General features: G+C 35.9%; 1 protein-coding gene across 4 annotated transcripts; it reads right to left on the reverse strand.

Moving 5' to 3' along the window:
* Positions 1-6,028: 6,028 nt before the first annotated feature.
* Positions 6,029-36,806, reverse strand: LOC101253716 (uncharacterized). Of its 4 annotated transcripts, none has more exons than XM_019215703.3 (16): positions 36,408-36,570; positions 36,259-36,334; positions 36,136-36,182; positions 35,970-36,059; positions 35,826-35,879; positions 34,285-34,362; positions 34,125-34,193; positions 33,890-34,045; positions 33,686-33,812; positions 29,663-29,703; positions 29,221-29,310; positions 29,039-29,143; positions 28,066-28,233; positions 17,863-17,924; positions 7,979-8,040; positions 6,029-7,461 (listed from the first exon to the last, which is right to left on the reverse strand). In XM_019215703.3, exons 1-15 carry the CDS (start codon positions 36,441-36,443, stop codon positions 8,016-8,018), a joined length of 1,224 nt encoding a protein of 407 aa, XP_019071248.1. In that variant the 5' UTR covers positions 36,444-36,570; the 3' UTR covers positions 6,029-7,461; positions 7,979-8,015. The 4 variants fall into 4 exon arrangements, with proteins under 4 accessions (XP_019071248.1, XP_010326259.1, XP_069145349.1 ...); XM_010327957.4 differs by having other exon boundaries at positions 7,979-8,046; XM_004246973.5 differs by lacking the exons at positions 6,029-7,461; positions 7,979-8,040; positions 17,863-17,924 and adding exons at positions 24,257-24,559; positions 24,655-24,764; positions 36,577-36,806 and having other exon boundaries at positions 36,408-36,485.
* Between the last annotated feature and the right edge of the window lie 35,283 nt (positions 36,807-72,089).

The following is a 72,089-nucleotide window of genomic DNA, read 5'->3' on the forward strand; positions in this document are numbered from 1 at the left end:
GGTATATCCCCTAGGTTCTAGGGTTATCCCTACTGGTTTTATACTCCAAACAACACATAAAAACATGCACAACAAATAAGGACACACTAGCACACACAAGGCTAGTTTTCGAATGTCTTGGTCATTCTTTGACGTTAGACTTTCAAACTCTTCAAACTTATTTAAATAGCTATTACTCAATATTTCAACACTTATTAACTCATAATACTCATGATAGTCTCTAGATTGTCCTGTTTCATTTTGAGGGTCGTTACAATCTCCCCCACATAGAAAAATATTTGTCCTCGAATGACACTAAACACTTTCAAGGACAACAAGGACTCAACTAGAAGAACACAACACACATTATAATGGACAAAACATTTAAAGTAAATTCACCAAACATACAAGTAACAACAACTTCACATCATCATGCACTCTAAGCAACACAAACAATTAGGAACTATTTCAACAATTCAAAGTATACACATACTTCATCATTTTCATTGTATTTATGGAGGAAATACCTTCTCCAACATTATACATGCTCATCATATCATTATAAATCTTGATATACCGTGGTTTCACGGTATTTTTAATGCTTTTTTCTTAAGTTTAGTGTGTGTCAAAAAACCTTTTTGTATTAATTTTTATGTAAGTTTATCTTTATTTGTAGGAAATCTGTGTAAAAGATGAACGTGGAGGTTTTTGAGCAAGAAATGTAGAAAAGTACCACCTACGGAGCTTGTGACGGTCCGTAAGTGGCATCGTAGTGAAGCTGTTGAAAGAAGATGGGGAAGTCTGACCAAGTGTGGGGTTATGGAGTGTGTGACGGACCGTCGTAGCCATGACGGTCTGTCCTGCTAGTTCTTCATGAAGATCAGAGAGGTCGTCCCAGTACCCAAATTCCAAGAGGTCAAGTGTTATGGAATGGAGACCCTTGACGGACCGTTGTGCCTGTGATGATCCGTCATACCTGCCGTCGAGGATAATAAAGAGAGTAGCGAAAGAATTTGCATAGGTATGGGATGTCGGAGTCCATGACGGCCCATCATGACCACGACGACCCATTGCGAGGTCCGTCAATCTATCCACGTATTGACAGATTTCCAGCAAATAGGGTCCTTCATTAATTAGGTTTTTGTTTTTTATAAATAGTTCGAAAAACCTCGTTTTTGGGGTTAGACTCTTTTGTGATTAGACTCCCTTATATTAGACTCTGGTTATTTTAGCTTCTTTTGTGGATTAGAATTGGTGATTATTATTAAACTTTTGGAGAATCTTTAGTCTTCAATTATTTTCAGTAATTAATTGTTGGTGATTTTGTTGATTAATCAAGTGAACTTCTGGATTTTATTATTTCTAGTTGAAGTAAGTGCATGAATTCTTATATTACATACTTGAATATTATGATTATGACTATGGGTAACTAAACTCCATAACTAGGGTTTTGGGAACCATAGGCGAATAATGAGGTAAAACCTAACTAAAATAATGATTTTAGAATAGTGCCTTGCATGTATTGATAATTCTTTTGCTTAGAAGTCTTTTTAACGGATGACCAACGTTAGAACTCACCTTAAAGCTACTTGCTGGACCAAGAAGGTAGATAATAGGAAAAGAGTTATCAACATAGATTTAGTGTATACTATCTAATAGGCTAGTATTGATTGGTATGAGGTAATAACTTAGTCAAATATCGAATACAATGCTTAATATGAGGTAAAGGTAAGGGTCAGTATAGCAACACACATAGCCGGACCAAGGTGCGGAGTGAAATTTTCTAGATGCCGGACCAAGGATTTAGAAATACATAATTTATCACTTTACATGCAAGATACTAGGAAAGAATCGTTATAGTTAGAATTATCAAGTTAGGAACTTGTGGGGAACACGTAAACCCTAGTTACTTTTATTAACTGATTAAACTCCAACATTTGAATCTGTTAGTGGTCTACTTTGATTTAGCTAATTATTTTCATTTTTTAGAAATAAAAACCTCCCTTTTATTGTCTTTGTTTTTCAAGGAAATGATTGACTAAATAGTAGTAATAATAGATTAAAATTAAGTCTGAACTATTTTCCTCATGGGAACGATCCCAACCTCATTAGTTGGGTTCTTTACTTGATACAACCGCTTTACTTCTTATTTGAGAAAAAAGTTTGAGCGTATCAAATTTTGGTGTCGTTGCTGGGGAGCCATCAAGAAGGCTAACCTGACCTTCACGGCGAAGTTCTTATGGTTGATCATCCGCCACTACCTTTCCCCCACAGCCACTGATAATATAGTCACATGGGATCGTGCAGTACTAATGGCGGCGATGATAGACGGGTTTGAGGTGTTCTTTGCTTAGCTTCTACAGACGGTCATGCACGAGAGGGCTTTTAAGGTCCCAACTACTTACTTTTTCCCATATATGATATTTTATTTATGAAGGTCCGCAAGTGTGCCTATCTGGCACATTGATTAGCTCAAGACCCCACTGGGCACTATTGATATCGGCCTCATCAATAATAAGGCCAATGAGTTGGCTCCATGGAGAGAGCCCCATCTAGATTTGCCTTCACTTGGTGACAATGTGGCTGATACGGTAGCACAGGATCACACGGCTAGGCAGGCTGATTCCACTGACACTACCCCGGTCGAGTCTATCCCGGGTAGTAGCACTACCTCGAGCTCCTCTCGCAGAATTTTTCCCTACTCTGGTCCCGCTTTCTAGGGTCCAGAAACTAGCCGCACAGATGGCTACACTTCTGCATCACATCCATCCTTAGATGTAGAGGTCTATTGCTGAGGCAGGAGAGCGCTTGGAGCGGAGAATGGTCCAGCACACAGAGAGGAAGATCGCTAAGGTTCTTCAGCGCTTAGACGCTTTGGATTTGTGGGTGCTTGCACGGCCAGCCCCTCAGGTGGATGTGTCGACCCTTCAGGTTGCGGTCAAGAGTTTTCGTGCAGGCATCGATAGGATCTTAAAGTCTAGGATGCTTGAGTCTGAGGTCCCTTCTGCTGAGGCTGCTGAGGACACAGTAATAGCGGCCTTATTCTCCACTTCAGAGATTCCACCACCTTCCCCTCGAGATCATGCCAAAAGGCGTAGGGGTAGAGAGTAGGATGAGGCTAGAGCACGGAATAAGGAGCACCGTGAGATGGAGAATGCGAGGAGATCCTTACTTGCTGATGAGGAGGCGCGTCGGATGAGGGCAGTAGAGTTAGTTGTTGGGGAATCTAGCTCCAGAAATGTGGAGATAGCGGGAGGCACTGCTGATAGTGTTGTTGCTACTAAGGACACTAGTGAGGTTGTCCAGATTATAGAGGTAGTGGGTTCCGGTGAACTGGACCCACCAGCTTGCTGATCGTTGGCGCTTTGCGCCCCAAGTTTGCTTCACCTACCACTCTTGTATTTTAATTTTTTTTACGCATTGGGGACAATTGCATGTCTTTTGTTGGGGGTGGGGTAAATGGAAAGTGAGTGCTAGGGTGAAGTCTGAGTAGCCCAATTCACTATCCTCTTTTAGGGTTTTCTTGCCTGTGTTCTTTTTCCCTAAGAGACTGATTATTTTTACTGTTGAACCGGCATGTCTATATCTTGTATACATAGTTTAACTCGGAAGCATGATGGCTAAAATTATATCATGATGAAATGAAAATGATGCATGACTAGTAATAGTAATTGATAAATGTGTGGCTCAAAGCATGACATAAAGGTACACCACTGCATGACCCTAAGTCTAAAATTAGAACTAGGTGTCTGATAATCTGGTAGAGTAATGAGAGGTCAAGTGAGAGTGAGGAAGATTTGAACAGTCCACTATTTGTACTGATCTAGAACTTGCCTGGTTAGTCCTGCTAAAAGTAAGTTGTAATAAACAACTAGGAAGGATCATAGGCCCCTATTCAATATAGCCCATTTTTAGCTGAAATAAAAGAAAACCAAATGAAATTATTCCTTCTTTGATCCAAATTATTTGAGCTTAAACTAGACCTTTCTTTTTCACCCCAACTGATCTTTTCTGAGAATAACACGTTGGCCCTGGTCCCTCTTTGGATATGTGCACCTGAGCTTATGCCAAAAGCATAAGTTGAGGGCAGATAATTCAGTAAACAACCCTTTTTATGGCCCTAACCCAACTTTGGGTATTGTGTACTTTGACTTATGGCAAAGCCATGAGTTTAGGGTGGCTATTATGAGGAATGCTCTGGAAAGTGGGATTGAAAGAACAAAGACAGAGAAAGAACAAAAGTAAAGTGACTTAAGAACCAGTTGAAAGAAAAGTGAAATAAAAAAAAACATAATATAATAAATACAAGCAAGAAAAGAAGAGAGTCACTTGCACAAATAAAGAAAGAAGGGAAAATAGCAAGGTAAAAGAATATGGGAAATTGGGAGAAATAAAATGATGAAAAGAGGTATGTTTAGCCGATATGTCAAGGAGGGAAAAAGTCACTTAAGTATACCTAAATATACCCTACCTGACCCTGAGCCTATGATACAACCTAAGAAAGTCCTATCGTGATCCTAAAAGTTGTATAGTGAACTTAAAGCAGTGAAAATAAGGGCAAGCTTATGGCAATATGTATGAATGAGTTGTGAATATGTTCTGAAAGTGAGCGTTAAAAAGTAATCCTTATACTCAAACTAAAATCATTGTGTGAAAAATGAGGATATTGTTTTGAACTGAGGACACTAGTTGCACTACCGAAAATATTAGCACCTCGGTGAGATATTGAAGAGGATAGGTGTTAGTGCGTGGTGAGTCTATGTAACGGTTTGATTCCACATAATTCAAGCCTAATAGTGATAGCATGCAAAAAAATGATGAGACTGATCGGTATTGATAGCCAAATGATTGCGAAAGATAAAACATGGATACTATTGTACAAAGGTTTTGTATTGAGTCATAGTGCGTCGCTTAGGACAAACAACGAATTTAAGTTGAGGGTGTTGATATACTGTGGTTTCACGGTATTGTTAATGCTTTTTCCTTAAGTTTAGTGTGTATCCAAAAGCCTTTTTGTATTAACTTTAATGTAAGTTTCTCTTTATTTGCAGGAAATCTGTCTAAAAGATGAACGCAAAGGTTTTTGAGCAAGAAATGCAGAAAAGTACCACCTACGGAGCTTGTGACGGTCCGTCGTGCCCATGACGGTTCGTAGGTGGCGTCGTAGTGAAGTTGCTGAAGGAAGATGGGGAAGTCTGACCAAGTGTGGGGTTACGGAGTGTGTGGCGGACCGTCGTAGCCATGACGGTCCGTCCTGCTAGTTCGTCATGAAGATCAGAGAAGTAGTCCCAATACCTAAATTCCAAGAGTTCAAGTGTTATGGAACAGAGAGCCTCGATGGACCGTGGTGCCTGTGACGATCCGTCATACCAACGTTAGAACTCGCCTTAATGCTATTTGCCAGACCAAGGAGATAGATAATAGGAAAAGAATTATCAACATAGATTTAGTGTATACTATCTAATAGGCTAGTATTGATTGGTATGAGGTAATAACTTACTCAAATATCAATTACGATGCTCAATATGAGGTAAAGGTATGGGTTAGCATAGCAACACACGTCGCCAGACCAAGGTGTGGAGTAAAATTTTCTAGATGCCGGACAAAGAATTTAGAAATACATAACTTATCACTTTGCATGCAAGATACTAGGAAAGAATTGTTATAGTTAGAATTATCAAGTTAGGAACCTGTGGGGAACACGTAAACCCTAGTTACTTTTATTAACTGATTAAACTCCAACATTTGAATTTGTTAGTGGTCTACTTCGATTTAGATAATTATTTTCATTCATTTAGAAATAAAAATCCTCCTTTTATTGTCTTTGTTTTCCAAAGAAATGATTGACTAAATAGTAGTAATAATAGATTGAAATTAAGTGTGAACTATTTTCCTCGTGGGAACGATCCCAACCTCATTAGATGGGTTCTTTACTTAATACAACCGCTTTACTTCTTATTTGAGAAGTTAGTTTGAGCGTATCAAAGCTCAATATGTAATAACACTCAAGTCACACATTTGCATATAAGAATAACAACTCATAAGGCAATTAAGCAAATACCATTAGTTGGGTTCTCCCCAAGTAGCTATTATATCATCAAGAGCATGCAAAACATTATACCATCAAGGCACTCATAACATAAGGAGATACGAAATCATACTAAAATGCAAGACACCATAACATAACAAACTATTAAGAATTTAGGTATCAAACATGAGTAAAAATAGAAGGAAAATAACGATATCAACCGTCTAATGAGCCTTCACTCCGGATTAGCTCCTTTGCTAGCTTATAGTGCATAGAAACGATTCTTCTTTGGAGCATTAGGATCCGGAACATCATGATGAGCTTAGTTGATCTACTTCCCTTGTTCGATAAGGACCGGGAAATCTCTCATCTTATGACCCCTAATACCACATCCAAAATATCCATCCTTACCGACAATACACTTATCCAAGTGTTGTTTCCCACATGTGGTACACTTAGGTCTCTCATGTGTATAGCCACCTCCACTCCCTCCTTGATAATTATGGTTGGGAACACTATCCTTGATCCCCACGGAAGAATCTTGATTATAGAACCTCTTCTTAGACTTATCTTAACTTAGTTCATCCGACTTAACCCTTTTCCCATCTCTATTCATCTTCCTAAGCTTGGACACCTTAATTTATTGCGCATACACCATCAGTATTGAGATATCCATATCATGATGGAGCATTTTCATACGACACTCTTCCTCAACTAAACAAGACACCCCCATCATGAACTTAGTCATTCTGGCCCTAGAGTTGTCTACCAAGGTTGGGGAATACTTAGAGAGTTGGGTGAACTTGAGATAATACTTCTTTACATTCATTCCCCCTTAACGAAGGTTCATGAATTCTACTAACTTTTTCTCCCTCACTCTATAGGGAAAAACCTATCAAGAAAGGTCGTCTTGAATACTCCTAAATCTACCGGGCCTTCCCTTACGGGTCTCTCATACCTGTCTTTCTCAAACCACACTTGTACCACATCTTTTAATTGGTAAGCGGCTAGTTCTTCTTTCTATCTAGGATTCACTCCCATAAAATTCACCACCTTGAATAATTCATCTATGAAGCCTTGTGGATCTTCATCAACCTTAGTGCCATGGAAAGTAGGAGTATTCATCCTCACAAAGTCTTGGATTCTAGAAGTTGGAGTATTTGCATTGGTTTGAGATCCAACTCCTAGGTTAACTTGGGACATCATATAATTTTTGAAAACTTGATATTGAGTCGTCATGAGTTGGGTCAAAGCTTGAAAATCATCCCTTATCTCCATATTAGACATATCGCATTCAACATTGGGAGATTGAGGACCTTGGGTCACTTGAGGGTGAACCTTCTCATTCACATTCTCTTGGTTGGCTATAGGGACTTGTTCATCCTGGGAAGAACTCCCTCATTAACCACTCCTTCCTCCTCTCTTCTTGAGGGTGCCCTTTTTGTATTCACATCCTATATAAACAAGAGAAGATATTAGGAAACACACTTAAAGAAATCAACTCTATGGCACGATACAAAAGTAATAAAGAAAGTGAAAAATCTATTGCACTATAGCCTCTCACTTATAAATGAGTTGTGACTCACACCGACGAACAAGACTATACAAGACGTGGCTTTTGATACTTTTGACCCTAAGACTATCTTCCCAAAATCTTATTCTCTATTAAATTGTTTGTACAACTAGGGAGCACCCCTTAGAAGTCACAGGACGTACTCAATCTCTCGGAGGTCTTCTACAAGCCACTTAGTTTTCATTTTTCTTACATAGGTATGAAAAGTAGTGAGGAAATTTAAACTCTTTTATAATCTAAGAAACAAGTCTCATCATCACAACACAACTTAGACACGTCTTAAAATCATAAGGTCACGACCCTTTACATTGAAAGAAACATACTAAGTTTAATACATACTCCTTAAAGAAAAAAACTAAAAAAACATAGTTCATGTCCTTGAACATATGAGGACATACCAAATCTTGAGAGAATCAAATTCCCAAGCTTTGCCTTCTAAGAACTTTCAATTGCCTTCAACCTATACCTTTAGAAATATAGACGAGTATGGAGTTAGTAAAAACATTGGACTAAGTATGGCAATATGCAAAAACATGATAAATAGGACATTTTAGTTGAAATAAAACTTTCATGCTAATTTACTAAAACTTTCATGAATCAAGTTTATAAAGCATCATACAGTTTATCATTTCGCATACACGGTAAAACTTTCATACTTCAACATTTAAACTCATTTATCAAGTAATCCATTATTCTTTTACACCTTCCTATCCAAAGTAATCTCCTATTCTCATAATTTGGTATACATTCTAGTGTTTTATAGGTTCTACAAAGTTTAGTTAGTGTAATGGGACGCTATCTAAACATTGCACGAGTAGGCTTTGAAGATGCTACTGTGTAGATTCTGTAGGTCTTCTCCAAGACCATTATGTGAAAATCGTTGATTGTTGAATGTCTCTTAAATTACTTAATTAACATAGTGACTTCAGCGAAATGCATGTAAATGGAAAAGTATATATCTAGTGTAGCTTTAAGGAATGGTTAGGTAAGCTTGGAGAGAGTGTATTGGTGGTCTCTTCATGTTTTACTTAGGTCTGTCTTCAAGTAAATTTATGGATCTCTTAGGTGTGTGTGAAGGGGTTTATGGTCCACTTCATCTCATTCAAGTGAGTTTTGGGAGGACCTTTGGTAGGAGTGTATTATGCTTGTATGAAATGATGATATGTTATATTTTGTAAGGTGACTATATGTATTTATGTTGACGTGTCAGTGACTCTTATACTTGTGTTGAAGGTTTTATTCAAAAAGTGCATAATATATTCAAATGTCCTTTTATCATGGTTTTAATTGCACGTCACCATACTTAGTGCATTCTAATGTACTAATTCCATATATTTTGTCTTCTATCTATTGGTGTGGGTGGAAATTGAGAGAAGTCATTTAAGTGAAGCTTGGATATAAGCATTCATTTAAGAAAAGTTGTGGTATGCCCTCAATTGATTTGAGGACATCATTATGTTTAGTTTATTTGTTAAAGACATTGTAATAGACTTAGAATTTCTATTTTGTGGATGTATGATCGTGACCCAAGATATTCGTATGTCTAAGATAGAGACATTGAGACTTAGTTTTTCCTATTATTTCCTAAGAAAGATATTTTGAAGCATTATTATTTAGTGTGAAAAATTCTAATTTCGCACTAATTATCAATCATGTATGTTATGAATGATGTCAAAGGGCATGTACAAGACCTTAGACAGGTCAAGTACAATGAGTTGCGATCCGAGGGAATGCCATATCTTCTAGGGTGTGGTCTCAAGTCATGACAAACCATACCACTCAAGATCGATTCATTAAGAACTAAACAATATAAACCAACTTACCCTTCATCCAAGCCTTGGCCACCTTTTCTCAATATTTCCAATAAATCACCATAATAAGGCATAAAAAGCAGTAAATATTCACAATACAACATAAGGAAACACAACTCTAACATTATCTAATTATATAAATTAAACCTACTTAATAAGTCAAAAGTTGAGAATTTGAATGTTCATGGGTCCATCGAGTTTTTAACCATAAAACAATCACTTTATATTAAAAACATGATAACGCATTCCTAAAAACATTTTTATACAAAGAGTCATGCTTTGAATTCAAAATAAAAGAAATTTAGGAATTTGAAACCCTTTTTGAAAAGTCTTTTGATTGGCTCCTTGAATGAGAAAAGAATCAAGGATAAACTACCATACCTTAGTTGATAAAAATCTCATGAAATTATGGTTGAAACTTAAACAGTTTTGACCTTCCCTTTGATCGTCAAAGCTTCCACAATGGAGGTTTTTTGGAGAAGGGGTACTGGAGAGATTTTCTTTTGAATTTGAGGGTTTTGATTTGATGGGGGGATTGGTGTTTAAAGTGATATAAGAACAACCCATAAATAATCCCCGAAGTTCCCAAAATACTGCTACACTAATTGGACCCTTTTCCAAAGTCTTATTTGACATAAAAATGAAGCGAACAAATCTGGGACATGGTTGTGTGTCACGGGGACACCTCAACATCTTGTAACTGGAATTTATTTAGGGAAAGAATTTTTCATGTTGGCCCCTCATTAAAGGGAAATATTTTACCTTTAAGTGTTGCAAGCACGACGCGCCATTGACCCCAAATCTTGGTTGTCTCGGCAGCTTCCTTGGCAACATTTTGGTCCTTCTTGGGGACCCTTAGGGTGGTCCCCAGGGAGTCTTACTCAAATTCTTTGACCCTTGGTATGTCTCTATAGATTATATGGTCATCCCGTCTTCTATTAGAATGCAAACAAGATCTAAAAACATGAACAGCAAACAAGGACACGATAGTACACAAGGCTAGTTTCTGGACGTCTTGGTCATTCTTTGAAGTTTGACTTTAGACTCTTCAAACTGGTTTCTATAGATATTATTCATAATTTTAACACCTTATTAACTCATAAAACTCATGATAGGCTCTATATTGTCCTATTTCATTTTGAGGGTCGTTACAATCTCCTTATATTGAGCACATTTTTCATGACTTTATGTTTACATGGAAAAGTGATCTTTATTGACCTTTCCCTTCATGTTGTTGTGCATCTATAGTAAATTTCCTAAATGTTGCAGGAGAATACTTATGAGCATGTTTAAAAGTGACTTTGGAAAATGTTGCATAATTGTGCTTTTATGAGAAATTAGCATAATGTGCTTAGAAATGTTGTGATGATATTTGGAGAAGGAATTTCCTGTGATGTGAAATGAGAAATGTGGAGTATTATTGCGTGATGAGTTATCTATGGTATTCCTATTCTGTTGTTGTGTTATGTGTATCTTGGTTGTGGAGTTTATGTTTCTCATTGCTATATGTATTTTTTTATTGATATGGTGTGGTCCTAAGTCTCTAAACCTTGAAAATGTTTAAAGTGTTTTAGTGTTATCAGAGAACAAATGTTTTTCAAGTGGGGGAGTATTAAAACACCCTCAAACGGAAATAGGATGAACTAAAGCCTCACATGGGTTTTTTGAGTTAAAAATTTGTTAAACTAATGAAGAATAGATTTTGAAGTCAGTTTTAAAGGGTTTTGAAGCCAAACATCACTGGCTGAACAAGACGTTTGAAAACTAGTCCTTTATGTCTTGGTGTGTCATAGTATGTTATTCATGTTTTTATGGGTTGTTTTGAGTCGAAAATCAATGGATGTGACCCTAGCATGTTAACACTTGGTCAAGAAGCTCCCATGGGCAGCGCAACCAGTAGCTCTAGGAAGTGTGTCCGCGTAACCTACTTGCTCCAGCCATGAGAAAAATGTGTCTCCACGGCAGGGAGACATCGAAGACCCTTCTGTTACAAAAAATTATTTTCCATAAACTTGTGGGAACACCTCCACAACACAAACTTGTTCTGTGATGAAAATTCCAAAAATAAAAGTCAAGTTTGACTTAATTAAAAGGTCCAACTAATGTAGGGATGTTTTGGGTATTTGGGGGTGTATTATAAATTAAATTTGAGTCATTTTACACCCATCCCCACACAAAAACAAATAGCCAAATCAAAAACCCAATTATGCTCACTTCTCTATGAAATTCTCTCTCTACACAAATCCTCCATTAAAGAACCTTCCAGCTCCAAGGAAGAGGATCAATTTTCAAAGGTTTCAACCCTAATTTAGTGGATAGGTCTTCAATAAGGTATGGTGATTTCATCCTTGATTCTTATATCATTAAAGGAGCCGATTCAAAAGCTTTTCAACAGATCTCAAAAATCCTAAAAACCCTATTTCGAATTCTAAAGCTTAGGTTCTTGCATTAAAAGGTTTGAATGGATGAGTTATGATGTTTTCAATGTTAATTAATGGTTTTATGATTAAAAACTCCCTGAACCCATGTATGTCTTGATTAATTTTGTCTCTAAAGTGGGTGTATTGACTATGACCTAATTATGTTATATTCGAGTTTAGATTGCTATGGCCTATTGAATTCTATGTAGTCTATTGCTGGAATTGTTCATAGTTTACTTTATAGTATTGACTTCTATTGATATATATCATAGGTCATGAAGGAATTATTTGTATAAGGATGAGTTGGTGTTCTTGGCCTTTTGGGCATGATGGTGGGTAAATTCTCTTGTTGTATTGGAAGATCAATAATGGTGGATTGTGACAAGGATAATAGTAAACTGATTCAATGGCTTACTGTAGTAGGATGTCTTGGGTATGGTTTGATCCACTTCTAGTGGAAGTTCCTACTTCGTGTTCTTATTTGATTGTGATCTTAAAAACTCGATAATGTGAATTGAAGGTTTGTTATGTTGTTATGTGAACGATAAGCATATTGTGAAGTTGCTATATGATGCTAAGATGAACTGGTATAGGGATATGTTACATTGTGAATAAAAGCATGTTTCTCTAAATGTTGGTATGTGAGAATGATTGACTATGAAAAATCTTATATTTTGATATGGTGTATTGTTTAGGTAGACCTGGTTTTATTAATTGATACATGAATGATAAATGAGGTGTTCTTAAGTATGTCTTGAACCGGTAGACCTAAGAATGGTGGCCCTTCTTGTTTAGTCTAGAACCCTAAGTGAATGTCAAACCTTGAATATTAAAAGAAGGTTTATAATAAAGTGAATCAGATAGACCTAGCATGGTACCCGTTTCATGAATAAGCTATTCTAATGAACCTTGATCGGTAGACCCTTGTGGATCCCTTCTTGGTAGTGGTATTATGAGTTGGTTGTATTAGAGATGGTACCTTCTGAAATACTGTTACATGAATGAACTTACTCTATCAGAACCAAGTAAAAGCACTGAGTGGATACGCTTAAGGTAGTATCTCTACTTAAAGTATGAGACTAGATTACAAAGAAGCCTTTTAATATCCCCTAAACCATGTGCATACATGGGATGTGTCCTTAGTTCTACCTTTTGCAAGATGAACACCTTTCGCGGTGTGGGGTTTTATGACACTGGATTCCATACCTATCTAGTGTAGCCTATGTTAGTTAATTCCTATTCTTATCATGTAGGATGTTCACTCTAGTTATTGAATAGGTTCTACAACGTCTACGTCGTGGAATGGGATGTTATCAACACATAGTACGAGTAGGTTTTGAAGATGCTAAAGTGAGTTCCCTAGGTCTTCAAGACCATTATGTGAAGTCACTTAAATAAGTAAATATATCCTGTAGTATCTTTAGTAATGAATGTTGACTTTTGTGGTTGTGTTGGAAAGGAAATATCCTTAACTTTTGGTAGCCTTAAAAGGAACACTTAGATGTGTATTAAAGAGGTTGTATGGCCGGTCTCTTCATGTATTACTTAAGTGGGTCTTAGGATAACATTAGATATACTGTATAGATGGTCAAATGGGTTACTTAATGATTATGGTCTTATCTGGAAGATTATGTGAGTATTATCTTATGTGGTTGATGATGGACTTGCACTATATATTTTGCATTTGGTCTATGAAGTTTTTTTTATCAAAATAGCATGAAAAGCATATTTCAACTAAACTATCCCTTTTTACATGATTTCATGCATGGTCATCATACTTAGAGATTAATTATACTAATTCCATATGTTTTTCTAATTCTACAAGTATAAGTGGTGGCAAGTGAGGATTAATAGATTTGAAGCTTGGGAAGTAGAATTCTCTAAAGACATGGTATGTCCTCATATGTCCGAGAACATGGATGTTCTTTCTAGTTTTCTTTCATTTAAGACATTGTATTAGACATAGTTTCATTTTTATGTAAGTTCTATGTCCCTAATTTGATATTCTTAATGTTTAAGTCTATGATGGCTTATGAGAGACTAGATTCCTACTTGCTTCTATAGACTTCCTTTGAAAAAGTGTTTGGTCTTAAGCCTTACGATTTTCATTAAATAGTTTTAAATTTCTGCACTATTTTATGACAATGCGATGAATGAATGCTAAGGGCTTGTATAAGACCTCCGAGAGGTCGAGTACGCCGTGTAGCCAATTGGGGGTGCTGTCGGGTCGTGACAAATACGATGAAAGGGTTACTCATTGAGTATGGTCATGTTTTTTGGTGTGGTATTATCTTATATGCGGATATTGACTTGAAATATGGTTCTTGTACTTGTCTTCATGATATATTACCAAAATAGCATGAAAAGAATGCTTCTATACTAAATATCACTTTTCGCATATTTTTGCATGGCTTTCATACTTAGTGCTTAAATGTGCTAACCCCTTCTCTTTCCCTTTTGACTAAAGTGTAGGAATTGGAGGTTAGGATGCTATGGATGATGGATAGGTTTCTAAGGATTAAAGATGAAGTTTTTTAATTCCTTATAGATTCGAGGACAAGACCTCACATGTTCTTTTATTGTCTTTTAGTCTTTATTTTAAGTTATATATGGGCTTAGTCCCAAATATTTTACTCTAAAGTTTTTAGATGGTTTTATGATACATATTGTAAATTTAGATGTTTTGAAGTATTCCATTTGCTTATTAATGAAAGTATTATTCATGTGTGAAGAAAATTTAAATTCTTATCTATTTTTAAGTATCATATGTAATCCATGTAGCTTGTATGAGACCTTTGAGATGTCAAATAAGTCGGTTACGACAAGGGGGTGCTATCGGGTTGTGACAATATGCCTCTTATACTTGTGTTTATGAAGTTGTATAAAATGGCATAAAATCATATATCTCAAACAAGTTTTCTTTTTTGCATGTTTTTGCATGTTCATCATACTTAGTGCTTAATTGTGTTAACTCCATTCTTCTTCTATGTTTTACTACAAGTGTAGGTGTTGGAAAGTGATGTTCTTTCTATAGTGAGGCTTGGAGTTAGAGTTTCTCTCAAGACCTTTTGGTATATCCTCATATGTCGAGGACAAGGATTCTATGTTACCAGTTTTCTATTGAGACTCTTGTAATAGACTTTAGTTTATTTGATTGTATAGAGTGTCATAATCGTATCTTGTTATTTTTGTCTAAGGATGGTCATGTGAGACTTAGTCTTCCACTGTGTCTTTTGAAATATGTTATATTGAATTTTTAAATAGTTTTGTTTGAATGAAGTTTCTCATTCCTAACTATTTTTCGTATCGAGTGTTATGAATGTTAAGGGTTTGTACAAGACCTTTTCGAGGTCGAGTACGCCGTGTTACGATTGGGGTGCTCTCGATTCGTGATAGTCTACCAAGCTAAGATACATCATTACATTATAGAAACCATTCATATTTCATTATCTACACTCATAAGAATTAAGAGAGAATGTACTTTCCATCACAATACATTAACATTCTCTAGAAAATCATCATTCTACCATAAAAACCACAAGTATAGCCTTCACATCATAATCAAATACACAACATCATGACAATACTTCTATTTCTCATGTAACGGCTTGAAGGCCATGATGACAATGTACATACAAGTAAACACCTCCACCTTCCAAGTGAATTAAAAATTCAAACTTAATTCTACATTAACATGATATTAGATCAAACTTGTCATTTCAAGGCTATAATAACAATTGCTCAATTGAACAGAAGTGACATAGATAATGATACAAATCAATCTACACATGAATCAATTATCATTCATTCACGCAAGAGTCTATAAAATTTTAATTATTCCCATTTTTTTAATGGGTGAATCTATTAGATGGTTGGTGGAATAGCCAAATGATTATATCACTTCTTGGGAAAATTAAAATGAAACACTCTAAGAGAGGTTATTTCCCTCCTCAGATATAGTTAAACTTCGGAACGAAGTCTAAATACTCATACGAATTGGAGGAGAACCTCTAAATTTTGTGACTTCGGATATTACTCTTGCAATGTCAAACCCATGGTGTTCCATATCATTTATTGTTGCAATACTTCTATTGTAGCCTTGATTCAGTCAATAAAGGTTGACTGATCAACTTACCTAAGGTGGATTAATGCGACAAGCTTATGAAGCAACAATGTTGTTTCCAGATTACATGACCAAGGTATATCAAGCATGGTATATAAGAGAAGATCAAGTGTCTATGCTATAATTTAGAATGAGCAAAGAACAAATTGAGAAGGGTGATGTACAAGATAATAATATCACAAAAATGACGACTTAACAAAATTTGTCATCTAGACATGTCATGAGAGATCGGTTTAAATCATTAAACATGGTTAGAATAAGTAGTGAATGTTCCCTGAGGATTACAAAGTTGAGGCATTATACAATGATGAAGTTCAATCTTTGGAAAACCAAATGATGGATTCTTATCAAAATTACAAAAGACAGAGTGGGAATCAAGGTTGGAACAAGAAATATATAGTGGTTGGAATGATTAGAGAGGTGGAAAGTGGAGAGATATGGAGAACGTAAAGGATATATATGTTTATCCCCATAATCGTTTACGATTAAAGGACCTTACTGGACAAGAAGGAAACTTAACTAAGGAAATGCTCACAGGGATCTTCAACAAGGTTGAAGGGTCTGACAAGGTGCTGAAAGAATTGAAAATTACTTCACCACCTTATCTCAAACAGTGACCTATCATTCAGTGTCTTCAAACAACTAGAAAAACGAATGTTCCAGATCTTCATCTGATGTAAAATGGAACATTTCCCAGTGACACCGTCGCAAATCCTAAAAATCAATATTAAGAAATTGAGGATTATGTCATGGCACAACGTTAAATAAAGACTTTCTTGGGAGGAAACCCATGTTTTTACTTTTTTTTATTTTTTTCAAAAATGTGTATTGTTAGTGCAGGTATAAAGGAAATTAAAGTGTTGCAAAGTAAAGTAATTGATTCCAAAATCCCATTGGTGATTCGTCGAAGGCATTATGCTGACTCATTCTTGTCCAATTTTTGAGATAGAGAAAACTGAATAAGTGTACCATCAACTTAGGTGATGTGAACTACAAATAGGGGTCCACTGAAGCACAAGATGCACACTCCATCTAGTTTGCTGAATAAGTCAAATTTTGTATCCTTTAAGGACTTTTTGTGAGCTTTATCTCAATTCAATAACGCACCAAATTGACTAGGCAACATTATTCAGAACTGACGATTGCACCTGGTATATAAAAAGCCCAAGGGTCTTATCATTTTAAAAAGAAACATTTTGTTATCTTTGAGGCACCTTTCTTCCCTAAGTTTCCAGTATTGCATTGTTGTGTTATAGTGCCTCTTTTGATGTTTTTCAAGTACACGGAGTGTCTTGTCTTGCATGATTTTTTGTCCTAAGCCCTAGTTTCCATCATTTTCTTGTGCTTTATTCATCTTGAGGTTGGTGTTTAATTCATATCTTATTGTTTGAGCGTAAAATTGTGATTTTATATATACACAGAAAGTCATTTGAAATGTGTTGATTGATTTTTTTGGGTAGTTGTGCACTGTTAGTACTGAATTGTACCCATGAGTTAGTTTTTCTAATTTGTGCCTAATATAGCTTAAATTAAATGTGTTGGTTAATTGTTAAATTGAGTTCTCATATGTGTTGGGACTTGGTTGAATTTGATGCAAGTGAAGTCTGATTAGCCTAATGTTGTGCAATTGTATGTGTCAAGACCTAGGGGTACCCCTAGCTATTAATGAAGAATAGGACCCCAAAGGACTCCATACAAGCCACTTAATCCTCATAACATAAGAAATATACCAATTTAGAGTAAAACAATATTTCAAGTTTAAAATATTTTTTCATTAAAAAAAAGCAGAAACCTAGACACTTTGTCTCATCATAGCCATTTACGATATTGAATGAAATCAGGTCAAACCCATATAACATGTCCACAAAGGGAAAGTATATGAAAGAACTAGACATATGAAAATCCATCCTTGAACCATGAAGACTCACCAAGCTCGAAAACACTCAAATCCATGCCTAGCCAAAAGTTTGATCACCTCTAGTTCCAGACCCTAAAATTGGGGAAAATGTAGGCAAAGTAGGCGTTAGTACAAAAATGCACCAAGTATGATAGCCATGAAAAAAATTATTTGAAGCTTTCAAAAACTTATATTTCATTAGAAAGCATGCAAGTTACAAAGTTTAAAAATCATCGTAGAGATAGTTGGAGAAAAAAAGTCAGAACATCATCTTCAATGCAAGCTAGCATCATCTTTAAATTCTTTGAACACTTACGAGATACTTCTTGAAGAATGCCTTGGTTCATTAATAAATTTCTTATTATTGTGGAAAATAAGCCTCAACCTACATGAGACCATGTGATCTTTCACATGGAATCCGGTGATTCCCACACCGTAAAAAGGTTGGTCTAGTTGCCTAAGGTATGAACTGGTAATTTTAGCTTAGGTGGATCCACTAGCTAAATATCCTATGAGGGACCGTAATTTATGGGATAAGAAGATTGCTTCTTGAAACTCGGTCGGTCTACTAGAAAGCTTCCATCTCAAGATAATTCTTCTAAAAATCTGACCTTAATAAGGGAGAGCTTCCATCTCACACAATATCCACTCGATGTTAAGCATTAAATTCCCACGGAGTAGTTAATTCTTTATTAATTTGATTACTTATTAAAAGGTTCCCTTGTCCTACTGATTCAAGTAAGATCAATAGGATATGTATTTAATTATTCATGAAAGGATGCAATTGGCCTACTAATTCAAGTTAGGTCATTAAAATAGCTCTTTTAAGTTACTCATGAAAGGATACCCTTGGACAACCGATTCAAGGTATATCATTAACTTAACTCGTTAGAGTTACTCATTAAAGGGTGATCTTGGCCTGCCGATTCAAGCTAGATCATCAATTAAACACTTTATACCATGCATGAGAAACTATTACCATCTATGTTCTAGTTATGAAAGCTCTTTAGCCTTTAATCCAATTAGATTAGAAAGCCTTCATAACCTATTAATATTCATTATGTGAGAACTCTTTCACATTATGCTATGTATTATGAGAATTCCTTTCAACAACACTAGAATAATAACAATATTCTTACCAGTTTACTCTCAAAGCATCATTAAAACATTGAACGGAAAAGGGCCTAAAATACCCTCAAAGTATTGAAAATGGTACAAAATTACCCTTCATCCACCTATTGGCTCCAAAATGTCCTTCCCACCCACCTATTGGGTCCAAAATACCCTTGTCATCTACCTTTTGGTTCAAAATTGACAATTTATTTAACGGTTTTATATTTAAACTATTTAAATATTTTTTAAAATACGTGGCGCTCAACTATTTATTATAATTCAACTTATTAGTGTAATTTATAAATCAATCAACTACCCACCCATTACTAATTAAATCCCTCTAAATTAATGAATCCGTCACATTATTAATGCAAGCTACTGCCAATTGAGTGTTTTAAAAAAATATACAAGTAAATTATCATACATTCAAGTGACTACATAAAAATCACCGATAAACTTAAAAGTCTGACTATGTCCATCTTAATTATTCTTACGTCTCAATTATGTGATGTTACTTCATAGGTAACTTTTTTTCAAAATAATATATTAAAGGTTTTAAAATAAATCATAAATATTTGTAAAATTATATTTTAAAAAAGTGCATGAATTAATTCGGAATGTATTATTTCTTTGCCTTTAATCATAAATTTCTAATTCAATTTTGAAAGAAAGTGTCCTCCTAAAAAAGCTGCTCAACCTAAATTTAATTGGGGCTTTGATTCGGACTCGAATAATTTTGAATGTCATTTTCAGTAATCTATAATTTCATTGTGTTTAAGTAGTTTTTATGACGATTTTGATATTATAATTGAATTATTAATTGAGTGAGGTTTAGTTAGTAATGAGTGGGTAGTGGATTGGTTTATAAATTATATTAATAAATTAAATTTATAATTAATAGTTGAATGCCCAATATTTAAAAAAATATTTAAAGAGTTTAATTTTAAAACAATTAAAAAATGGTCAATTTTGAACCCAAAGGTGGACGACAAGGGTATTTTGGAGCCAATAGGTGGATGGAAAGGGCATTTTGGAGCCAATATGTGGATGAAGGGTAATTTTGTACCATTTTCAATACTTTAAGGGTATTTTAGGCCCTTGTCCGAACATTGAATAGCGGCAGTAGCTTGGAAACAAGTTCCTTTAGCCCACAGGCCAAAGAAATCTTCATGAGGGGCTCCATGGGTCGTGGTGCTTGCCATGAGTCGTGGTACCTCTCGTGATCCTTGAGGAAATGTCTTGCCATCATGCCTCTGCCTCTCAAGTGGTTAAGTCTTCATCAAGATACTTCCCACAAGTCGTGGTCTTCACCACTGGTCGTGAAGTGACTGGTGGAGGTAACCCAATGTTGGGCAGCCTTAGAGAGGACTGAATCACCATCACGAGTGGAACCAAGTGGCATGGTGACCTGCACGAGGCATGAAGGCTCAGGTTGAATGGTGGGCAGTGCCTTGGTAGCATTGGCCAGCCTTTGTTTAACAGCCTGGAAACTAATAGACTAAACCAAGGCCACAAGCTAGGATTCTAAGGTGTGTTGGTTGTAAATAAAATTGTAGATGAGACTTTGTATGTTTATAGTAAGGAGTTTAATGGTGGTGCATGGGAAAGGCAACCATCAAGGCAAAAGGGCAAGCCTACGCAAAGGGCCATAGTTGTCGAACCTTGGTAGCTACTGCCCAAGGGGTTCACGAATAGTGGTGTGTACCACGATCCATGAAGGGGTCCGTAAAGATGACTTAGGTACTTGGGAAGCCAAGAAAAGAGACCAAGTCGCTTCTCCAAGGCTCATGAGGCACTTCACGAGCTGTTGGCTTGACCACGGCCCGTCAAAGTGCTCGGGAAGGTGCCTTAGCAATTTAGGGTGTTTGAGGGACAATAAGGGGGCGTTTAGTTACTGGTTAGAGTTATGCAGGTATTAGTTATACAGAGTTTAGTTATGCAAGTATTAGTTATGCAGGGTTTAGTTATGCAGGGTTTAGTTATGCAGGTATTAGTTATGCAAGTATTAGTTATGTAGGGTTTAGTTATATAGGGTTTAGTTATGCAGGTATAAGTTATGAAGAGTTCAGTTATGTAGGTATTATTTAGTTATATAGATATTATAACACATGAATTATTAACTATTGAATATTATTTGTTGTAAATTATATATATTATTTACAAATAAATAAGCAAAAAGTATAATTTTACCTCATTTTGAATAAAAAGTAAAGGAAAAAAATTCTCCCTCTATATATTGTTTATATATTTTTAATATACCAAATATATGATTTACATATAAATTTATGTTCTAAATAATAAATATTAATTAAATATGTAGAATGTATTTAATAATATATATATATATATATATATATATATATATATACACACACACATATATATAAAACATATGTGCAAACAAAATATATACGATTCAATTTATAATATTAATATAATATTTGCATTTGGAATTCAAATGAAAACAAAATTAAAAAATATTGTTCAGTAAAGAAGAAACAAAAACAAAATATAAAATTTTCTTACAAAAATAAATATTTTGCTTTTGATTTGATACAAATTAGCCATGGATAGATGGTAAAAAAGGCTAAACTGCAACATTAGCGGCGATTAATTTTGCACAAGCTTTGCGGCTTAAAAAAAAGATGTTGTGTATTAAGAATTTTTTTTGGTTAAAAAAAACAAGTAGTTAGGTAAAGTTCTCAATGGAGGAAAAAAAGGGTTAAAGTTTTCAATAAGAAATGATTTAAAAATAAATTAATCGGGGTAATTGTGTAATATATTATTTTAATACATGTATAACTAACACCCGCATATTATTCCACCTTCTACCCCGGATAACTTATACATAGATTCCCTCATAAGTTATGTTAGTATTAATTATGTAAGATTACAAAAAACACAATCAAACACCATATAAAATTAAAACATATAACTTTTTATACAACATTTAGAACTCTACCTACCAAACATTGTATAAGTTAGGTTGACTTTTCAACTTAATAAAAAATTTATACCAAACATCGTAAAACTAATACCACTTTTAATTCATCAATAAAAGGTACTCTTATAGAGTAACCAAACGGCCCCTAAGGGTTGTGAGATCTACTAGTCTATGGACGACATGCACCACTTAAGACCGTAGTTCCCTTTACAAACTGTCCAGTGGTCGTGGTGCCTCGGACGAGGCTGTCTAGTGAGGGTCAATTAAGTAAAATCCTATTCGACTAGGTTTAGGTGAAGGGTTGTTTGGGATGTCTTTTATTCACCCAAATAAAGTATTTTAAGTCATTAGCCCCCAAATTTGAGTAACTTTACATTAGACCTGATTCAAAATCTCAAATCACTCCTCTCTCAAATAGTTTTCTCTCTATGAAGAACCTCCATTAAAGAAGAAGCTAGGGTTGAAGCTAAGGTCAATCACAAAGGCTCAATTGCTAAAGGCTTGCGCTATGGATTTGTTTAAGGTATGTTAAGATCTTTTTACATGGGTTCTTCCACCCACTGAGTCCCCTAGATTTTTCCCTAATTTGTGAAGGAGAAACCTAATGAAGGTAGGGTTACTTCCAATGTATGGGTTTTAGGTGGATATGACTCCAAAAGGTTTGATAGCCTTCTTCTTAAAGCTTTCTAAGTCTTTCTTTGCATTCTCTTAGTGATCTTAGTCTTCTTACTTGAGCTTACAAGATCGTCAAAAATTCATGAGTAAGTTGTCAAGTGCAACACGGAGCTTTATAAGACTCTAAGTTCGTAACACAAGGGCCTAAAATATGTCTCAACTATTTTAATTGGTACAAAACTATCCTCTATCCACCTTTCAACCCTCAAATATAACTAATATCAACACTTTGGCTCAAAAATACTCTTATTTCTAATGGTATGCACTTATAAGGTAGATGAAAGATAATATTGTACCAAACCCCATAGTTAAAGGGTATTTTAGGACTTTTTCTGTAAAATAATTTGAACTTACTTGATTTATAGGCACATACTTTTCAGTTTCATTATAACAAAAAATGTTAATCATCTACTCTCTACACTCTCCTTGCCCCCCCCCCCCCCCCTTGCTCTCTTATATTATTTTTTGATCTTTTACATCATTTTTTAAAAAAAATTCAACTTATGACCAAAAAAAAAAGAGGAAAATATCTTTATTAAAAAAAAAGAGTAAAAACGACGACATGATTTTAAAAAATCATAATAACGATAAAATTCATACAAAAATATAGAAGATTTAATAACTATATACGTATAGTGCATTTTTCTTTTATATGTGTTTCCAAAATTCAAAATGAATGAATGAAAATAACTTTTTCTCCTACCCCCACATACCAAAACACCATGAAAATAATATAATTAGAAGAAAATGAACATGTAAGTTCATTTAAGAAAGTAAAAATAAAAAGAGAGAATGAGCAAGACGGATAATTATTGAATGGAAAACTTATCTGAAAAATAATGATTTTTTAAGATTTGTATGAAAATTTGAGTTAAATCTCAATTATGAGTTCACTCGCTTATAATAAATTGGGGTTCATATGAAATAAGGCAATACTAACATATCATGAAATTATCTTTTGAATATTATTTTAAGCATGTCAGGTCAAAACACGAATCACATGTAATTTTTATTATTTCTTTAATAAGTGTTTAACATTAATTCAATTAGATTAGGTAATATAATAAATAAATATTTAATTATCTTATTTTAGGGGAACTTCGTTAAAAATAAGCACATATATGAACTAAATGGTTAATATTAAAGGTATGTTTGAACCAAAAATTTAGGTGATTAGTATTTGGGAGCCGAAAGTAATATTTTTGTATGACATTAGACAGTTGAGGGACATTTCAGGGCCTTGTCCACATTTATTATTATTCGGTATTGGTTCAGACTAACGTCTCCTCCCTCATTCTCTCCGTATTTGACTTGTCAATTTAAATTTGCAATAGATTCTATCCCCTGCAACAAAACAACTTTGACATATACAATTTTATGGGTGGGTTTGTTCTTCTTCTGCCCATTATACAAATTTATGAGAAGTGTTGGAGAATACTATTGGGCTAGAAAAGAAAATTCAAAACTCCTGCAATGATTTTCAATAAGAAAGATTTGTTTATCTCAAAGATGGGCGAAGCAGAAACGAGACAACTCATTTTCAGGATTAAATGACCCCCCCCCCCCCACACACACACACACACACGCACAAAAAAAAATAAAAAAAATAGTGGTCGTTTTGTTCTTTTAAAAGTTCACAGTAGAAACTTACTATATGCAATAGTGCAAGACACCAATTGATGATAACTATAAATATTCTAAAATCTAATTTTTGTAGATATCATATGTAATTTTATAAAAAGTGCATGTATGAATGTCATTGTTCTTATAGGTGGAACACGTTACAAAGACGTAAAATATACCGTGAAAGGTTAGTTCTCAATCGTTATGGTAAAATATTGTTATAACGATGGTTGTGATAATGAACCTTCATGTAGTAGGTTATCAACTTCATGTAGCACCTAAAATGTTATACCTTCACTGAACTCTTACGGTGCTGCTATCTTGTTTCAACTTGACGAGACTATTCTCAATGTTCCATAAAAGAGGTTTATAGCTGGAAAATATTAAAATGGTAGTGTTACTAGTTAATAACAAAAAGGATATGGGCAAATTGCCTATGAATATGTCAACAGGTCTAAAGATACATACATGCGAGTGAGACCATTGTATGCTTGTGTGGCCTGCTGGACTCGTGCATTAAGCAACAAGATTTCAGCAGACAAGGCTTCTGTTTTGCTCTGCTCTTTAGCTAGTGAACCCTATATCAACAACCAATTTAGAGGACATAACTACCATTATTTTGTACTGCAACAATATCATAATGACAAAGAATTCAATCTATCTGGAATGATCAGTCCCAGCACTTTTGAGTACTACAACTTTCTTCCCCTAAGTTCATTATGTGTTGTGACTTGTGGGGATGGCTGACATGGTTCACAAGGAACTTGGGTGTGTTTTGTTGAACAATAATAATATATCTAGTGAAATCCTACAAGTGAGGTTTGCAGAGCATGAAATGTACGCAAACCTTACCACTATCATGTTCGTAGACTGCTTTTGAAAAATCTTCGGCTCAAGTTAGCAAGTAACAAGGCAAAGTCTATCGGAAAGGAACAATAAAATAATGTGATATCAAATCACAGTAAACAACATACAAGAAAAGATTATTAAAAACGATAATAAACAATGATAAAAATAAAAGGCAAGAACTATAATAATACAACTAGTACCATGACAAAAGTCACCCTTAGCAAGATAACACTACACTACCTACTAACCTTCTATCCTATTATGGGTCATCCACACCCTCCTATCAAAGGTCATATTTTCAGTATCCTAAAGTTGTGTCATATTCTACCTTATCACTTCTTCCTAATACTTATTTAGTCCACCTTTGTGTCTCCTCATACATACTAGTTAGCTGTTTTAGGACTACAATATATATTTTTAAGTTTCATATATTTTAATTGACTTATTTTAGGAGGTAGGTACCATGGCTATCACCATGACTAAAAAATAAAACTGATCCATTTCAGTTTATTTCTAGTAATGTTTATGTATCTTTTTTTCTGTAGAATTAATATTACTCTATAAGTTTTCTCTAAGTCATCTTCATCATTTATAGTTCCTTAGATTCTCCTGCTTTCTTTTTTTTTAAGCAAACTAGACAATGTTTTCATTGTCTTATCTGCAATTTTTTCTTATTAAAAACTAACAATTGTATGTGATTGAGTTGGAGAAGACATGGATGCTGGGAGCAAGTCCCACCAATTGCTCTGTCGGTCTTTGATGGAGATTAAGATAATTAACGAATGGGGACATTCATGGATGCTTTGGATCTCTGAGAAGTTGTGGAAGAAGATTGCGATATTCCAACCCTACTGTATAATCCCATCATTGCTTAGATTAAAGCACATGGAAAAGAAGACAAAGAAATCAAAGGCCCAGGCATGTTTATTTGTTGTTCTATCATCAACAGTTTCCACATGAATAATGTCTCTGAAAACTGCTACAGAAATATAAAACTATCTCATGGAAGAGTATGTCGGAGAGGAGACAATAAAAGGTGTGCAAATGTTGAACTTAATGGGGGAGTTTGAATTGCAAAAAATGAAGTATGGTGCATCTTTTATTTGTCCAACAATATCAATAGTTTATGCATTATTTAGTTAGTTTATGTTGCTTAGTGCATCGGATTAGCTGACAATATAAGATGAAAGTTAAACATAATTGGGCTACTAGTATAAGAATTATAAAAATCCAATATGGCACAAAGAAAATTCATTTCTTTTTTTGATGAATTGTTGTCTTTAATTCATTTGAATCAATTGTTTCTTATATTTTTATATATGGTTAACAACAGAACAACCCAATCAAAACCGATAACAACCAAACCGACAAATAAATATTCTATATGGTTTGGTTTTTAATAATTTAAAGACAAATTAAGTTGTTGTGATTGTTGATTTGACCAATAACCAAATCAAATCAGCTATAAATATTGAAACACTTGTATGACTTATAATTGTTTCTTATGCTTTAATCATGCATGTAATTAAAAAGGGAACTAGAACCACCTACTGGGGTTGTGGAGTAGGAGCCATGACGGTTTAGGGGTTTTGGGTCGTGACACTGTCCATACGTATCTTGAAAAAGAATGTGTCATGACCGTCTGTTGCAGCATACATGCATGACTGTAAAAAGAGTAGCTCTTTTATTACAATTCAAATGCATCTGCCTGTCTGCTATTCGCCTAAATGACTTAGCAAGGCACAGTGTTTTCACAGGATGCCAGTGAACCAGATTCAAGTTCAAATGCTCTTTTGTCCCATTTGACTTGGATCCGTACTTATGGTCTAAACTAATCCGTAGACTTGTGTGGAAATAAATCATTTCAATAAAGTAAATGGGAAATTTTAACGTTAAATTGTTTTTAATTATAGTAAGCTGATATTCTTTTTCGGACGACTTACAAAGAAAAGGGTGTCACATAAAATGGGACGAAAGGAGTATCAAATAGCAACATCATAATAAGGATTTTGGAAAATGTTTTCAAATAAATTCATTTTCCTCAAAATTAAGAAAAATATTTTCCAAAACTCTCATCCAACTTCAAATTACATTTTTTCTTTTTAAATCAATTTTTTAAAAATATTTTCAGTTTCAATTTTTTATTTTTTCACCCCCTCCAAAAAAAAATTATGTTTGTTTTTTAAAAATATTTTCAATTTCAAACTTTTATATTTTCACCCCACCCTCCGACCCCGATCATCCCCACACCCCTCTAAAATAAAAAAAATAAAAAAATATTTTCAATTTCAATTTCAATTTTTTTATATTTTACCTCATCCACCCTACCTCCCCCTCGCCCCAGCCAGCCCCCCACCCCCACCCCTCCAAGAAAAAAATTTGATTTTGTTTTTAGAAAATATGTTCAACTTCAAAATGTCTTTTTTTTTCCACCCCTACCTCCCCCTCGCCACAGCCAGCCCCCCACCCCCACCCCTCCAAGAAAAAAATTTGATTTTGTTTTCAAAAAATATGTTCAACTTCAAAATGTCATTTTTTTTGCACCCCTACCCTCGACCACACACCCCCCACCTCTCCCCAAAAAATTAAAATTTCATTTTTTTCACCCGGTACCCTCGACCCCCCCCCCCCCCCAAAAAAAAAAAAATTAAGTTTGTTTTTTTTAAAAAAAAATCGACTTTAAAATTTCATTTTTCATCCCTACACTCGATCTCCCCACCCACCCCAGCCCCCAAAAAAAATTAATTTAGTTCTAAAAAATATTTTCAACTTGCAATTTTTATTTTTCACCCCACCCACAAAAAAAAAATTAAAAATATTTTTCAATTTCAAAAATTAATTTCTACTCTATAAAAATAAAAAATATTTCTCAAAAACATTTTTCATTAATAAATCAAACACTAAAAACCATTTCAGAAAAACATTTTTTACTAAACAACCAAACATGAGAAAATACTTCCAAAATCTACTTATTTTCCAAGAAAACATATGCCTTCATACCAAACAAAACCTAAGAGTTTGATGAAAAACCTTGATGGATATGATGTCAGCATATTCTATGCCTTGAATTTCATTTTTGCTGCCTTTGACACCTTGCTGGATCAGGTTGTTGTTTGCAGTTGATATTGCAGTTTGGTCATTCCTTAACTTATCTAACATAACACGAAGCTCCTCATTTTGCTTGAGACAATCTTTTACCTGCATGGAAGTACTTCAAAAATAATGTCTCTGACCAGAAGAGAAACACTCGGGACATTAGAGTACATTACCGAGGGTGTAATTACAATATAATATGAAGAGAACTATCCCGTATGCCAAAGAAGGAAATATACTCAACCAACTGATTACATCTAAAAGTATAAGTTGGATAAATGAGACCGCTGTTGCATATTGGAATTTTTCTAAAGCACATCTTATGCTTAAGAGTACAGAAAAAATCACGCGTAGCCAAACTGAGTAAACTATTGAAATCTTCAAGAATTTGCAGGTAGCAGAAGCCAGCCAACCCAAAAACTTCCTCAAGAAGAAGATGCTTTATTGTTCTGATTTCTGAATCAAAGAAAGGTTAAGACATCTTTTTTGTTCTCGCTGGTACTATTAGCACTTCATGATTTGATTTCAATACCGACATGATATCGGACATATTCACCAAGACTATTTGGTTTTGACGGTTAAGAAATTGCAGGAATTATTGCCAAATTCTTCCCATGTAACTCTTTTGCAATCACCAATACTTTTCAGTGCTAAGCTTATGAGAGAAACGAAACTCATAAGTTATAAACCTTCCTCCAATCTGTCAACTATTTATTACAATTAAAGATTACATCAAGGAAAAGTAAACAGACTTGTCAATAATTATATACAGAGCATGATTTACTACTGTTGAAACAGGACATGAAAGATACTACATCTAAGAATATTTCAAAGATAAACCTCAAAAACAATGTGAATAGGCATCATACTATCTTCTCATCCTAATTTAACTTCAAGCACTTGAAATTACCTGATTCTCCCACTGCACCGCCACCCCTAAAGCTTCTTGATGAGCGGAAGAAAGATCAGAATTTTCCTCAAATAGTCTCTCTATCTCCGAGGATTGTGAATCGACCTGAAATAAGAACATAACAGAATAATTTCAAATTTCACATTGCAAAATGAAAAAAAAATAGAGGATGGAGGATATACCTCCATAAGAAGTTTCTGCCGGCTACTTTCCAATCTTTCAATAGCCACTGCCATATCATGTAATTGCTTTTCAAGCCTCACCTTGTCTCCCTTAAAGGGTTGAAATAAGACCTTAAACTCATAGAACATGTTCTACCAAAAGTTTATAATACATTTAACCACATGAGTGTTACCAAAGAACGACCGAAAACATTTTTTGAAGGGGCCAAAAATATGAAGGGAATTAGCAAACGAAAAAATTGAGTCAACAGGGCAATTACACTGCAAGGGGATTTAGCAGCATGATATAAAGAGTAACAATTTTAATAATTTCAAAAAAATAAAAAATTATCAAAAATAATGTATGGTCATTGGACGATCATTTTCCTTTCCACAGAAAACATTAGCCAACTCAAATTTAACATGCTAAATTTTATTTATCAACTGCAGACGCATTAATTACCTCTGAGAATGTCTTCTGGGATGCCTTTCCGGTGACTTCACCTGTAATAAATAGCACAATAATACAGAAAAGATCAACAGAGAAATTCGTGTAATGCATATGATTTATAGTTTACTATGTTAGGTGATTCTTGTTTCTTTTTCACTTCCTAAATTTTGTTGTGCAGTAATATTTTCAGATTGCAGTTTCCAAAAAAAAAATTGCAGATTGTTTGCACTCCCCTTCGCTTGCTTCAATATGACCTACATTACTTTCTATTATTATTGATTGACATGAGTCAATTGGATAATGACCTTCATCAATCCACATAGGCTCTTCTTATATTATGGAGTGGACACCCTCAATGTTGAGCTTATAACTACTATTTTACCTTTACCTCCGAAGTCTTTTTTTCCCTCAACAATTTCAAAGTTATGAAAATTATGCTTCATGGGTCTCTTCTCTCTCCCCGTAACTTTCTGCCTCTTCTCTTTCCACGTATCCGTCTCTCCTTTGCCACATACGCCAGGATCACCAACCCATCTCTCCTACCCACTGCGTCGCCAATCCATCCCTCCTAGCCAACTACCACCATTGACACTGACGTCCCAGATTTGGTACGTTCCAGGTTTTTTGTCTCCTCTTTTCTGCGACGGACGGAATTCTAGTTTCTGGCCCACTATTAGAGTCAGAGAGACCCAGTGACCTCAACTTTGTCATCTATCTCTTCACCGAACTGCCACCAATTCTGTGTTCTACAAGATCAGACCAAAGAAGTGATGCTATTTTTCAGTGACCTCCATACCTAGCAGCTAGCAATTTCAGCTACTTCGCAAAGCCATAAAAGCAGGTTCTTTGTACTTCAAGACTTGTCGCACCACAGGTTTCTTTGAATTTTGATCTGTATCTAAATTTTCATTCAGCTAAGTTATATTCTTGTTGGTCTTTGCAGTTTCTTGTTCTCTTTACTTTTGTTTTTACTCTGCCTCAGATGCTATTTTTCAAAGTTAATTAATGGGAGATTGTGTAATTCTATGCATTGTCCCCCCCCCCCCTTATCTGCTTTTATCCCTTGCTTTCTTGATTTTTTTTGCGTCAAGATGCTGTTTGTTTGTAGCTCTTGTCCAGTCTTCCGCATTTTTGTTATCTGCACTGGTGGCTTCAGAGTTTGATGGTAGTCTAGCAGGAGCGGGGGTCAGGGGTGGCAAGGGTACCAAGGGAGATTCTAGGTTGCAGATTAGGTCTTGGGACATAGGGAGCTTGAGGGGGAAATCAATAGAGTAAATGAAAATTCTCAAGAAGAGGTAGATCAATGTAGCTTGTGTCCAGGAAACCAAATGGGTGGAAACCAAGACAAATGTAGCCGAGTTTAAGTTGTGGTACTCAGGAAGCTCGAGGAGTAGGAATGGAGTAGGCATTTTAGTTAATAGGGAACTCAGGGAGCAAGTGGTAGAGATTAGGAGGGTGAATGAAAGAATGACGAACGTTAAGCTAGTTGTTGGGAGGGCTGACTTTTAACATAATTAGTGCACACGGTGCACAAGCAGGTTTGTACGAGGTTGTGAGAGACATCCAGCGCCCCGAGAAGCGCTATTTTAGGAGGAGACTTTAATGGTCAGATAGGGACCACATTAAGGGCTATGATGATGCACGTGATGGTTTCAACTTTGGGGATAAAAATGAAGATATCCACTTTTAGATTTCACTACTGCTTTCGATCTCGAGCTTCCATAAGAGAGAGAAGCACTTGGTGATCTAATGTAGCGCCACGGCTAAGACCGGGATAGATTACCTACTCCTTAGAAAGGGCGATAGAAATTTATGCAAAGGACTTCAAGGTTATTTCGAGGTGATGATCTCCGTGGCGACGCGTAGGAGGTAGATTCAAAGTGGCGCCAGTTGTAGTTTGGTAACAAGGAGACAATGTACCTTTGGGTAGCGTTGATTTTCAGACAACGTTGAAAGTGAAACTATGTAAGTCATATCTGAGGAGTCACGAAAAAGATGCACGAAATTACGCAAATAAGGTCTGAGGAGTCACGGGATAGACGCGCGATGCTACATAACTTAGATAAGAGAAAGTAGTCTAAAACTATGCATGATGCTACACAAATCATATATGAAAAAGTAGTCACTGAAAAGATGATTTATGAGAAAGTAGTCACCAAATAAATGCACGGTGCTGCACAAATCGGATATATGAGAAAGTGGTTATTGGAGAAATTCACAGCACTACACAATTCAAATCTAAGAAGCCTTTGGAAAGAAGCATGGTGACAACTTTCTTTGTCGAGGCTTTTCTAATCAGTGCTTCTTAGCATGATTATTTTTCATGGATATAGTATTGTCCCAAGTTTTGATAACATAAACATTGGCTAGACAGGGAGCTATATGAGGTACAACAACCGCACCAGTTGCGGAAGCTTTTTTTAATTATTTTCTACCAAGATAGTAGATACTCTAATATAATGTGAGAAATATTATAGAAGAATATTATTGAATTGCATATCTACATTATTATTTTGAGACTATATTTATAGACACTACATTAGACTCCTTGTCGAACTAAGACACTACATTACAATCATTTTCCAAGTAGGATTCTATATACTATTCTTGTTCCTACTCCTATTCTAAATGAAATAAACCAAAATAATTCTCCTCATATTATCAGGGATATCAGTGAGCTCTTTGATGCCTTGTAACCTCATTCTAGTTATGATATTCTTTTGATGCTCCATTCAAATAAGTTCCTACTGTGTTTAAATTTTATTTATTTGTCTGTGACAATCAGCAACAGTCATAGTTACCTCGTGATTTCATATCACCCTATCAAATATATGGTTAAAATAAGATTCAATGGGATCTCCCAAGTCTAGGAGACCTTTGTTTGAGAGAAGTCTACCAAGATTTACAACTTGTCTTGGACCTTGAAAACCGCAATCAAACATGGAGGCCTTGAAAGCAATGTTGAAGCTGCAGGATCTGTGCAAGAAGCAGAGCATAGCTATCGCGAAAAATATCCCGTGATCGGGTAGCCCGCAGTGAAGGACACAATCACTAACAAGTCATCGCGATCATAGAGGAAGTTATGCCCCAGCCATGTGCGAGAGCGGATCCATGACCATGAATGCGCCGCCTCCAGGCCTAGTCCAAGATATCGTAGACCACTTGTCGCAACTAGGGGGAGTACTTAATCACCCTAGTTCCAGCTTTGTTAATTATAGAGTAGATGTTGTTTATTGCTTGTTTAAGGTACTTAATCTCTATGAAATGTTCTAGATTCTGCAAATGTTTGCAAACTTAAAATGGAGTTCATTTTTTTTATGACTGAGAAATTTGTCTGGAACCAACCTTTAGGGCCAAGTGCATTCTTCGAAAACTTAGAAGGATAGGCTGTGCAAACGCAAATTTGTAACCTAGGACAAAATTACCTCAATCTTTGCATTGAGCACAATCCTAACATCTCTAACAGAACGGGAAAAAAGTTCCAACCATGTATTGACAATTGACAACCCAGCAATCTTATCCAACACAGTTTGGTCTTAGCTTTCAGTTTTCACCATTTAACATAGCCACGGGTGACGAGTAGTATGTAGCTTCAAATCCTGCCACATTCAATCACCCATATTTAATGCTTTCCACCTCCATTCCGTATGAACTAAACAATGAAATATACACTATTTGTTATCTTTCACCTTTACTCCAACCGATCCTCTTCATGTTGCACTTCCATGCTCAATTTAACATCTAGTTGGAATTTCTGATCTTAGGTTTTTAGACCTACCAGCCTTGCACTATTCAAGATATTCAACTGTGATTTGGTTGATCTTTCACAGTTATTTTATATTCTGCACCTTCAATATTGTGACAAATTTTGTATGATCACATGGCCATCCTTCCGTCTTTACTTACTCCCTTACTCAATAACCTTTAAGATCTATTTCAATGTTTGTCTACCCTGTATCGTGTATCTGGACATTTACATTTATACAGATTGCTAAGAGCTAAGCACTTCAATCTAAAATATTGAACAATATATACCTGAGACCTTTTTGGACATAACAGCAAGCTTCTCTTCCAAATCCTGCTTTTGAGAATTTAGTGCAGATACATGCGCTATCTCCTCCACTAACTGCTGTCTTTCTTGTTGCCTCAACAGGGTCACTTGCTGTAATTACAAAAATGGTATAGCAAATAAATAAAGCTTAAAGAGGTATTCATGACAACTTAAACAAACAATGTGACCTCTAATTGAGATTTTAAATTTGCTAGCTCCTTCTCCATAGCTTGCATACAATCTGGCGGAAAATTCATTGAAGTTAAACCACTTATAGGACCAGTCAATGCTTGCTGCTGTAATGAGTTTAGTTCTGCTCTTAGAGATCCCGCATCCTCTTCAGCCTAATCCCAAAAGGATTCAAACGTATTAAGGCATACTATTCCACTTCAACTCATTAAGTGAAAGAAAATTCTAGCATACCCGATACTGTTCCTCTTCTACTTCCTTCAAACGTTTCTTAATTGTACGAAGCAGAGCTGAAAGATCCTCCTATATTTAAACAACACGGCTCATATGAAAAAGACAGATGGATCACATATAAGGTTAATAACAATAGAATGGTAGTAGAAATGATATGTACTCGTGCAACAACTGCTGCATCCTTTTCCATGGCAACATCCTTGAGCGCTTTTCTTAATGAAGGTATAGTGATTTGCTCCTGCACTTCCAAAGAAAAGAAAGTGAAGCCACCTATCTACTGAAAAGAGGTCTCAATATCTTGCTTAGATTCCTTCTTATTCCTCCTTTCAGCAAAGTGAAGACAAATTCAGAAAGGTTTATCATCTAAGGAAAAGGATCCAAGTGTGCAAAATAACGTATTGTACTGGGAAACCGCAACTTAATATATTGCAGTACTATTATCTTTAATTAAGGTAATTGCAGTGTCATGATCTCATCCATGAATGAACAATAGTGCTAGGATATGAGCAGATAAAGCCCATATTAATAAGGCTATGATATTTGTTTCATATATTACAATGTCTATAAATAATACTCCCTCCATCCCATAAATTTGAAGGTGTTAGACTGGGCACGGAGTAGAATGAAGGATATACTTTTGAAACCTGTAATCTAAAACAAGTCATTAAGAATTGTGTGGCAGTAAATTGTCTCATTAAGGGTAAATAGGAGTGTCACATAAATTGAGACAAAAGGTAGTAGGAACAACGTCCACTACCTAAGTCATACTTTATCAGAGTCCTTGTATTTTATTTTATTTTTGAGAATGAACTTTATCAAAGTCTTTATATTGACTCCTAATACTTGCTGATTGTTAAAAGTTACAATCATTTAAGGGACATTTTCTAGCTGTTACTGTGGCGCAACTGAGATATGGAAATGAGTGGTGTTTGAGCCTTATAAGGGGTTCTTCGATTGGGAAATTGAAGGATGACTACCTTGCTGCAAAAATTGAGTCTGGTATCAGTAGATGCTGAAATGAGGATTCATTGCTATGGACTGGACAGAGCAACGGTGTTTTTTATGTGCAATCCTGCTATATAATTTTGGTAACAGCAGAATTTTTTTCTCTATGGCCTTGGAAAATTTGGGAAGCCAAAATTACTATATGAAGTGGCATGTTTCAGCTGCATATTGGCTCATGATGGATACTTGACAGAGACAAATTAACAGAAAAGAGGTCTGCAGTCATGAAGCAGATGATTCCGAATTGAAGGTAGTAGGAATTCCAGCACTGTGAGGTCGTTGGTTACCTTTGATATCTCTTTTGCAGTATCTTTGGGCTGGAAGATGTTTTTAATAGACGGAACTTCATTTGGAGCCAAACACAACCTTAGAAACTCAAGGATGACGAGTCTAATCTTCTACCCTTCTCCACTAAAAAAGTTAAGACTTAGTTTGATTGGCACAAAGGCTTGTTACTTAGTGCTGGAAGTTTATATGAATGAAGCATATACCATATAAAAAAAAGGGACACTATGGATTTGAATCCCATAAATTGATGACTTTCAAATAACTGATCATATAAATTTTTTCCAGTAAGAACTTATTCTATATGGACCATTTACATGACTGGTTTCCATTGAAGAAACTATAACTAAAATACATCATCTTTTTCCCCAGATAAATAAGTGTAAATATAACATTTGAAAGATGCATTACCAGATCGTTAAGACGTTTTTGCAACATGTTGTTCTCAACTTCTTTTGTCTGAAGCTGAAGAAGAAAATTTTAGAACAAGAGATATTCGTTAGTACATTGACAAAAACGTATTCAAAATGAGGGAGGGAGGAAAGAATTAAATACCTTTGAGGCGAATGCTCTGTTTTCTTCATCTAGCTGTGTGTTTTGTTTTTGCACAACTTTTAATTGAGAAACTAAGGCAGTGATATCATTCTGCAGATGGATGTTTAACTCAAAATAAAACCTAATGGGGGTATACTGCACATTGTGAAAAGGAAATTGAGTTTACCTCTGATAGGCGAGTTGCACTCCGAGATTTTGTAATCCCCAAAACCTCTGGCAAAAAAATAAAATATTTTTGAAGATGAGAAGAATGGAGAAAAAGAAGGATTGTTGATTAAAGTTTTGTTACCAGGTTTGGCAAGATCTGGTCCAGAAGACATCTTGCTTAATCTCTCCGCTGCTCTCCTTTGACGAATTTCTTCCAACTGCATACAAACAAACAAGGTATGGAAAATGTTGTAAATGAGAAACCAAAATTGCGGATCCTAAAATTCATACCGTTCGACGACCAAGGGAGACATGACGAGACTCCATCAATTCCAATGCGAGGAAGGACCTTCTCCGCTGCTGCTTTGCCTAACCCAAAACAAAAAAAAAGTATGAAATTTTGTTATGAAATAATATTAATTTACAAGAACATTAAAGTAGGAAGGAGAAAAGAGACAACTTCTTATTCTTGAATGATAATTTGAGATCCACACATCTGACTTTATAAGTAAGGAAATCAAACTTAGTTCCAATTCGATATTCCATATAATTAGAAATTTACACACTCCAGGATTAGTTTGATTCGTTAAAATCTTATAAGATAAAAATTTTACTAGTGAAAAAAAAATACACATCTAATAATACATATTATAGATGTTTTATTAAAAAAACATACAAAGAAAATTCAATGGGATAAAACTTTATGAGGAAAAAATATATATATCATGTATTAACTCTCCCAATGAGAATATCAATCCAGAGACTTGAAATTCCGTTTTCCAAGTTTGTGCATCATCTTCTTGAAACTTGTAGTTGCTGGAGACTTGACGATAGGTCAACCTAGTATTACTTGAACAAACTTATTGCATGCTGATATCACTATTTTTGGGAGCTCATGAGTGTATAAAAGTTTTGACGAAATATGCTTCTTTGTATATCCTTTATGAATCATGCCATCCTTACTTTAATTTTTTTTAAGCAAATAATATATTGCATTTTAAAAACTCTTCAAGAATTTCAATTCAAGTCATCAAGTTATATAATAATACTTGTCTATGTTTCATGTAGTTGAATCGGTTTAATCTTTATGAGGATTATAACAAATTTTTTAAAAACTTGTATATGTTTTAGATTTTGAATGCATCAGATATTTTCATATCTACTTTGTCAAGTGACAACATTCAATATTTAATGTATGACATCTTCTAGTACCTAGATTGCAAGTCAAATAAGTTTTATGCCTATCGAGATGCGTCATTCCACTTTTCACTTGATAATTATTTCTACATCAACATGCTTTAATAGTCGTACTATTTATATGAACATAATTTTTTACAATATTGTGCGCTATTGTATCAAAGATATCCTCAACGATATATCATTTTGTATCGATTTACAAGGGAAAATTACATAAATATACTATAATAAATAAATATTCACCATTTATAGCAATAATATTTTTTTCACTTGATCACTTTTAATTCAATTATAATACCAGTTTAATACATATTACAAAGAACAATTTATTATTCACATTTAATACAAAATTTAATGATGAATAATATATTTATCACACATTTTAATACACTTATAATACAATGTGACAATTTTTTACCAGACAAACATGATATATTTAAAAAAAAACAATTTAAATCCATATATATTGCATACATAATTCACTTTTAATACATATTATAGATTTAACACAACATTGCTATAAATGGTAATAAACAAAAAGTATCGCTAAAATCAGTAATTATTTTTTATAATGTATCAATTTGTGTAATTTTTTCGATTTACAATATGACATAATTTATTGAAATCTCATCACTTCATTATTTTTAGGTACGTACCCCTCTTATGAGGTTTCATGAGATGTTATGTCATAAGCTCTTCAAGAGTACATTGTCTTCTTTTTACGATCATTTTGATTCGTTGATCCCCCTTTTTTCAAGGATTGTTTTATTTAGAATCAATTAGTCTATCATGCTTCATGCATGTCATAAACTATATTGTCTAGAAACGTTGAATAGGATCATTTACAACTCATGTGTTGCTTCTTAGATCCCCCTTTATGTTAGACAAACTAACATATATCTCAATTTATTTTGGAGAATCCATCTTTGTGCATCATAAGTGTATTTAATAATCATATATTGCACATCAAAATTATCACATGAAAAAGAATTGGTTCATGACCATAAACCAATTAAGAAAAAAAATTGAACATAATTTATTGGTCTGATGCATACAATTACTTTATGCAATAACATATTTCAGATCAACACATGAAACTTCATTTTCATAAGCAATGATTTCACTATCTAAGACATTTAATGTCACATCACATATATATTTATCAATATTATCAAGATGAATCATCTTGATTTCATATTCTGAAAGTTGCTTTTAATTCAATTATCTTGCACAAATAATTTTGTAAATGTCAAACTGCAAGTTGACAACAAATGCACATGTGATTATCTTATATATGCATCTCTTTATCATATCACATAATAGATGACTGAACTCATATTTACCTTTTATACATTTTTGAATTTAGGAATTTAGTTCCAACATTAGTTGATCCAATCAACTTATTATGAGGATAAGCAACATAAAGAATTCATAAAGAATCGTCTAGTTCTTCAATATATGTCTATTACTCAGTATGCACATCTTTGGGATGACCAAATTATTCATGCCAACTAATAAAATTATTAGTACTTGTAAACTCCAAGTTTACTATATCATGTGTATTTTGCTTTAGTAAATTTCTAATTTACTATTATATGAGTAAATTTTAATTTTTTTACTCCCATAGTAATTACAGATTTATTTCTTCTCCGTTATTCTATTCCTTCTAGAGGTGAGTCGTGATTCCATCACTGAACGAACTAAATTGATTATCAAAAAATTGTGCAGCAATCATGTTATTTGTTTTGATATTTTTTCAAACATCAAGTTGCTAGATAACAATATGCATACTGAGACCATCTAGAAGAAACATCTACTAGGATCATTAAGCATCTAAACAATCCACTAGGTGGATTAGTAGGTCCACATGTATCCTTATGTATGCGTTCCTAAATGCAAGGGACTCAATCTCAATTTTGTTATGATGGTCTCACAATCAGCTTGTCTTTCTAACAATCATACAAGAAAATTCACCATTTACAAATTTTTTTAGGTTCTTCAATGAACGTCCGTGTTAATTTTTCATAATTTGTCTAATCATTATAAACTAATGATGTCACAGATAATCATGTAAAATTAAGAAAGTTATGGAATTAGTGTAGAATGTGCCTCAGTTGCACTAATTATTATCTAATAGAACTGAAAAGATATAGTATGAAATTTTTCATTAGCATATGTCCGCCTAGAGGCATTCTTGGTGATACCACATTTGCATTCAAAGGTCGCGATCTTTTTCACGCCTAGCATGGTGGATTACACCTCATTCACTTTAGAATAGATCTATATTTTTAGCATTTATCAAAAGTTTTCATTCTTAATGAATGACACAAAAACATGTGAGCATATCAAATTATGAATGTTTTGGTACTTCATTCCATATTCATGTGCATTATTCAATTACTTGTCTTTTTTCAGACATTATATGCAAACCTGTCACATTCACTTTAGGGAAAGAATTTGCTTCAATGAGATATATTTTATGACTATTTTTTATCAAAAACTTATTATTTTGTCTTAGTCATCATTATATCATATAATATGGTTCATTGTGACTCAAATTTAATGTCTTATATATATATATATATATATATATATATATATATATATAATGTCTTATGTCATAAATCGATTGGACATGAATCCAACATCTTTTATCACTGTGCACCAAAAGTCTAGATGTCTTAACCTCTTGGTGCGATTGGACTTGAATTTATTGTCTTACCCTTTTGAAGTGATTGAATGTGAATACATCATCTTATTCTCAATTAAGACTCACTTTAAAGCCTTTAATAATATCACTCACTTTAAAGCCTTTAATAATATTATTCCTATAACACTCCAAAAGTCTAAGACCTAATCTAGAGACTTACATGAGTGTCTAAGGGTTGTAACACTATTTTAAAGTCAAAATAATGTTTATGAGTCATTTAGAAAGTTTTGGAGTCAAGACGTCAAGAAACGTCTATGACGTCCGAAGATTAGTCAAAGAGGTGCTAGTGTGCCTTAGCCTATTTTACAAGGTTTTAAGAGCCGAACTTTGGTCAAATTTGGTATAAAGGTGTCAAACACGTATAAAAAATGTGTTTAGGGTCGAAACGTTTGGGTATGACTCCCCAAGGACCACCCAGAGGGTCCTTGAGGAGGACCCTTCCAATCATTCCATTTTGGCAAAAAGCTGTCAAAATGAAGTGGCTACCTACACTTGCCATCGACTGAGCGTCGATGCCTCTGTCGATGGACACTTAGTCAATTTCCAGAAAGTTCCAAATGCATACTCTCTTATCCAAACCACGGATGTGCAGGACGGAAAGGAACAATGCCCATTGACTGACCTACGACCCTAGGTCGGAGTCTCATAGGTCAGGCCTACAACTTTTCTGTGATATTTTAATTGGTTTATTTAATTAAGTTATTTAGTTAGGGATATAATTAAGGGTGAAGGGTTGGTTAATTAGATTTGTTAAGCAACTATATAAACCCCCCTAAGCCTAAACCCCACTTAACACATCACTTTTCCCAAACCCAAATTGTTCTTCCTTCTCTCTACTTTCTCTCTTCCAAAGAAACTCCATAGAACACCAACGTCTAAGGGTTCTAGGGAAGCAAGAAGGTCTTTTTAACCATCAAGATACAAAGAATATCAAGGTATGGGATCCTTTCACCTTTGGCATTCCTTTCCCCAAAGGGTTCTCCCAAAATTGGTTTCAAAAGATGATTTCATATGTGTTTCTTTCTAATCCGAATTTGATCCTCTAAATTGAATTGTTTATGGTTTATTTTGGTTACTATGATTAGATTATGATGTTTTATTTTTCAATTATGATAGTTCTTGACGAATTAACATAGTATGTGGAATATATCATAAAAATAGACCCAAATTCCCTAACCCTATGTTATGAACTCATGTTGAATTGATTAGTGTTGACACAATTGAGTTAGTTCTTGTGTTAGCTAATATGGAATGATGTTATTACACCTATTGGTGGATGAAATTGGATTATTGGAGGGAAGGACCAATGATGATGGCTTGTTAAAGGAGAATTCATAAGACTTTATGATCTTGAACCTTTATTTCAATTGTGATGGATTGTACTTGGTGAAAACGTTCAATTGAAGCATGTCTTATGATTATATTGTCGTTATGATGATGTAATTTCAATGTCTTGATTATGTGATGTGGGATTGTGTTAAGATGTAATGATATAAGATTGGTTATGAATTGCATATGTGCCTTATATGATATGATGATGATAATATGTTGATCTCACATATAAGGGTTGTATTGAAAGGACATTCTCATGCAATTCCTAATAATATAATGATATGAATATACGAGGGGTTAGTCTCCTATGACCTACACTAAGTTATGATGATTATTAAAGGTTCAAAGACATTTCAAAAGGGACTCTAGCTTAGCACCGAGTGAACTAGTAGTGAGGAGTGTCCCCTCCCGAGGTGGGACAGTAGGTTCGCTATGGTACACATGATATTGGAGACTATAATGCAATGTGCATAAAAAGGGTCTCAAGTATATCTCCTAGTTCTTCAACTATGTGGCCCCATTAGGAATACTAGCTAGTGGATCCACCTATGAATGCTATGTTCATGTTTTGGTACTACCTTGTCAAGTAGTCCACCTTCTTTCAGTGTAGGGTTTCATGACGCCAGATTCCACATTTAGCTCATGTAGTTTATGTGGTTAAGGCATGTGTTCCCGAAAGTAAAATGATATGATAAAGTGAACACTAACTAGGGTGACCTAAGTATTTTACTTAGTCTAAGTTGGAGTATGGGACTCTAGCTATACATTACACTAGTTGGCCTTGAGGGAAGACTTGTAAGGTTGTTTTCATGTTGATAAATTAAATGCTATGCAAATGTTGACTTTACATGTTGATGATCCTATATGATGTTTGTTTTATGTATGCATATGCTATTGGTCTATATTGCTAAATATGATTATGAATACTCTTAATGCTATGTTATGTCATGTTAGACATTCCTTATGGTCCTTTTTTGGGTTTACTTGATTGAGTAAGGTTGTGGGGCTTTACTTGGTCATTGAACTTGTGGACTTAATGTTGGGTTATGAGTAATGGTCTTGTATGTGTGGTAATGTTATGAACTCTTATACATGCTTGGTTGTTATTTCTTGATGTCGGAGTTGGTTTGGTTATGTACTCAAATGTGCTATGGTACATGTTGACTTGGTTATTCTTGATGATGTTGGTCTTATGTTGTAAATGATTTTGTCTTAAGAAATATGTGATTATTGGTTTATAAGTGTCCTTGATTGTGCATAACGCTTTTCCAAAGTAACTTAGCATGATTTTGAATAATTGTCCCCTTTAGCATGATTTCAAATGTTTTATGTGCTTATTCTCTAGTTTAAGGACATTTAGTTCTTTCCTTTTCATTTGAAGACGGTTGTTGTATATGCCTATATGTGGCTTTTATTGAAGTAAAATAAGGGCTATGTCTGAATGTTGTATCGATTTAGATGGGTTATATGTGAGACTTATACTAGACTTTCTATGATATTATATTGTTATATTATGTATGTGAAATAAAATTAGAAGCCTATGTAATGCTTCTTACGCAAGGAGTCTATGTAAATTCCCTATATACATATTATGTGTAAGCGAGAGGTCTATGTAAACCTCAATGTAGAAGTAGATAAAAGTTTTAAATGTTCCACAATGTAACCATGAAACATAGTGATGAATGCTAATAGGTTAGTCTTACTTCTAGGGGTGCTCCCCGGTTGTGAAAATTCCACATGTTTCAACATGAAGAAAGATGTTGTGATGAAAACATTTATTATGGATCCATAGTAACAAACATATTCTAATAACAAAATTTCTACAAGATTTCAAAATTATAGTTCAACAATTTATTTAATAATGCATATATTGTAACTTTCTTTTTTTTTCTCTTTAAAAGTATTGTAAACTTTGTTAGCTCCTTTAATAATGAAATCAAGTGACTATTATATATAAAAAAAAGCGTCTTACCTGACATCTTGCTTTCTCGTAACTTTGTAAAACTAAGTAATACAATTAAGAGATTCATATATTGAATAATGTATGTCTTCAATTTATATATAAATATGTGTCTTTCCCCTCATACACATCAATCAACCAATTTCACAACTTTGACAAATAGATGAGCTCGGTAATACATATTTGAATCAATATGTAAATTGGTTAGAGACTCGTGTCGATAATGTGTTATGAAACTATAGAATAAGAAGAAGAAAGTCGAAAAAAGAGAAAACTTATTATTTCATTTGACGGATATTTTGAGATCCATAGATCTGATTTACAATGAAGGAAAAACCCTTTATTCATAAAGGAAACCTAACTTAATCCCCAAGTAGGATTCCAACCATATCCCAAAAGGACTCCACATAATTAGACATTCACTAGAATATAAAAATATTTATAACAAATTTTACATTTTCTTTCAATTCTTAACAAATATGACAACATTGAAATAAATCTTTATTTTGTTTTTCAATACACTTTCCCACCTTAAAATGTAGTTAATTTGGGATAAAATTAATGTTTTCAAAACTTTATAATCATCTCACATATCATATATCACAATAACTTTAGCGTATTACCACTCAAAAATAGTCTAATTATGCTTTATATTCATAATTTGATAATTACAATTTGTAATTACATGTTATAGGGAGGAGAAAGATTGGAGGAAGGAGGAGAATGGCGAGCGAGAGAGGGAGGAAGGTGGGAAAGAGGTGAATTGTATATGTGTATCAGTTAGATAATTGTATATTAGAGATATGTATGGGTATATATGGCAAGCGAGATAGGGAGAGAGAGGAGAGAGGCTAGCGAGGGATGATAGAGAGTGGAAGAGAGGTAAATTTTATATGTATATCAGTTAGATAATTATATATTATACACATGCATTTATATATTATACACATGCATGTGTATATATGCAAGCGATATTCGGAGAGGGAGGAGAAAGGCGAGCGAGAGAGGGCAATAATTTGTATAATTCGCATCTCATTTGTATAATTCACTCTATGTCTATGTAATTCACGTCTCTCTATAAAATTGATTAATATAAAGTCTAAAATTATACAAATATGACAAAACTTGAAATAATGAATTGATACAAACATAAACATATGAAGTTCAAATAGTTATACAAAATATATTATACAAATTACATTGTATAAATTATATTATACTAAATTAAAAAGCTACACATTTATACAAACTTTAAAAAGTTATATACAAAAAGATTGAATGTAAATGGTGAAAAAAACTTAAAAATCAAAGGAAATTATTGTCATATACAAATATAAACCATTGTATACAAAAACAAATCGAACGAAAAATTGCTAGTTGTGAATTATACAAATGCGGTGAATTATGCAAACATGATTATATATATATATATATATATCTATATATATATATATATAACTCTATGCCTGCCTATGTGGCGCCACCACAAATCATGATTCTATTTTAATTTATTTTTTTTCAAAACTAGTCTTCTCTTCTTCTAAGAAACACCACATTCAGATGTTTCCCTTCCTACACAACCTAACTCTTCACAACTATCACCACCATCGTATAAATATGCTTTTTTTTAATAGTTTTAGGTTTTTAACCCCTACTTAATTTTGGAAAAATTACTCCATATATGCATTTAAGATTTAATATTACATCATATAAATCTATTAATTAGGAATTACTAATACAACAACTTTATTATTAGTGGTAACAGCTTCAATTTAATTTATTTAATTAATTTTTTTTATTTTCGTATTTAATATTGGAAAGAGAAAATAAAAGGTATATTTTTTATGACAGTTATTAAGGTAATTATGTGACTATGATTTAGGAATTTTAATGTTATATGTCTCGTTAAAAGTAATAATTACTCAAACTTCAAACTACTCTCCTTAATAATCTCAAAAAGAAGTTCACAACCATGATGAAACTCTGGTGAATCTTATCTTAGTTGTAGCAGTACTAGTTGTGTGTTATTTTTAACTAGTGATTCTTTAACTAAATTACAATTTTATTCCTTTTTCAATTCTTGCTAGATTTTTTCGTGAACCCTTGTTGAGACTTGAGAGAGATCTGCATCGGCAAAGATGGAGGCCAAAATCTTTTAGAAAAGATGGAGCTTCCTGGCTAATATTATCAAGATTGGTAGGCTAAAAGAGTTTGCCCCATATGCCCCGATTGTACTACATAAGAGTCACTTCTACGAAAATAAAGATCTATTTGAAAGGAATAATTGGTAGGTATATTCAGTAGAATCTGTGGTCATAACCAGAGGAATGAAGGTCGTCCAACATTATGTTTGTAATACTCTGAAATTTCTAGTAAGAACAAGTTAGAATTTAATGGAATCAAGCAGGTGATAATAGAGCCTTACATTTTAGTTGAAAACTTTTTTAAATGATGAAAAATGGCTATTTAAGTTAGTTTGGTGATTTTAGAAGTCATATGTCAATAAACGACCATGATGTCTGGAAACTAGTCATTTGGACTAGTGAGTTGGAAGGGTCTTGTCGTTGATGTTTGGAGTCTTGTCTAAGGGTAAAAACTTGTAGAAGTGACTCCTGACTATAGAACACTATGTATAGGGGTAAAATGTTTGGGTTTCACTCTCCTAATACCACTCGAGGGTTCCTAGAAGAGGACCTCAAAATAGTTCCCCAAGGCTGCCCTGGCAATGAGGTTTGCAACATTTGGTGTGTGACCTACGAAGGAATATCTACAACCACTAGATGGGTTGACGCCCCATAGGTGAAGAGCATAGGTCCCTAGTTAGTTTTTTGAATGAGCCTGCAACTTCTAGAGTTGTAGACCCAAACTATGTTCAGTAACTCCACCTACGGTAGAGGGTGCCAATTTTGGTAAGTTGAGGTCAACTTCAAATAGTCATATCTCATAGCTCAAAACAAATTAGGTGCTCCATCACCTATTCAATTAAAGATTTATGAGTCCCCTTTTCAACCCACTAAGTTTTCCTAATTTTGATCTCGGAGTAAAAAGTTATGCCTGAAATAGTAGGCACTGTCAATCCCCAACTACGAGACCAACCTAGGGACAGTAAGTAGACCTACGGTCTGTAGGTGACCAAACCGTAGATGCTGCCAGTTTTTGTGATTTTTATTTTAAGTTAGAAGTTAGGGGTTGGGTTAGTAAATTAGGGGATAATGTGGGTCAGTTAATAGGTTATTTATCCACCTATATATGCCTAAATAAACCCTAAACTAACCATTCTAACTAACTCATCTAAAGACCCCCAAAACTCTCTCCAAACTTCCCTCTCTAGAATTGAAAAGAAGAAGAGAAGAAGGGAGGCAACAACTAGGTCAAATTAACCAATGCTTCAAGCTTAGTTTAAGCCAGTGACTAAAGGTATGTGAAGCTCATTTATCCATAGGTTATTACACACGTGGAGCCCCCCATAGTTTCCCATTATTGTGACAAAATATCCCAATCTAGCTAGGGTTGTGATTACATTGGTGGATAGGCTTGATTGTGATTCCAATCAAGTGGATAACATTCAATTATAAATTAATTATGCTTATATGATTATTGTATGATGTTTTCATGTGAATTCCTTGATGAACCCTAATATAAGACAATGAAGGTGATCATTGCGGGTTTAGGCTAGGTTGAAGGTTCTTTAAGTGATCTTCTTATTTCAATTGACTTGAATACTAATTGATCATAGTTAGGATCATATAAATATGAATCTACCTAGACTTGATTGAATAAGAAGTATCTTTGCTTATAATGACAGAATGGAACCTTCATATAGTTGAGTCAAGGTATCCTAGTAGAGATCTCCATATCATATGAACTAATACATGCTTTAGAAACATATCATAGTGTTCAAAGAATAATGAACTATGACTTACTTAATGAAGTAACTCATAGTGTTCATGAGTGGAGATGTACTTTGACATACCAAAAGTGGTATCTCATAGAGTTCATGAGTATAGATGAACTTAAACATACCAAATGTGGTATCTCATAGTGTTCATGAGTATAGATGGACTTAGACATACTAAAAGAAGTATATCATAGGGTCCACGTGATCAAGGAACTTAGACAAACTTAATGAAGTATCTCTTAGGGTTCAACTTAATAATGAACTAAGATGTCCTTAATATAGAGGCCTCATAGGGTTCTAAAGTTAAATAGAGGAACTAGCTTCAAAACAAATAAGAAATAGTAATAGGACCTTTGTCACGCCTCAAGTTACCCCCGAGTGCGGACACGAAACCTAGGACCACAAGTGATCCCAAGCTAAACCTGCTGGCGTGATCATGAGCATACAGTAGGTAATAAACTAAATGCGGAAGCTAAATCATAATTTAAACTGAAAAGATGGGGAATACCCATATTTTATAATTAAGATATTTGAAAACAATAAGTTTAATACAAAGAAGTTATTAACTCAACACTAACTTGAAACTAACTATGTCTGAAATAAGCCTCTAACTGACTAGAAATGCTGGGACAATCCCCAGCTAAGTCTAGCAAAAACTAAAACTAAATGACTAAAATACTAAAATGAACTCATGACTATTGTCCTGGAAGAATGAGTCTCACCATTAAGTCTATTGAACTGGAGATCGGAAATCGATCTAACTAGATGCTGAGAATCTGAACCTACATCATGAGAAGATGTTGCGCACGTATGCGTCAGTACTTGAAGGTACTGAACATGTAGGATAGAGTAAAGTTGAAATAAAACTTAACTGAACAAGCACAAAGGCAAGTATATAATCTAAACATGATATAAATTTTTATGTCGAGATAACTAAATGCAATGACCAATTTATAACATGCTGAAATTGAATACTGGATATATTGATAAATGGTTAATGTAGTGGAATCTGACTAATATATGGGATCTACTATTAACCGATAATAAAACCATATGATCTAAATGTGTAGACGGCTCATATACACCCTATCGAAAGGACCCAATATACCTTTCCAGAGGTATAAATGCATGTTGGTGTGATCACTAAACTGATGTCCATAGAGGGAACTTACAACCTACTTGGCTAGTATGGGACTATTGGGTACGCTGAACCCTAGTCCAACTTGGTATTAATGCTACTCCCAATTAATTATGTAATTAACTGATTATGACTGAGTTTCTGTAAATACTGAATAGCTCAAAACTGAACATGCAAACCGAGATGTAACAATTAATCTGGTAATTATGCATTTATAACTGAGGCATGTATAATTGAATAACTGAAATATCTGACCTAGCATGTGTAATTCAAGAACTAAAGAAATACATAGCTAGGGTTCTGAAATTCATACAATAATCTATGAAATAACATGCAAATTTGATTTGTAACATATACTAATAAATTCATGAAATTCTTGTTGAAGTTCTAGAAACCTTAGGTCTAATCATGGTATGAAAATCAAGAATCTGACTGAAAACTAGGGATCTAATGGGTGAATGGAACCCACTAGTGAAATTCCACATGCCTGGTGATGAAACTCACGAAGAAATATTTAGACTTCGGGGCTGGAACTGCTAGAACCTTGTTGCATTCTTGAACTAGGATTCTTGACCTTTTTCTACTCTCCTGCTTCTAAATTTCTATGTTTTTGATTAATAATTTGCCATAGGTAAATTTTAGTAATTTTTCTAGGCTTAAAATTACTAAAATCTTATGATTTAGGGTCAAAACTACGTATCTTAGGTTTTAAACAAAGTGGGAAAAGACCTAAAGACCCTTGAGTTAATTGCCGTCGGACCAAACGATGACCTGGACTGACGGGTCATCGTTCAATCGATGGTCCATCGTTTGGGTTCATAGGTTGGGTCTATTCGACAGACCCTTTATTAAAACGAGCATAACTTTTTACTCAGAGGTCTTATTTTAGCAAGGTTGGTGGCTTTAAAAAGCTAATTCGATTATCGATCTGTTGGTATGTAATGGGACACCTAATGCATTTTGTTCTAAGAGTTATTTTCCTTTGAAGTTGACCCAACTACATTCCCCCCTAATTGTGTGCTAATTTCCACCTAGGACCTACGGACCTTGCTGGTCAATCGTGGTCCTTGTCTGAGAGTGGGTACATGGGGTGTTGATCGACAGACACAGACTACGAACTGTAGGTTCGTTCGTCGTTCGACACTTAGTTAAATTTTTTGGGTTGTGTCTTGGGGGAGTTTCAATCACAATTGACGGATGTGCAGCATGGGCCGTGGTGCAGGCTACGGTCCGTCGATGGTAACCGTCGATTGCACCTGCAGATTTCTGAAAAGCTAATTTTTGGTCTGTTTTAGATATGGGGTGTTACATTATCTCCCCATTGAGAACATTCATCCTCGAATTAAGAACAAACTAGCTGAAATCGAGGGAGAGAGCTGCAATCCCTACTACTAAATACTGAGAATTGAGTTCCAAAAACATGCAAATACGCTGAAAATGCAAGTACAATTTTAGGGAACATGATTCTAAGGCTGAATTCACGTATGAATGACTGAAAAAGTGAACAGGAACTATTACCTCTAGCTGGAGTGGAATCGGAAGGAAAGAGGTGAGGGTACTTGGCTTTCATAGTTGCTTCTGCTTCCCAAGTAGCTCCCTCTACGGACCGACTCCTCCACAAAACCTTGACTGAAGTAACTTCTTTAGTTCTCAACCTTCTAACCTGAAGGTCAAGAATCTCAAGTGGTACATACTCATAAGAAAGACTATCTTTCACCGCCACACTCTCTAATGGCACTACAGAGGTTGGATCACCCACACACTTCTTCAAGAGTGAGATGTGGAAGACCGGATGCACTGCTGCTAATTCTACTGGTAACTCTAACTTATATTCCATCTTGCCAACCCTTTTTCAAGATCTTGTAAGGGACTATAAATTAGGAATGAGCTTCCCTTTCTTGCCAAATATCATCACCCCTTTCATAGGTGACACTTTCAGGATAACCAATCATCAACTTGGAACTCCTGTTCCCCTATCCTTACATCTGCGTAAGATTTTTGACGAATTTGGGATGTCTTAAGTTTATATATAATGAATTACACTTTATCCGTAACATAAAGGACTGAATCTTGCCCTATTAAAGCTGCTTCACCTATTTCAAACCAACCAACAGGTGATCTGCATCTACGCCCATACAAAGACTCATAAAGGGCCATCTAAATGCTGGAATGGTAACTATTGTTGCTGGCAAACTCAATTTGAGGAAGATGATCATCCCAACTACCTTTGAAATCGATCACAAGCTCTCACCATATCCTCTAGGGTCTTAAGGTACGCTTTTCCAGTTGATTTGTCTATGGATGAAATATTGTGCTAAGTTAACTTGAGTACCAAGACCCTTCTGAAATGACTTCTAAAAATGAGAGGTAAACTAAAAACTTCTATTTGAGATGATAGACAAAGGAACCCGATACAATATCACAATTTCATTAATGTAAAGCTTGGTATAGTCCTCTGCCGAATCTGTAGTCTTGACCGTTAAAAAGCGAGAAAACTTAGTCATCCTATAAACCATCACCCAAATGGAGTCATGCTATCTGTGAGTACGAGGTAACCATGTGATAAATCCACATTGATCACATCCCACTTCCAAGTAGGAATTCGATCTGTTGAGTTATACCTCCTGGTTTATGATGTTCTACCTTGATTTGCTGGCAATTGGGGCACTTACTCACAAAGTCTGCTATATCCCTCTTCATGCCATTCCACCAATAGATTTCCAGCTGATCATGGTACATCTTAGTGGCACCTGGATTAACAAAATACCTGTAGTTACGGGCTTCTACAAAAATATGTTGTCACAATTCGCCCACATCAGGAACACACAATCTACCCTAGTAGCGAAATACACAATCTCCCCCTTGGGAGAAAACCTCCACTCTCTGATTATGGACTGCACCCTTAAGTGCAATATTGGATCACTGTCTTGCTTTTCCTTAACCTCTACTACCAAAGAAGATTCTGCCCCAATCTGAACTGTCACACCATTGTCTGATATGCTTATAAGGCGAACTCCTAAGAGAGCAAGCCCCTGAACATCCTTTACTAGCTCCTTCCTTTCTTCCTCAACATGGGCTACACTACCCATAGATAATCTGCTAAGAGATTCTTTTACTACATTTGCCTTACCAAGATGATAATGCACACTCATGTCATAATCCTTATGGAACTCAAGACATCTCCTCTGGTAAAAAATCAACTCTTTTTGGGTGAACATATAGTCAAGTCTCTTATGGTTGGTGAACACATGTATATGAACACCATAGAAGTAGTGTCTCCAGATCTTGAGTGCAAACACCACTGCTGCAAGCTTTATGTCATGAGTTGGATAGTTCTTCTAATGAACCTTATGTTGTCTAGAGGCATAAGCTATAAGCTTATCTAGCTGCATAAACATACAACCTAGGCCAACTCTGCATTCATCACAATAAATCACATAACCATCTGAACCCTTTGGTAGATTCAAGACAGGAGTTGTAGTCAATCTTGTTTTCAATTTTTCAAAGCTTTTCTCACAATCATCTAACCGTTGAAAATTGACCATCTTCTGAGTCAACCTAGTCAATGGTTAGACTATGGATGAAAATCCTTCCATGAACCTTCTATAATAACCCGCTAGACCTAAGAAACTTATGATAGCTATAGCAGAGGTAGGTTTGGGCTATTGCTTCACTGCTTTTATCTTATGTGAATCAACTCGGATCCTTTCGCTAGATACAACGTGATCAAGGAAAGCAACGGATTGCAACCAAAACTCATATTTGCTAAACTTAGCGAATAACTGGCGATCCATGAGAGTCTATTGAACACTTCTCAAATAACTCGCATGTTCTTCTTCATTCTTAGAGTAAATGAGTATATCATCAATAAAGATAATAACGAACAAGTCCAAGTACTGTTTGAACATCCTGTTCATCCAATCCATGAAAGTTGTAGGGGCATTGATTAGTCCAAACGACATAAGACCATACCGAGTTCTGAGCATTATTTTCGGAATATCACTATCTATGACTCTAAGCTGATGATAACCCGATCTGAGGTCTATATTTGAGAAGTGACTAGATGATGTACCATGTTTTCACGGTATTTCCAATGCTTTTTACTTAAGATTAGTATGTGTCTAGGGACTTCTTGTAGTAATTTTAATGTGTTTATCTGTGTTTTTCAAGAAAGTTGTCCAAAACAGAAATGTAGAAGTGACCCACAAAACTTGACGGCCCGTCGTCTCATCGATGGACAGTAGGTGGTGATTGTTGACTGAAGGTTCAAGCTTTTGAAAGCAACCCGGGGAAATTTGACTAAGTGTGGCGCCACAAAAGGATCGACGTTCCATCAACTGATCGACAGACCGTCCTGGAAAATCATCGATCAGAGCAGAGATATGTCCCAGTTCCCGGTGTTGAAGAAAAGCTAAGTATGGAGTGACGAGAAGCATCGACGGTCCGTAAGTGAATTAATGGACCGTGTTGTTGGTCCATCGATTGTATTAGAGAAGATGCAAAATTAAAGGCTGAAGAAAAAGCTAAGTATGGACCGACGGAGGCCGTCAACGGTCCATCATTCCATTGATGGACCGTCTGTGGGGTCGTCGATTGAAGTCGCATTTTCTACACAAACTTCCCTTAGTTGATTTCCTTTTATATTGGGATAATGTCCTTATAAATAGAGTGTAAAACCTCATTTTTGGGGTTGGATCTTTTATTATTATTCATACTTTTGTTCTTGGAGATTTGACTTTTGCAACTTGGCAATTAATTCAAGTTTCCGGAATCGATTTTCAAGTGAATTTTGTTATTTCAAGTATAATTTCTGGGTTTTCTTCAAACTTTCCAAAGTAAGTTCATGATTTACTATTCAACAAATATGAATTGTGTTCTTCTGAGCATGGGTAACTAAATCCACAACTAGGATTGTGGAAACCAGGGGTGATTAACAAAATAAACCTAGTTAATTAACAATTCTCAACTAAGTTATTGTGTGTATCGATAATTCTTTAGTTTAGGTTTCTTTTCAACGATTTCACGCGTTAGACTCGCCATATTGCTATTTGCCGGACCAAGGGGGTAGTTAATAGGAAAAGAATTATCAACATATATTTAGTGCATACTATTTATAGGCTAGTTTTGGTTGGTGTGAGGTGATAACTAAGCAAAATATTGAATATGATGCTTAATATGAGGTAAAAGGTAATGGTTAGTAATTTAAACACACGTAGCCATATCAAGGTATGGGGTGAAATTCTCTAAATGTCGGACCAAGGATTTAGAGATACATAACTTATCACTTTGCATGCAAAACCTTAAGAAACAATTGTTTTAAGCTAGGGTTATGGTGTTATGATCCTATGGGGAACACTTACACCCTAGTTTCTCTCATAACTTGATAAACATCAACAATTTACTCTTGCTACTTGTTAGATATCATAACATTACAACATTTTTTGTTTCACAACCCCCCTTTCATTATTAGTTTTAGTAAATGACTTGACTAAATAGAGGTAATCGTGCATTAAAGTTAAGTCTAAATTATTTTCCTCGTGGTATCAACCCCAACCTAATAGTTGGGTTCTTTACTTGATACGACCGCTTTTTCTTCTTTAGGGAATTATAAATTGAGCGTATCAAATTTTTGCTCCTCTGCCAGAGAAAGTGGCTTTTAGGTTAACTTTAATATCAATTACTGAAGTTTAGTAAACAATTTCCTAATTCTACTTTTTTTCATTATTTTTTGTCTTTTTGGTCTAGCTCTAGTGTATGCCAATTACACGGAGTCGAGGAGAAAAATACTTCCATTTGATCCAGAACTGAACTGTACACTCCGCAGAATGAATGATCCACACAATCCTGGTAATTTTGGTGATGGGATCAACCATCAAGTTCCTCTGCCGGTTGATGCTCACAACCAAATGATTACGGAGAACCCTGGTGATGGTGCTTTGAGGAGGCAACCTCCCTCCCCACGCCCTGAAGAGTATTGTAGGGGCAATGTTAACAGCACCGATTAGGATGAGCCTCTTGTCCTACCTCCTCTACTACAAGATCATACATTCGTGGTAACTAGTAGCTTGATGCAGATGCTCATCGCTAGATAGTTATTTTTGGGGCTACCATCTGAGGATTTACATGCTCACATTGCCAAACTAAGTTCGGTGTGTAAGAGTTATGTAGGGAGGCCAGACTTGGACATGGATGTCATTGGATTAAGGGTGTTCCCTCTCTCACTGATGGGAGAGGCCGCAATTTTGTTTACTGAGTTGCCCTATTATTCAATCTATACTTGGGAGCAGTTGAGAGATGTGTTCCTAGCACGGTATTACCCGGTGTCTAAAAAGCTAAACCAAAAATATAGAGTGAACAACTTTGTGGCATTGCCTGGGGAGTCGGTTAGTAGCTCATGAGATAGGTTAACCTCATTTGTGATAAATCCCCGAACCACCGCATTGATGATGAATTATTGAAAGAGTACTTCTATAGGGGGCAAGATGATAATAATAATAAGACAGTACTTGATACGATTGTGGGTTGTTCTTACGGTGAGTGCACATATGCAGACAATAAGGCTTGGAGCATTAGAATGTCAGACACTGGGAGAAATACCTTTGCAGTGCAAGCTACACATAACCCGACCGTAGATGATATTCGTGAAGACATGACTCAAATGAGGTCTGAGCTTGGGTTGGTATTGAAACATGTCACTAGGATGTAGAGAAAGTGAATGTGGTGACTTATTTTACTAAACCAACACCGCCAACATATAACTTCTACTATGAAGAGGATTCTTATGTAGTAAATGAGCATACGGGGGTTTCCGACCGAATGCCCAAGTCCTTTATAAGGAGAATTGGCGCCAAGGTCAAAGAAATCAAGGTCGGAATTATGAGAATTATAATTGAGAGGGTCATTATATTTGTGATGGAAACTACAACCGCGACAACAACTTCAACTAGGGTAACTATGGTAATAGAAACGATAGGAGTCGACCCTATGTTCCATCTCAAAATTGGGAAGTTGGTCCTAGGGATGGTGGAGGTAGTATGGAACGAGTTGAGGATATGTTATAAAAGATGATAAGGATGTTTGATGTTAATGTTGAGCAGGCCAAAGAGTTGAGAGGTGATTTGGCTAATATTGGGAAAAAGGTGGATGCACATGAAATCTCAATCAAGCATCTTGATTTACAAATGGCCCAATTGTCTTCTACTGTGAACCCACATAAACCGAGTACTCTTCCTAGTAATACTGTCAAAAATCCAAAAAAATGATGGACATTGCATGGCAGTCATTACTCGAGGGGGTAAGCAAACCATTAATCCACCTATGCCGTCTGGGGTAGAAGATTAGGTGAGTAGAGATGATGAGTAGTGGAAGTTAGTGGTGAGTTGGTAGAATAATTGGTGAAAGATGCAAAGATACCCCAAAAGGTAACCCCCGTTCCTAGACCACCACCACCATTCCGCAAACATTGGTGAAGAACACCGAGGATTGTAAATATTGACATTTTATTACTATGTTGAAATAGCTTTCCATCAATGTCCCTTTGATAGAAGCTCTTGAACAAATGCCTGGTTATGTTAAGTTTATGAAAGATATGGTTACTAAGAAGAGATCGGTAAGTTTTGAGGATGATGACTAGATGCAACATTATAGTGCTATTGCTACAAGGTCTCTAGTGCAAAAGAAAGAAGATCCGGGCGCTTTAAGTATTCCATGTACCATCGGGTTGTTACACATTCCTAAAGAACTATGTGATTTGGGTGCAAGAATAAATCTCATGCCTCTCTCTATTGACAAGACATTGGGTTTGGGTGACCTAAAGCCTGTTGTGATGCGGTTACTGATGGCCGATTGAATAGTGAAAAGGCCTATCAGAATACTCCATGATGTGTTAGTGAAGGTGAAGTCATTTATATTTACAGCCTATTTTGTGATTCTTGAATGTGAGGTGGATTTTCAGGTGCCTATTATTCTTAGGAGGCCACTCATTGCTACCAGTCGCGCCTTGGTTTACATGGAAAAAGGGCAGATGAAGTTTAGGTTGAAAAATGAAGAAGCAACTTTCAACATTTGTGGGTCTATGAAGAAGAGTGGTGAGCCCCAAACGGTATCTTCTATATCTTATAGGGTTAAAAGTATGTATGAGGTACAAATCGAAGAGCACCTTGGTGTTGAGGCACTTGCGGCAGTGATCATGAATGTTGAGAGTAATTGTATTGAGGAGTATGGGTCATTGGTTGCGGCACTTGATTGAGGAGACGTGTGGTTCAAACCAAAAAAATTAGAGTTAAATATAAAGTATAGCGAGTCCCCACCCACGAAACCATCTATTGAGGAGGACCCAAAATTAGAGCTTAAGGCTCTACCACCTCATTTGAGGTATGTATTCTTGGGAAAATATGACACTTTGCCGATAATCATTGCATCGGATTTGAATGTGGAGCATGTAGAGTGTGGTAGAGGTGTTAAAAAAGGTTCAAACGAGCCATTGGTTGGACTATTGCGGACATTATTGGGTTTCCACCCTGTATTTGTTCACATAAAATCAAACTCATGTCCGATAATAAGCGAAGTATTGAGCATCAAAGACAATTAAATTCACCTATGCAAGAGGTAGTGAAGAAGGAAATTATTAAGTAGTTGGATGCCGGAGTCATATATCCTATCATAGATAGTAGTTAGGTATGCCTTGTTCAGTGTGTGCCCAAAAAAGGGGAACGATTGTGGTCCCTAATGAGAAGAATGATCTTGTTCCAATGAGGCCGGTGACTGGATGGAAAGTTTGTATGGATTATCGAAAGTTGAATGCGTGGACTGAGAAGGACCATTTTCCTATGCCCTTCATGGATCAGATGTTAGAATAAAATCTCTATTGCAACGAAGGATCAAGATAAAACGACTTTTACTTGCCCGTATGGAACTTTCGTGTTCAAGAGGATGCCTTTTGAGTTGTGTAATGCACCATCTACTTTTCAGAGATGTATGATGTCGATATTCTCTGATATGGTGGAAGACACTATTGAGGTGTTTATGGATGATTTTTCAGTTGTTGGTGACTCCTTTGAGCATTGTTTGAGTCACTTGGCCAAGGTTCTCAAAAGGTGTGAAGATTGTAACCTTGTGCTAAATTAAGAGAAATGTCACTTCATGATGAAAGAGTGTATTGTATTGGGTCATCGCATATCAGAGAAGGGGGATAGAGGTTGATCGAGCCAAAGTTAAGGCTAAAGAGAGACTTTCTCCACCCATCTCTGTAAAAGTTGTGCTAAGTTTTCTTGGGCATGCAGGCTTCTACCGAAGGTTTATTAAGAATTTTTCAAAAATTGTACATCCTCTGTGCAAGTTACTTGAGTAAGAATGTAAATTTTATTTTGATGAATATTGTCTGAAGGCAATTGGAGAGTTGAAGGAGTAGTTGGTGTCTGCACCCATAATTATTTCCCTGAATTGGAGTAAGCCATTTGAGGTGATGTGTGATGCTAATGAGGTTGCTCATGGTGCAGTCTTGGGACAAAATGGGATAAAATCCTTTATCCCATTTATAATGCTATTAAAACCTCAAATGAAGCACAAAAGAACTACACTGTGACTGAACAAGAACTCCATGCAGTGGTATTTTCTTTTCAATCATTTCGCTCCTATTTCTTGGCACTAGAGTCATAGTGCATGCTGACCACTTCGCTTTGAGATATTTGATGGCAAAGAAGTATGCAAAACCAAGGTTGATTATATGGGTACTACTGTTTCAAGAGCTTGATTTTGAGGTGAAACATAGAAAAGGGATCGAAATTTAAGTTGCCGATCACTTATCCAGACTAGAGGATGAAGCTATGCGAGAGTTGGGTGAAAAGGCTGAAATTGATTATACCTTCTCTGATGAGCATGTATTGGCCGCTTCTTGACTTGATTCCATGGTTCGCTGATTTTTTAACTATTTGGCTAGTGATATTGTTCCATCAGACTTGTCCTTTCATCAGAGGAAAAATTTCATGCATGATGTGAAAAAGTTTGTTTGGGATGAGCCATATTTATACCGGAGTTGTGCTGATGGGCTTATTCGCCGTTGTGTGTCGGAAGTTGAGATGCTAAGTGTTTTGAAGGCATGCCATTCCTCACCTATGGGTGGGCATCATAGTGGTATCTAGACTACCAATAAGATCTTGCAATGTGGGTACTATTGGCCAACCATCCACCAAGATGCTCAGGAGTTCGCCAAGGCATGTTATAGGTGCCAAAGAGATGGAAGTATTTCGAGAAGGCAAGAGATCCTTTTGAATCCCATTCTAGTAATTAAGTTCTTTGATGTATGGGTCATTGACTTTATGGGCCCGTTTGTGAGTTATCATGGGATGAAATATATTCTTGCGGCGGTGGATTATGTGTCAAAATGGGTAGAAGCCATAGAACTTGCCAACAATGAAGGGAAGAGTTTTACCGCATTTTTGAAAAAGAACATATTTTCTAGATTTGAAACACCTAGGGCTATTATCAGTGACGAAGAGGGGGGGTCCTACTTTTGCAACAAGTTGTTCAAATGGTTATTGGAGAAATATGGGGTTCACCACAATGTATCGTTTCCATACCATCCGCAAACTACTGGGCAAGTTGAGGTGTCCAACAAAGAAATAAAAAAGATCCTATCAAAAACGGTGAATTCTAATAGAACAAATTGGTAAAGGAGGCTTGATAATGCTCTATGGGCTTACCGGACATCATACTCCCATAGGTATGGCACCCTACAAACTTGTACATGGGAAGGCTTGTCACCTAGCGGTTGAGTTAGAGCACAAGACTATGTTGGCGATGAAGAAACTGAAGATGGATTGGAAAGAAGCAGTGGAGCAGAGACTTAATGGGTTGAATGAGCTTGATGAATTTCGCCTAAAAACATACGAAAGTTCAGCCCTCTACAAAGATAAGATGAAGAAGTACCATGACTAAAAGATTGAGAAGCGTGAATTTGTAGTTGGGGATTTAGTACTTCTATTTAACTTTAGGTTGTGCTTGTTTCGGGCAAACTCAAGTCCAAATGGACTGGTCCATTCTTGATCACTAAAATGTTCCCACATGTTGCTGTTGAGTCGGAAAACAAGGACGGTGCAAGGTTCACGGTCAACGGGCAGAGAATCAAGATCTACCTTGGGCATGCGGAGAGTGCCCATGAAGTGGTTGAAGCATACTAACTTGATGAAGTCCGAGTAATCTAGGGTCTTGCGTCGTGCTGCAACGTTAAATCAAGCTTTTTTTGGGAGGCAGCCCAATGTGTATCCTTTAGCCCACAATAATTTTTTTTCTTTGTAGGAATAGTTGCATTATTTCGTTTCATTTTGATTTACTCAATGTAATGTGTAATTTACTTTTATAGTTTTTAGTCTGTTGGCTAAAGATTAGTTTAGGGTCCGTGCCTAAAAAATGTCCAGAAAACACAAAAAGAATGGCTTAAAGGGTGATAAATGTGCAGGGACCAAAACACAAGAATTCTGTAGAAATTGGTCTGGTGTAGTGATCTACGGATCCATCGATGGGCCGTCGTTTCATCGATGGACTTTCGATGGTTTCATAGGTCTCAGGTATGCTTTTTAATTTCTGTCTAAGTCAGGGCACAATCGACGGATCAGTCAACGGATCGTCGGCTGACTTATGGTCCATCGACGGGGAATCGTTAGTTCCTAAAACTCGTGACCGACCCGATTGGCTACAAAACAAAATACCCTTTCACTTACCCTCCCACACCTTCTCATATTCTTCCCCCAACCATTTACCTCCCCTTATTCCCTTATTTGCCCATTCACTCCCACATTCAATTACTCTAAATTCTTTTCTGATTTCTTATTCTCTCCACTTTCCAAAATTCCCAAAAACCTAGTTCCCTAATTCCCATCCATTTCTAGTGTTTTTCAGTCGGTGTTTGAAGGCGGCCACGTCGGTTGTTGTTGCAAACCCACACATTCACTCTACTATAGCGTACATGAATGTCATTCTCATCTTCTCAATAAATTCTTGTTCATTGTCTTGAGAAACTAAATAGATTGTATGTGGGTATTGATTTAGGGAAAACATTACATATGTAACTTGTCACAATTAGGTTCCATGTCTCTTAGAATGATATAATGTTCATAGGTTAGGGTACAAACTATCTAAATGAACTCTCCCTGTTGTTTGTTTTGTTGTTTTTCTGACTTAGGGCTTGATAGTCTCTTAGAATCTAGGATAAAAATTTGCAAAATTGAAGCCCTAGGAATGACAAAGTAATTTGCTGATTGTTATTGAATGTTGTATGTCTTGGTATATGCTTGAAATTTTCTATGTGAGGTGTGCAAAGAATGTCTGGAAACCTGTCTCTGACCGACCATACGAGACCTCATCTACGGATCATCAGTCGGTCGATGGACCATCGATGGGGTCCATTGATAGTTGAACCCTGTATTTGCTTAACTCTGTGATGACAAAAGTGGTTAACTGTCCGTCAATTGATCGATGGGACATTTTTCACGTCCGTCGTTCCCAACTGAAACTCTAATCTCTGAAGCATTCTGAAACTTTCTAAGTGTTCGATGACAGAAATGGACTACAACACATCGATTAATTGATGGGCCGTTCTGCACGTCCGTCGTATCTAACTACAAGTTCTGTGGACGTGTGATTTTAGAAATCTGTTAAGTGTCCACTGAAGGACCCTATTGATGGACCATCGATACATCGAGAGAACATCGATAGTGCCTGTCGCCCAATTCTACAGTTCTGCACTTCACTGTGTCTTTTGTTTTCAAATTTGGTCTTACTTCTTTTGTGTGTGTAGTCTGATTATAATGAAACTAACAACTCTCTTTTCAGGTACTAATGGCCCCCAAACCAGATATTGTCTATTCCAGGGGACGGTCCAAGTCCATCACACCATGTCTGTGCTTGATTGACTCGACTAATGATGACCGAGATCTCGAGTATGTTCCCCCAGGAAACCAGACCGCAACACTTGCTGCTCAAGAAACTCGGGGCATGCCCAAGAAGGTGATGCCTGACATTGTCACTGCCTCCCAGTCTGGTGAGGAGCGCACACTGACCGGCACACCATCTGGGTCTACCTCGAGTTCTAAAGGAGCGTTTGGCTCTGAAGGATCCTCCGGTGCTGAGTTAGCCCACTCTATTGAGTCGAATGATGCGACTGCTTCCGGTTCCAGATTCCAGGGAGCTACTCTTCCAACCGGGTCTCTCTGAGATGCAACGTCTGATGAGGACAAAGTGCAGAGTCTACTCCGGCACTCTAGTTTGAACTCCTTGCACCGGTTGCTGATCAACCCGACCGGTGGTGTGTATTTGGCCAATACTAGGTTTGAACAATAAAGGGGTGATGACTCGGACTTTCGCAGTGGAGCTGCAGGTTCTGACAAATAGCCTACAAATAGTCCCTATGATACATACCTTATTCACCCGCCACAAGCTCGAGTTGATGGCAAGGAGTGTGGGACCTTACACTAAGGAGATAGTGCGAGAGTTCTACTCCTCTTACGTAGCGGCTCTCTAAGGTCCTTTGGACAGGTGGGCTAACCCTGCCAAACAAGCACCACTCACATATTTCCGAGTTTGAGGCTGCCGAGTGAATATTTCCTCTCCTGCCATTTGCCGCTTACTCTAAGGTGAGGCCACTAATGACGGGAGGGTCCCCCTCACCCTAGAGTTTGACTACAGGGGGACGTGGTTAAGAGTGACCATTTTTTGCGGGACAGAGATCTGAGAGAGTCCACCAAGAGGTGGATTGCCCAGCAGATATCCATAGACGGTGAGGGAGAGGACTGGGTGATGGACCCCAGAGGCCTTATCAAGAAGGCCAACGTCACGTTTGCAGCCAAGTTCATCTGGGTTTTTGTCCTCCACCGACTATCACAGCTGCAGATAATATACTTACCTGGGATAGAGCGGTCTTGGTAGCAGCTATGGTCGCCGGGTTTGAGATTGACTTTGCAAAATTGTTGATCTCTTTTATCCATGAGAGGTCTTTTATATCCTCTACAAGTTACCCATTTGCATGCATGATTTTTCAGCTGTGCTGGAATGCTGGAGTGCCCATCTAGAACATAGATGTCCTCCGTACTCCTAGCGGGTCAGTGAATATTGGTCTCATTAAGGATGAGTCCAATGAAGCGGCACCACAGAGAGGGCTCAAAGTAGATATGCAGCCTCTAGATGAAAAATTGCTGGATACAGTAGAGCAATCCTAAGGGGATGATCAAGCTACATCCGAGCCTACCGATATTGCCCCGGTCGAGTCTACCCTAATCACTAGTAGGACATCGAGTTCCTCCCAGTCTATGCCTCTATCATCAGCACTAGTCTTGCTTGCTAGGGTCCAGAAGTTAGAGGAACAAATGGCCACCTTGCTGCACCATATCCAACCTTGGATGCAGATATCTATTGCTGAGGCTGAGGACCGTATTGAGAAGAAGGTAGATCAGCAGACGGATAGGATGATTCAAGAGGTCCACCAGCGTCTCGATGCTTATGATTTGAGAGTCCTCGCACGCCCCACCGCCACTATTGATTTGACGACTCTTCTGGCGGATTTAGCAAGTCTGATGGCTTATGTTGATGCTATCTTAGATTTGAGGGTACCCGAGCCTAAGGCCGCACCTTAAGAGCTTGTAGAGGATACAATGCTTGCTACACTGTTCACTACCACTACAACACCGCCGCCCCCACCACGTTAGCGTGCCAAGAAGCTCTGTTCCAAAGAGAGTGAGGATGCTCAGGCTAGGAAGAAGGAGTGTACTAAGATGGAGTCTTCCAGGAGAGCTTCATTGATTAATGAGGAGGCTCAGCAGATGAGGGCTCGTGAGTTAGCTATTGGGGCGTCTAGCTCCAAATTGGAGGATGTTGAGAAGAGCACCACTGAGGGTGCATATATTTTTGTGGGAACCACTGATGGTGGCCCTACTACTGAGGGAGTGGTTTCCTGGAAACTGGACCCGCCATCTTGTTGATCTTAGGCTCTATGCGCCTCAGGTTTGCTTCACCTACTACCTTTGCTTTATTTTCCTATGAATTGGGGACAATTGCATGTTTTTTGTAGGGGGTGGGGTAAATGGGAAGTGAGTGCTAGGGTGAAATATGAGTAACCCAACTCACGTTCCTCTCTTAGTGGTTTTCTTGCTTGTGTTCTTTTGCCCGAAGAGACTGGTTATTAGGCATAATAAATGTTGAATGTGTTGGCTCTAACCATGACATAGAGATGCACCATTGCATGACCCTCAATCTAACACTTGAACTAGCTGTCCGATAATCTGATCGGGTAATCAGGTGTTAAGTGAGTGTGAGAAAAGTTGATTGTTCCACTGTTGGTACCTAGCAAGAACTTGCCCGATTAGTCTTGCAAAAAGAAATTTGTGTTAGACATTTAGAAAAGGATCATAGGCTCTTGTTCAAATTAGCCAATCTTTAGCCTAAATAAAAGAAAACCAAATGAAATGATCCTTTTTTATCCAAAAATTTTGAGCTTACAATGGACCTTTTTTTCTACCCCAACTTATCTTTCCTAGGTATAATATATTAGCCCCGGTCCTTCCTTAGACATGTGAACCTCAACTTAGGGCAAAAGCATAAGTTGAGGGTATCTAGTGTAGAAACTTACCTCATCTTGGCCCTGACCCAATCTTGGGTATTGTGTACCTCGACTCATGGCAAAGCCATAAGTTGAGGGTCGCTAATATGAATAATGTTCCAAAAATGTGGATGAAAGGATTAATGTGAAAAAAGAAAAGAAAGAGTAAATTAGAGAAGTGACTTAGTCAAAGCCACTATCAAAGAAAAAAAAGAAAAGAAAGAGTGAATGTGACTTAGTCAAAGACACTATCAAAGAAAAAAACAAAAAAGAGAGAAAATAAAAGAAGTAAGAGTCATTTCCACAAAAGGAGAAAGAAAGGAGAAAACAAGGCAAACCTTAAAAAAAACAAAAGGAAGAGTAGGGCATAATAGAAAATGTAAGAGGTAGGACGCTTAGCCGTAATGTCAAGGAGGGACACAAGTCACTAAAATGTATCCATATGTATCAACCATGACCCAGAGACTATGTTGCAAGCCAAGAAAGTCCTATAGTGATCCTAAGAGTCTAATACGGTGGACTTAAGTAGTGAAAATAAGGGCAAGCCTATTGCGAATAGTATCAACGAGGTGTGAAGTTGTTCTGAGCGTGAGTGTTGAATAATGATCTTTATACTCAAATTTGGAATCATTGTGTGAAAAAGGAGGATATATTTTAAAGTGAGGGCACTAGTTGCAATATTTGAAAGTTGGTACCTTGGTGAGAGATAAAAGAGTAGAGGTGTCGGTGCGTGGTGAGTCTGTGTCATTGTCTGATCCACATGAATGAGCTTATTGAGACTAAGAGTAAAAACATGCACTAAAGAAGTAACAAAATTTGGGATTAATATCCATATGATTGAGAAAGATTAAAAGAAGATAATTTTGTACAAGGTGTTGTGTTGAGTCAGAATGTGTTGCTTGAGGACAAACAACGAATTTAAGTTAAGGGTTTTGATGTACCGTGGTTTCACGGTACTTTCAATGTTTTGCTCCTTAAGTTTAGTGTGTGTCTAGGGCCTTTTTGTAGTAATTTTGATGTGTTTTATCTGTGTTTTGTGGGAAAGTTTTCCAAAATAGAAATGCAAAAGGCCGTGCAGAAATCAGTGCAAAGTGACCCACGAAGCCATCGACGGCCCGTAGGTTGTGATTGTCGACTGTAAGTTCAAGCTTCTGAAAGCAATTCGGGGAAATCTGACTAAGTGTCGAGCTATAGAAGGATCGCCGGTCCATCAACTGATTAACGGACGGTCCAGGCAAATAGTCGATCAGATCAGAGATATTTCCCAATACCATGTGTTGAAGAAAAGCTAAGTATGGAGCGACGAGAAGCATCGATGGCCCGTAAGTGATTCGACAGATAGTGCTGTTGGTCCGTTGATTGGATCAGAGAAAATGCAAAAATGAAGGCTGGAGAAAAAGCTAAGTATGGACCGACGGAGGATGTCGACGGTCCATCGCTCCATCGATGGACCGTCTGTGGGGTTGTCGATTAAAGCCGCATTTTCTGGACAAACTCTCCTTAAATGCTTTCCTTTTAGTTTAGGACAATATATTTATAAATAGGGTGCAAAACTTCATTTGTTGGAGTTGAATATTTTATTATTTTATATACTTTTCATTCTTTAAGATATGACTTTTGCAACTTGACAATTAATTCAAGTTTCCAGAATCGATTCTCAAGTGAATTTTGTTGTTTCAAGTATAATTTCTGGATTTTCTTCAAACCTGTCAAAGTAAGTTCATGATTTATTATTCAACAAATATGAATTGTTTCCTTCTAAGCATGTGTAACTAAATCCACAATTAGGGTTGTGGGAACCATGGGTGATTAACAAAATAAACCTAGCTAAATAACAATTCTCAACTAGGTTATTGCATGTATCGATAATTCTTTCGTCTAGAAGTCTTTTTAACGAGTGCATGCGTTAGAACTCACCATATTGCTATTTCCGGACCAAAGGGATAGTTAATAGGAAAAGAATTATCGACATAGATTTAGTGGATACTATTTAATAGGCTAGTTTCGGTTGGTGCGAGGTGATAACTAAGCCAAACATCGAATATGATGCTTAATATGAGTAAAAGGTAAGGGTTAGTAATTTAAGCACACGTAGCCGGACCAAGGTACAGGGTGAATTTCTCTAAATGCCAGACCAAGGATATAGAGGTACATAACTTATTACTTTGCATGCAAAACATTAAGAACGAATTCTTATAAGCTATGGTTAGGGCGTTATGAACCTACGGGGAACACTTAAACCCTAGTTTCTCTCATAACTTGATTACCATCAACAAGTTACTCTTGATACTTTTTAGATATCATAATATTACAACATTTTTTGTTTCACAAACACCCCCCTTTAATTATTAGTTTTAGGAAAGGAATTGACTAAATAGAGGTAATCGTACATTAAAGTTAAGTCTAAATCATTTTCATCGTGGGATCGACCCCAACCTAATACTTGGGTTTTATACTTGATACGACCACTTGAACTTATTAAGGGAAGTATAATTTGAGCGTATCACTAGAACCCTGAAGTTGACCAAACACGTCATTAATAACTGGAATTAGATAACAGAGATAACCCCTAGAGATCATCTTTCTGGACTTAATGTAAGATATTAATCGACCCATAGGCGCTAAACTACTACCCTTCTATTCTATGATTGGTTTTTCTGGAAACTGAAAACGAACAGTCCTAATTTTACAATCGACTGAGGAATAAAAGGAATGTAACTAAACCATGACTAGAATGATATCGAAGTCTATCATTTCTAACTCTACAAGATCTGTTGAGGTGACTTTTTGAGATACTATGACAGGGCAATTTCTGTATACCCGTCTAGCTATAACTGGGTCACCAACTGGAGTAGAGACTGAGAAAGGTTCTGATAAATTTTTTTGATTAATACTGAATTGGACTATTGCATAAGGAGTTACAAAGTAAATAGTATCCTCTGGATCTAACAATGCATAAAAATCAAGGTCAATGACTCGTAACGTACCAACAACTACATCAAGAGAACCTTTCTAATCTTGGTGAGCCTCTAGAGCATACAACCTGTTCTAGCGTTGACCACCATCTGTACTTGATGATTTACTCTGCTGAGTCAAGCGAATTGCTGGTGCTGATGAAGTTGTAGACTTAGCTCTACCACTACCACCTCCTTGACCCTGTCTAGAAGGACAATCCCTCAACCTGTGATTAGACTGACCACACTTAAAACATCCTTCTTTTCCTGTGATACACTCGCCCGGATGGTTCTTACCACGCTTAGGGCAAGTAGGGTAAGTCTTGGTGCCTGAAACACATCCCTGAGACTTAGAGCCTGGTGATCTAACCTTCTAATCATACCTGTTCTTGAAGGATGGAACACTAGCTGACGAATGGGCTGGAGCTGAAAATTTCTATATACTCTGCGAGCAATTTCCACCACCCCATTATTGATGAGAATAGTCACAGTTTGTAGTCATAGACTTCTTATTCTCCTTAGCATGTTCCCTAAGCTAATCATCCTGAACCTGCTGAGCATGAGTAATAAGCCCAGAGATGTTCATATCTCCGAAGAAGATAGCACTTCTACACTCAGTTTTCACAAAATCCGACACTTCATACAAGAACTTATTCATCTGAGCTCTTGAGTCATCAGCCATGTGAGGAGCATGCCTGGAGAGTTGGTTAAACCTGAGCCCATATTTTTGTTCTGTCATGTTTCCCTTCCTAAATTTCAAGAATTCCTGTTCCTTTGCTTCTTTCAACTCTATTAAGAAAAATATGTCCAGAAAGGTCTCACTAAAGAAATCCCAAGTAATAGGAGCTGCATATGTACCCTTATTTTCCTTCCACTTAGTGTACTTGTGTCACACCCAGATTTTGGAATCTGAATGCAACCAGCGTCATTAACCTCTCAAAGGTCGCATACAAGCCTCTTCTTAGCTTTCATCACAATCATATAGTTAAATTTGCGGAAATTTAAAACTTTTAGAACATAATGAATTATACATAGACTTCATATAATTACTGCATAGAGTGATATTCTAATAAGCTAAAACTAAAGCAACCATCAATTAAAGATTTAAAAATCGTCCTAGAGAATCATAACAATAATAATAGTTTGTCAACCAACCTTATTACAAACGCTTGAACAAATGTTTGAAATGAAAAGCTAGGGACTGCAACCGTTAGGTATATCTAATCTACTAAGCTAGAATAATAAAGAATAGCATCCTCAAACTCAAGGGGACCTACCAAAGTCTAGAGATTGGTAATCCAACCCGCTTCGTCGAGTCTTACATCTTCTTTGCGACTATAATAATAATAATATATGGGGTTAGTACACACTTGTACTAATTTTGGGTGTATGCACATAACACATAAGGACTATGCATGATCAAGGAAAGCTCTTCCAAAAGCAACATGCCATTTCTGGAAAGTTAAGTCTCTTTACTTTCTTAAATCATTATTTATGATTTATGCTATAAATATGACATTTTATCATGCAATTAAGGCATACAACTCATTTCTATATTAACGTAAGACATTGGAAGCATGATCATAATTATAGAACAACTTAAATAGAAATTTATATTTTTGCTCCCTCTAATCCGAGAGCTGCTTTTCTGACACTTAGATTATTTTACTGTCCTTTCTTCTTTCTTCTGTTATGTAGTTCAATGATCTCCTTTAATCTTATGTCTACAAGTGCAAGGATTCATTATAGTCCCATACCTACAATGAATCGAGTAAGTAATCTAAAAGATTCAAGAAATGATTTGGCTATCTTACTTGTAAGTTATATTTCTATTCTTGTTAAATTGGCATAAGTCTTTATAAGCCAATCTTTATTAGCTATGCCTATTATGTTGTTGTATTCATAGTATAAGGATATTGGGGAATTGATTAGACATAACGTTTTGCTCCCCTTTATTGTCATAATATAAGAAGTCATTATAAGCCAATCTTTATTGGCTATACCCATAACTTGTTAAAACTTCATTTAAAACTGGTGATTGATATTCTTGAGCTCTTACTTTCTTAGTTCACTTTGAAACTTACTTTTCTACTTCTTTGCTCTGTTGTTCACTTTAAACATGCTACATTCATTCTTTATTACCTTCTTTAAAGATTCTTTAGCATTAATAGAAGTATATCATGTGAGCTAACATGGAATCCAGTGTCTCCCCCATACTGAAAAGAGGTGATTCACCGGTTAAGGAGAACCAAGTTTTGTGTCTACCCCACACCGAAAAGGGGGATTCACCGGCAAAAGTGCAACCAAGTCAATGTCTTCCCCACACCGAAAAGAGGGGTTCACAGATAAAGTGAACCAGATACTTTCCTGAGCTATAACCGACATAGATCATGTGAGCTAAACATGAAATCCGGTGTCTTCTCCACACCGAAAAGAGGTGAAATCACCGGCCAAAGTGAAACCGAACTACTAGCATTCTTGGGCGGAGGCTTCAACCCGATAGTACCCATATGCTAACAAACATAGTTTGAAGACTAGGAGACATACGGAGACTAATTTTCCACTTGGTTGTATCCTTGTCTGATGAGACTTACAGGTGTTGTCACAAGATCACTGCTAGTCCATCGGTGTTAAGTTCAGATTTACTTTACTTTCTTATCTCCTAGAGTTTGAATCAAACATTATGGAAGCTTCCTTTTAATTATAAGAGTTACTTAACTTTATGGATGACTGTTCATCCCTTTCTTTTCTTGATGAATATAAACTTAGGTCTTACATTATCATCATGATGCGAGTGTGATTTGCCTCATGCACTTTGGCACCCTTTTATGTGAGTATTTTTGACATAATGGATTAAGTGTAATTAAGACTTGTCTCACATCTTTTAACACTCTATATTAGGTCAATTTAATAACTTAAGCTTTTAGTGACTTATTTACTCACCTTAACTTATTTAACGTTCATTAGTAGTTTTGTACAATTCTCTATGAAAGTTATAACTACTTATACAATGCTATTGTGTTCACAAGTTCGTGTGGATAGGGTATGTTGGGACTTGTCCCATATATTGGAATACCCTATGTTATGAGTTCATTGATGTACAGATTGGTATGATTTTACATGTTTTGGAAATAATATGTTGAACATAGTTTTGCTAGCCAATTTGTTGGCATAAATTACAATTTCATAGATACTTGTAATAACGATGTCACTAGTCATGCCAATCACTTCATAAATACAGTATAATAAACTATCATGATAAAAACACAAACTTTTAACCTTAGATTAGCATATGAAACAAATTCAGTGTTAGATTTTCCAAGCTATAAAAGTTATTTGCATTGCAGATTCAATTATTAGCTTTAATTCACATCTTAGTTCTTCTGGGAAACATTGTATTCCAAACACTTACAACATATATACTGTAAACTCAAAGAGTAATGTCGAAATCTTCATTCCTTTCAATAGTAAATTGAATTTCATAAATGACTTATAACAATTTCATCTTCTCGAAACCAATTAGGCATTAATCATATGGATCTAACCTATAGGTCTCATTCGTCATTATCAAATCACATAAAACCTACACATAATGATTAGTTAGAACCACATACCAGCAACATTATCTAGATTACATATACATACTATTAGAATTGAAAACAAGGCTAACTAAGGAGATGAACGATCAATAATGCTATTGAGAAAAACCCTAGTTTGATATTCTTGAATTCACGAAACGTTTGAAAAGCCTCTTGGGGAAAGGAATACAAGAGATAATACCCATACCTTTTGTAGCATTGAATCTAAGAAGATCACCTTGCACTTTTTTCAGGAAAACTTTGAAGAACTTTTGAAATCGCCTAAGGAGAACTTTTGCTTTCTTGCGTTTCTTAACTGTTTTCAAGTCGTGCGTTTCTTAGTGAATTATCGTGAGTGTAGGCCTAGGAACTGAATATTTAGTATTTTAACTTAGACTAATTATCTTAATTAATAAATCAATCAGCTAATTTACTAAAGCGCCCCTCCTAAATTGACTAGAATTAAAAGAACACTTGACTTAACCGAAATGTGGAAATTGCTTAATGGTTTCGGTTTTGAACAATTAAATTAATTAATTAAGTTGATAATTTAATTAATTAGTTAACCTAGGGTAATTAATAAAATACACCAAAGTTGTTAGGACCATAACCAACCCTTTGGACCATTTTAGGTTAGGTACTAGGATGTTTCTTAGTTAGTATCTAGTGTAAGGATTTTGGTTTGACCATTTAAATTAATTAATTAGTTTGTTAATTTAATTAATTAAGTTACATAAGGTAATTACTAAAGTACCCCTATGTCACTAGGACCATAATTAACCCTTTTGGACCATCCTAGATTAGGTACTAGGATGTTTTTTGAGTTGGTTACTAGGTTTGTTTCACCCGGTTAGGTCTTAGTTTGTCCGGTGCACTAGTTAGTTAATTTTGGTTAGTCCTAGGTTAGTTAGATAATTAGGTAATTTATTTATAGCCTATAGGTTGTTAGGAAACTCATCCCCACATGGCTTGTTCCCCACATGTGCGACTGCCCCTATCCGCCCCAATCACCCTAACCAAATTCCTGCACATGTGCTTGCACATGTGTTGCTGCCCATTTTTATTGTCCCAAGGATCCTCACTATATCGTTAGGCACTGCTTACTCCGCATGATTATTTTAAATGATCATGTGCTATGGTACCTTTGCTTGACACTTGGATGCCTCGTACATAATGTTGTAAGCTATGAAATATATATTTTAGCTTAGGGCCTTCATTGCATGTACCATTCCAAAACAAGCTTGTATTAGGGCATTTAGACACCAAAGTATATCTCAGTACATAAATATTTGCTAAACGTCAAAGTATATTTTAAGTTATTTGTTAATACAGAAAATTTGGGTAACAACCTTAAGCCAATATTCTCTAATATGCCCAATATTTACTCAATATTGGGCATTGGGATGCCTATGTACCCCCAATACCTAGTATTAAAACTTAATAGACTCTTCACTAGACGAGTACATTTTCTGGAATGTTACATTATCTCCCCCTTAAGAATATTTGTCACCGAATGACACTACACATCATTTTGAATCGAAGAGGGTATTTTGGAAAACACATCAACATACTTGAAACTTTACTCTTTGTGAATATCTGATTCACAACTTACCCTGGATG

This window comes from Solanum lycopersicum, chromosome 9 (genome assembly GCF_036512215.1).
Source record: "Solanum lycopersicum chromosome 9, SLM_r2.1".
Lineage (NCBI taxonomy): Eukaryota > Viridiplantae > Streptophyta > Magnoliopsida > Solanales > Solanaceae > Solanum > Solanum lycopersicum.

What these genes read in the sequence shown, in the direction of transcription:
- LOC101253716 (XM_004246973.5), bottom strand. Translation starts at nt 36,443, where the DNA reads ATGGAGTCTCGTCATGTCTCCCTTGGTCGTCGAACG. An exon ending in ACCAGATCTTGCCAAACCTG is followed by an intron (nt 36,183 to 36,258) that starts GTAACAAAACTT and finishes TTTTTTTGCCAG; the next exon opens with AGGTTTTGGGGATTACAAAA. An exon ending in GTGCAACTCGCCTATCAGAG is followed by an intron (nt 36,060 to 36,135) that starts GTAAACTCAATT and finishes ATCCATCTGCAG; the next exon opens with AATGATATCACTGCCTTAGT.